We start from the raw sequence: 70,824 nt of genomic DNA, 5'->3' as shown, positions 1-70,824 counted from the left end.
GCGCTGAACGTTCCATTTGACGGTCCCCCGGCCCGGGACACGAACGTCTGGTCACATTCTGGACGATGCCGGCGGGCGAGATGGCAAAGAGAAAGATGAAAGGGAATGAAACAGGAAAAAAAAAGAACGAGAAACGAGTATTTATTAGATAATGCTTTTCATACGTATTTAACGGACAGTCTCTCTGTTTCTCACGCACACAATTTCGCACTCTCACGTTTAAAGGGATGGAGTATTATTCGAGCCGTGGAAAACCGTTGCGAGCGGAATTGATCGAATTTATCAACGCATCGCCAATGGATGGCCTTTTTGAGATTGATTCAATTCAATGATCCTCGTGGATGTTGGATTATCCTTTCGGATCGTTTTTTTTTGTACATTTATCTAGCTGTTTATGCTTTTGTTTATTCGCTACCTCCACACACATACTCGCACGCTCTCTCGCTCGCATACGCACGTCGCACAAAAAGAACGAAAGCTAGAACATTTACTACTACTGGTGACAAAACGAGTTCCACAAATAAATGCCTGAAAAACTTTGTGCCCAATGGAATGCCAGTTTGCCCACGCGAGCAAGCGAGTCAAATGTCGCCCTTAAAGCTGCCGGCCCTGCAGGACCCTCGAGTACCAGAGGTTTGAGTTTGGTTTTCCCTGCCGCGGTGCATTGTCGAACGAAAAGCGACCCGGAAAAGCGGTGCGTTATGCTGGCATGTGGAAACTCCCGGGCGACTGGGGAATCGAATGGCATTACCCGGAGCCCCGAAAGCCCCAATACCCGGTACAGGTAACACTCCGCGTCCCCTGCAATCCCCAACGAATTACACAATGTCAACTTGAAAGCGCTCTAACGGGTTAACTAACTAACGACAGCAAAACTACGATATACGACACAATTTGCCAACTGCTCTACTGGAACGGAACGCAACAAATACAGCTCTGGTGGACAATATGTGTATGTGTGGCTGAGTGTATGAGTGCATGAGAGTGAGGTGTGTATGTGTGTGTGAGTGTGTGTAAGAGGGTTGATAAAATTTGCGCGAAAATTGAGGAAAATGATACAAAATACAGTGAAAAGTTACGAGATCGTAGTACATCATAAACAGAATGAACTAAAACGCGGCACATAGAGTACTTGAGCTGGAAACGAGATATATAGGAAAAAAGGACAGTAGGAAAGGAGCAACGGAAAACCGCGTGGGGTAGAGAAACGTGAACAACAGTGATTAACTTGTAACTAGTGCTCGGTTTGTGGCGAGGGAAACAGGAACGAAATGGAAAAGAGCTTGTGCATGTTAAAATAAAATCCAACATAAGCGGCACGAGGAAATGTCGCGGGCCGTGACAACTAAGGGTCCCGATTGTAGCGGCAGCAATACTGTTTTGCTGTTTGTTGCTCTTTGTACCGGTGCAGCTAACTACCGCCACCCACGAAAACCGCAATCGAAATGCACGAGAACATCGAGAACACATGGCAACGGTGAATGGTAAACACACATGAAATGAAAAAGAACGGAAATGGAAACGGTGACGCAAAACGCCCCTCTTTCGGGAAACGAAAGAAAACAGAAGCTGGTACAACCAAAACCGAGCTCGGGCGGCAAACAGCTGGACAGTGAGAAAACGGAAATAGCAGTAGAAATAGAAGTAGTAGAACACATACTTGGCGCCTTTGTGGGTCGCGACAGAGGCTCCAAATACTGCACCATCGAGATGCGCGACCGCGAGTCCGTGTACGCACTAGCGGCGGCGACTCGCCGCGTGACATCTACTTCGTCGGAGGCCACTGGAATTACGGTGAGGGTGGGTGGAGGGAGGTGAGGAGTGAGGGAAGAGAGGGTGCGGGTCATCACGGCGGTGATGCATGGGGAGAGCAGAGGGGGATCGAGTGAAGAGAAACATTTAGTAAGGAGTTTGATTGGTGGCGCGTAAATGAACGTTTAAGGTGAGTTTTGAGATGTTATTTTGACGAGAGGTATCAAATATGGTAAGTTTGTGAGTGAAAACAAAAGTTCCCCACTCTACGTCGTGCTCCACGTCACGAAAGGGATGAAATAAATGTCAAATCTTAGTACACGTTGACAGAGAAATGTCCGCCGGCAATCACTTTCATTAGACACTAACATTTTTATTCTAACGTCTGAAGGACGTTTGACGTGGCAAATAAAGCATGCTATGGTGCTTCTGACACTAACTGGCCCTTGTTATGGTCGGAGCAAAACGGGCATAATTTCGATTCAACAACACCACACATCCTAGCTAACGAGGAACGTCGCCGCGAATGCGTCCACGTGACTGCGATCAGGTAGCGCCTGGCCAAGACACTCCAGCAACAACGGTGTTCCCAGCACACTGCGACGGTAGTCTTCGAACGAGATCGCCCCATCTCGGTCTATATCAAGCCGGGTCATGATGAGGTCAACCAGATCCTTGACCGCTTCGTCGACACCTTCTTCCTGCCGAACGCAACCCCTCAGCAGCACCATAAGGTAATCGCGCCGGATCATTCCCTCACGCTGTGCATCGTACACCCGATAGCAGTACTGGATCTTCTCCTCAAGTGTGCCACGCACGTACAGCGAAACCGTGCGGACCCAAGTCTCCATCGACACGTGTGAGCTGGTTCCACCGTCCAGGGCGGCATAGATGCGCCGTATCACGGACGTGTCGGTGATTCCAAACGCGGTATCAAACACAGTCGTGAGCTGCTGGCGTGAAATCTGTCCGCCAGAGGCATCTGGGTCGTTCTTCAGGATTTTGTAGTACACCAACAGCACCAGCTCCAGCTCTTGACCCGTGAAGTGCGTAGTTCGACCGAGCCGCCGCATCAACCCACTCGTTTTGCTGAGGAACCGAATCTCCTCGGCAGGATCAAGCGTCGAATCCAGGTTCATTCTTTCGCTTCGTGCCGGTTGCTCACGCTTACTGGAATCGAGACAACAGTGACACTCCAGCGGCCTACTGTGTGCTGTTTCATCACAGCCTACTGCTGTCTATGGTTGAGGTCTCAGGTGGGCTGATGCGCACGTATTTGAAAGCTTTTCACGTCAACCACGAGACGACAGAGTCCGCTTGTTCACGGAGGGTAAGCTTTTAACTAACACGCGAACAGCCATTGGGGGAACACCTTTTGCTTGCTGCAATTGGCATTAATTTTCCCGCCCTTGCGAACCAACCGCGGGTGGAGCGAAAAATGGAACAGGAAAACTTTGCTCCACCCGCACACCCGAGGTACTTGGGGGTGGAAAGGAGAAAGAGAAGGTCGGGACGTACTCTCCGAACTTCATCAAGGCCACCTGCTGCTATTTGGGAAATTGAATTAACCTTCCCCACGTATCGCGCTCCCGTTCTAGCCGCGGTGCCATCTCCGTTCTGGAGCTTTTCCATGCCTACCCGCCCCCCCTCCAATGCCCCTCACACCCTGTCATTCCACCCTTCCCATTGAGGCTGGTTTCTGCGCGAGCGATAACTTTTCCCACTTGACGACCGACCGATGGTCTCTCGGCAGGCGTGCTCGAAAGAGCCTGTTCCATTTCCATAATTACGGTGCGTCCCAAATTTTCATCACCAACCCCTCGGTGTCCATTCGAAAAACGCACCCTACGCGAGGGGACCAGCATTTTCGGGCTGAATTTGTGCCACGTTGAAATGAAAACGAAAACAAAAAATGAGACGAAATCCTCGACCAAAAACGTTGTTACTTTGCACGAGGGTTGCTCGGGTGGTGGCTCGTTTAAATATGGAGCCTCATCCGCGAGCACCCGATCGGGCGCAAGGAGAAAGCCGCTCGAAGGGCACGGGTAATAAACTTCTAATTGGAAATCCATAATTCACCGAACGGCCGGGTTCGTTCTTGGGCCGATGAGCTCACCAAGCGACACCACTGCAGCGCCTGCATCGAGGCGGTCCGTGGGTTAATCGCTTAAGCCTGCCACGAGCCCACGGTCGGCCGGTTCAGGGCCCGTAAATCACTTAATCCACACGTAATCCGGAATGTTCGCCAGCGATTGCTGAGTATTTATCGCAATTCACACACCACCCCACGCGGTGCGAGTGGAAAGCGAATCGGTGCGCGAGAGAAAATCAGCCTGCAGGAAGCGTTAATCTGGCCAGTATCTGCCCCAGGGCAAGCCATGGTGGACATTTTGAAACAAATGCACGATAAGGTTAGCTTGAGTGCGAGCAAAACATCGCGATTGAAACAAAGTGAGGTAGAAAATGTCATATCCAAATGAAGCATTATGACCGGGACAATCCCCCAAACCGAGATCGGACGACTCGGTTACGGAATGTTGAAAAACCCCCGGGTTTTTCCGTTGCCAGGGAAACTCACAAAAGGCGACGTAAAAACAGTAGCTTGAGGGTTTCAGGCTTGCGGCGGGTGAGCATTTAATTATCGCTTTCCACGGGCATCCCGATGGTGGTTGCGGAAAGTTGGTAGCGAAAAATAAGAGGAACAGCACCGGAAAGGACCTGGCTCGAGCGCAACGAAGCAGGCAGCATTTTAGTCTTCTGACGACGGCACTATGATCGAGAGACCACTTTCGTTCCCCGGGGTGAGCAAGTTTTGCGCACAAGGACATACTTCCGGTCTCCCAGCTCGCATCAGAGTTTGCCGCGACCTGCGCACCGGAACAGTTTATGATGGAACTTAAATTGCGCTTCCGTACGTTCGCGCGCGTGCCCTCAGGGGCCACTGTTGGGCGGATTTCGAGCTCGGTTGATGATTATTCAGTGACAATCTTTCTTCACCGGCACCGACTAGGCGTCGATTCGGTACAGTGGTGGCCCGGGCAGGGTTTCCGGTGGGTTTCGGTCGAGAAATGCCGCGCCTGGAATCGGATGTTATTTATATTCAAATTAGGTAACACACTCACGTGCCATCGATAGGCCGGGTGTGACGATCGTGCACGTCGTCGTTGGGACTAAATTGCCTGCCGTCCCGTATGGAAATCGGGCCGCCTCCATCTGGCCTGCGGACTTCGCGTGAGGGATGACACTTTTTATCTCTACCACGGCGCCGTCTGTGGAGGCGTTCGATATTTGAACGCACCGCTTGTACGGACGGATCCTTCTCAGCCCGCTGGGAAAATAAAACAAACGCCTGTTTGCTCAAGGTGTTTTGCTGGAGTGTATTCATCTTTTGCGCTCCTGCCTTCCAGGCTAGGTAAGGATTAAAATAAATAAATTCAGCATAGATCGTAACTTTTCGCGTTTTATGAACAGTGAAGCACGAGGGAATCGCGTTGAGACGGTTAATTTAAGGTTCTGCGTTCGGGAGACGTGTCTTTGGTGTATTTTCCGTAAGACGAAATATCTGAGAATCGTTCGATTCGGTTGATTTTACGTGCGACAGCAATTGGCTCAGCAGCGTTTTCAAGCACGCCTAGAGTTTGCTAGAAAGATTCAGCCTTCAATTATCTATCAGATTGCCAAGCAATTTTGATTTACCAGCTTTTGATCAGCATCTTTTGAAGTATAAGGACTCACGAGTCACGGTTGTGCTGCTTTTATAGCACACAAAATGCTCGATATAAAAGGGCTTGAAATTATAATAAAAATGTTTACTGCTAAACTTTAACCATGTTGCGACTTCAATGATAAAAAATTGCACCTCAGTTCATACATGAAAATAGTCCAGCAATATGTTTTTGCAAAAGAAATGAAGGCAAGTGGAGTGTATTTGAGACGAGTAGACTTTAAAACCGATTACTCAATCACAAATTTTGAGCTCTTGGTTTGTTGTTTGGTGGCGTGGGTTTTAAGGTGTAGTAATTTTATACAAACTTCACAACCGCTCAAACACACCAACGCTTTTCGTAGAACTCGAAGTAGGCTATTAATTGAATAGCTAGAAGCACTGACATCGCTCATGGCCATCAGCAGTATTGAATTTCGTCCTCTCGAGCTCACCAAGCCCTTTGACGGACACGGGCACCATATCACGTAGGCACTGGAAATCAATGCTCCTACGATGCCATCAAGAATCACGGCCCACTTCGACCACCATCTTACGCCACTCGTCGCATCGGGTATCATTAAATAGATCAAATCTCAGCATCCTCCCTGAAGCGGCACGAGTGGGCACAGCTAATCGGCCCCTTCGAGTTTCGGCGAGGAATCGGAGCACCTAACGGGGGTGGGTTTGAATTATTTAAATTCAATCAGCATCTTCCTCCGCATCCAGCAGCAACCCGGTATCCCGGTAAAAGACAGTGGACGTGAAAAACAGCAAGAACAGAGCACGAACGATGACCGACTTGTAAATTGGGTCAAATTAGGGAAGCTGCGAGTGTCCTCATGGGGTGGGCTCTCAAGCTCGCAGGCCACCTTGTTTGCGGGATGTTAATGCGGGTCACATCTTCGCGATCAAACGACCGTCCGCCGAGCGCCGGTGCGCGTGTGAATAATTAATGCTAATCAATCGAAACTGGCAGCGCCCCGGAGTGGTCCGCATCCTCTAGGGACAGCAGGTGGCTCTGCTCGAGGGACCGCATAACCCACGCAAATTAAACCGAGTGTCAGGCAGAACCTTTTGTGATAGAGTTAGTGGAATATGGGAGGGATTTGTATCGTATGCATCATTCAAAATTCTACCCTACCGTTTGACAAGGCTCCAAGCATCACGGTGCATTAAAAATGGAGTAATGGAACAACATTCAACTAAATCGAGAGAATTTGGGCCCGCGGTTAACGTGACGAATCTTTGCCAGGTACCGATGAAACGTTTAAAGCTTATTCTACGAAACATCCATCTGTGGTCGGAGCGGCCAAGCGCCATGAAACGACGCGAGTCCCAAAATAGCAAGCTCGATGGTACAAAAATGTTGCCATTTCATTGTTCCTTGCCCGTTGCACGAGCGTCTGTCCGTGTGTACACCTCCGAGGACACGCACCGCACACGCTCAGCATGTGCGTGATTGTTGCAGAAACGTAAAGCAAATAAACCACCGCATCCTCGGGGAAACCAAAAGGGTCGTAAAATATTTCAATAAACAAATTTCTTACCACCAAACCGCCATCCACAGTTCTCCAGCTTGTACGCATTCGGTCCGAAAGCTCATCCGGTCCGACGGTTTGTGGTATGTTTTATTTTTTGTGTAGTGTTTTTTCCACCCCCGGAACCTCAAACATGCGCTAAGCACCGTTCGGCAAACCAAACAAAATAACGATAAACAAAAAAATAAGCACGAAATCATGCACGTGCACACGCCCGGTCGTGGCCTACATGAAACGGATTTGTTGTTGAGGACAAAGCGGGAAGAAGGAGTGAGAGAGAGAGAGAGAGAGAGAAAGAGCGAAAAAAAAATGGACAAAACGGTAGACCCAGACTAGGCGAAAAGGTACGCGAATCTGCGCGACCCCTTCCCGGAGGGAACGTTTTGGGAGCGATAATAAAATAGAGCACAAACCAACGATCCCATCGATGGTTGGGGTTCCCGGGTGGCCACGAGGTGATGCGTTTCCACGTTCCACCCGGACACGATTGAGCACGCAAGAATGGAGGCCGGAAAATACAAACACGAGGTAAAAACTGTTGGAAACGCGAACCAATCTGGTTTGGCTCTATTTTCCGGCCCTGCTTGCGACCGGGCGATGAAACGCAAAGCAATTGGATTGGAGGGAGGAAAAAAGGTACTTATCCGTTCGGGACACGTATGTGGTGGTGGTGATGGTGTGGATAGAGAGGGAAAGGGTTCGATTGCGAGATCTCAACACCGGCTTCTGGACCTCACAAGCAACGATCTGACAGACGTTTGAAGCTTACCTGTAAACGAGAGGGAAAAAGAGAGAGAGAGAGAGAAAAAGAAACCGGAATGGAAACATCATTAATGAAATGGCGGTCCGAGTCGGGTGAGGGAAGTTTGAGAGATGAAATTGAAATCCTAAGCGCATTGGAACTGCCTGCCGGCGGTCAGTTGGTCGTGATAAATTACCACCAACAACCCGAAGCCCTTCGGTCGTATTTCAACGCAACGCTCACGAGCTTTCAAGCGCCAGGAGAAATTACACACACCCACACACGTGTTGGCACATCCGTGGGCTTAGTGGCAACGCAATCACGATTCGATTAAAACTGTCTAACCGGAGCAGCTTCGATTGCGTAAATGAGAAAGTGCAAATTGTTTTTATTTTTCACTTCGCTTTCGATTACTTTGCTTTCTTTGATCGGACACGACACTTTGCCGGCCGTTATTGGCATCGGCCGGATTCGAAAGCGAGTCTCGAACCCCATCGGGTCGACAATGGCAAAAACAGGGTGATCCTGAGAAAGAGGACCTCTAGAAGGAAAGCGATAAAGCGACTGCAAAAAAAAAGGATAAAAAATCCCAACCCAGCTTCATCCCGAATTCTTGCTAACGAACCCGGTCGTGTGGTACGGTTCGAGGACGGCGACAGGCACGGAATTGATTGTGATTAGAAGCGTTGACGTGGGTTACAGGATGTGCCGTGTGGTTCTGGATGGCCCTATGGTTGAGTTATTGCAGGGATCCCGATGGATCCGTTGGTCGGTGTGCACACGTGGTAAATCCGAGAACGGGGGTTGTGAAATGTTAACCGAACCCATGCCACGTCAAGATGGTACCGGATCGCTCACATGCTCACAGCACTTGTCCGGGTTCTTATCGGAAGGCTACTCTCACCATCGCACCAGTTCCGCCGGTGCGCCGGAGAAATACGACCTTGCCGGAGGAATCGATTTCTGGGAGCGATCCCTAAGAGCGGAATCGTTGCACCGTTCGGTCGAGTTCCAACATCGATCGTCGCCACGGACCAAAAAGGACGAACGGTAACCAATCACGGTTGCAGGACGCAGCTCGAGGTACAATGTGGGTACCTTGCGGAAAAGCGTGTCCTGAAAATGGGCCCCTGATGGCGAGCTGCAGCTTTCTACAGCAGCATCCACGACCGACCGAGCGGTGGGTTCGTTTCATTGACACGGGAGCGATAAGATGGGCGCATCCTTTCGCACGTTGTGCACCCTGGAGGGCCATCCGGTGGTCTAGGGTGGCTTCGGAAAAGGCACACGGTCCGCGCGCTCGAGCACACTCGACACGCTCGGGAAACCTGATGAATGAAGCTGATTGAATGTTGATTGAATGGATTGCTTCGTTTCGGTCCGGCTCGGCATGGCGGATGGCTTTAGGGGACGTACAACCAGCACGCGAGCCCCGTCACTCGGTGAGCTGTCATCGATTTTCGCCCCAACCGTGCGCTGTTGCTTCGGAGCTGCTCGTAGAAGTGCGTTGCTACGATTTTTTCCCGCTTAGACCTTCGGTTACATGGCTCTGGGTGCAATTAAATTCTGGCACTGCCATCAATTGACGTTATGGACTGGCTGGGAAAAAGTAAGGACACACTTTTTGCTGCCTTTTTTTCCGAGCGAGGTGCGAAAGAGAAATCCGGCAACTGCGCAAGAATCACAGACCAGAATTGACGTTTGTATCGCAACCAGCGCGATTCTGGTGAAGGTTATGAAACGCCACTTTTAGTTCTCGAAAAGAAGACAAGCAACGCAACAACGACAATAAAAAAAACGAAACGTTCCATCCCTGCATTCAGCGGCAGTCATCCGTCACTACGTAACCATCCAAGAGGGAAGGCATCCATTCGCTCTCGGAAAATAGCTAAAGCATGCATACATGCCTCGGTTCCTTTGGTTTATTTTTCCCATAGCCATCCATCCCAACGGCACACGAGACTTACGAAGAAAGAGGAGGAAATTAAACCATCGCTCAAAACTCTCCAACCGGCAGCAAGGCTTACACCGAGCCACCGAGCACACCGATTTGGCAGAACCATTTCTTAGAAGGCTTTCCATTCCCGCCCCCCGATTTTTCGCGGTGGGAGGAATGAAAAATCGTTTGGAAAGCGTCAACCGTCACCGGCGTCGCCGAGCACTGCGGTAATGAAGTAAGCATCCCGCCATCCATCCGGCGGCCGGAACGAAGCCACGATACGGTTCGTTCCATTCCGGCGGCCATTGCGTGGGGGCCATACGCTCTCGCTCCATTTAATTGAGCCCAATCACTCTTACCGCCCTGGGCGGGGGCTGGGCCGCAAAAAACAGCGACGACGATCATGGGATAAATATTTGCTGTTTGTCAAACATAATTTTTGATGGATTTCTCCAGTGGACGCACGCCGTGCGCGAGCGCAAATACGAGCCCAATCCCAAATGGGTGCCGTAAATCGAGCCTCGCGACGCGTAACCGTAGTGGGACTTTTATCCCAAGCGCTGCTAGGATGATGGCATGGGAATGGATCGATGAAAGTTGAAACTGAATGGGAGCAAAACGCCCATTGGACCGGATGTTAAACGAAAAAGCTTAAAGCTCGCACCACAGCAGCTTGAGGTTGGCTGGTGTTTAAGCGAATTCAACGAAACCTGCGTCCAATATTGAAGATCGTGGAGCATTCAGTAAGTGTAAGCCATACGGGTTTTTTTCCCGATGGGCTGCGAATGCATTTAAAATGTGCTTCAATACGAAACAAAAGTAATAACGTGAAGCTGTGTCTTGCATGGCACAGTCTCCACTTTCGGAACGAGCGAAACGTTCCGATCATATTTTCCAATAGACACATCAACAGCACACGCGCAGTGCCATTCCGGTTTATGTGTGTGTGTGTGTGTGCTTAGACTCGAAACTTGCAACTGTGCTCGCTTGTAATGCTACTCTGTCGATTTTCTTCTACCGGGACGGTACGGCCTCGACAGAGCTGAAGCGGAATGACAACAGCCCCCACGGCTGGTTCTAACGATCATGAATAATTTTCCGATAAATTTCACACAACTATCGTTGAAAATGACAGCTCTCGGGGGTACGGCTGGTGCTTGCACAGGATCCAGTTGCGTTTATACCCGATACCTCGCATTGCCCGCATCACTCTACACGCGATGGGTACGACACACCAGGCGTCTCCATCGGAACCCGAGAACCGCGAGAGGCTGCGACCAAAGGTACCATTTTATTACGGTATTTACTTCAGCCCGATCTCTATGTCACGGTGTTTCTTTTATGAAGACATTACTGCTAACCACTGTTACCGGTTGTCTGGGAGCTTGTTTTTTTTTTATTTAAACCCAAAACCACCATCTCGATTAAAAGCTCGGCGATAAAACGGCACACAAAAAATGGTGGGACAACAGCATCCCTACAGTCAAGGCCTGCTCGTTAAAGTGAACCGAGATCGCTCCAATCCGACTCGGGGAGACAAAGTTTAAAATTAGATTTGCCCTGCTTTGATAAAAGGGCAAGGCTGCTAGGGCTCGGCTTCCAACAGACGTGCGAACCGACCACTAACCGTCATCTTCGTCATCGCCGTTCTCATCATGATTTTCATTTCACGAACCACGCCACCACCATTCCGGTCTTCAGTGTTCACCCACGATGGAGCAATAAATGATTCACTTCGTCCTTTTTGGTGCAGGGCAACGAATAGTAGCACAACCGCCGGTGTCGTGCCGTGGGGACGTTTAATGGAACCAAAAGGGGCCAAGTTTACAAGCCTTGCCTTGACCGTGCCGGGAGAGGCTCGTAATAAGTGTCCCACTCACTCGATCCCTTTTTTTCTACTGTCCCTTTTTGTTTGAGCCCATTTTTTTTGCTCTCCACGTTGGCTATCGCAGGAATCGCACTGATTTTTCTCCCCCTATTCCGGGCTTCCGGGCGGCGCTTGCTCGAGAAACACAGGGTTGGGTAGGGAGGAGTTTTATTAAAATGTCGTGAATACTAAACTTTGTGTTCGCTTCAATATTTAAGAAGCCATTTGTTTTGCCACCGGCCACCCAACCCGGTATTATGGGGCCTTGGCTGAAAGCAGAGTGTAAAAGCTCCATTTCTAAGGATGTCACGAAGAGCTTACTCGCTGCATTAATCCTCTTAACATCATGTTCGCTCTCAGCGTTGGCATCACTCCATCAGTATCTAGCAGCGACACGCTCTGGGACAGTGAAAATAGTCATCGCTTGAACTTATGAAAGAAAAACAACAGCCAGTGCAGACTTTTACTAATCTGGCATTTCATCAGTGCCGGTTCCTGCGGGAAGGGAGGGTTGTCTTTTGGGCTTTCCTATCAGCGATTAGCGTCAACCGAACGTAATCTTACGCCATTATGGCCACCCGCCGCTACTCGCACAACATTCCATTCATCAACCCAACCACGTCACTGCGATAAGCTGCCACCGGCACGAAGCCCCGGTGCATTCATTTGTCCCACCTCCTGAGCGTCGTAGCTCTCTGCGGTGATTATCGCTCGTCGGTGGCACACCCCACGAGCGCAGGACCCCATTAAACTCACCCGAAACAGTGCCGAGACATGGGTATGGTTTTAAATATAGCGCGCGTCCCAATCGCAGCTATTTGGCGAACGCATTAAAAGCTCAGCCCACGGTATTAGCCTAGTTCCGGGAAAGATTGTGGGCGCGAACACAGCCATATACCCGGCAACCATCGGTACCATCGGTGCTCGTTCGCTATACGTATCGCTTTTCGAGAGCCGAAGCGAGATGCCACGAAAAATGGTGCCTTGTCGCACACGCTGTGCAGAAGGCACGGGTGCGATGGAGGCGCCTGGTGTTTTTCGCTTCTTGGTAGAAAAGTACTCATTAAATGTTCGCTGTCTTTGTGCCACGCGTTCCCGATGCGCTCGGTTGTCTCGGAACCGAATACAAACCACTTTGAATAGGAATGGAATTATGGGCAAATCGGGGGGCGTGGAGAATGCGGGATTGCACAAATGGCTCTCACAGAAAAGACATTCTTGCTAATTCCACTCTCAAACCGTGGAGCAAAAGCGATTTAAGCTTTTTCTCTTGATACTGTGCCAATGGTACCATGGTTGTTGGAACTCAGACGAAACCCTATTTCGTGGTACTGGTTGATGCTCAACGTGAGGACGCAAGTTCGGCACCGTGTCCTTTTGAGGCTGGTCTGTTCAGCTCAGCAATACGCTTGTTCTCGAGTATGAGAAGCGTCGTTTACGCAACTCTAGCCATTTGAATCGCCTTTCCAGTCACATAATCATCGAATGAAAAGCAAACCATTACAATACCTCAAACGTAACGTTAAAAATATCTGGCAAATATCGATTGTTTTCGAAGCATTCCATGGCTATGAGCTCTGTTGATAATGCATAAAGAGTAGACTTAACAATGGATGAAATTGCACTTTTTTTTCTTTTGTTAAACCAAATCTTTTTTATCCCTTTCAATAACTTTCATGTTTCAAGCAAACAGTTCTGCTTCATGCTGTTGCAACAGCTTGGTGATAATAGCTATTAATCTATTGAGCACTCAATTATCTCACAGCGGGTTGATAATTGATCACATCTGCGCTCATTAACCTTCTTTATTCATCCACATAATGTCATATTAGTCAAATGGTGATATGAAGGATTATTTTGTACTGAATATTGTTTATGTGACTATTGAAAATAAAAGCAAGGGTTTGTTTAGCTGGCATATATATAAATAAAAAATCATATTTAAACAGCAAACTCATTTCAAGATCCAGCAGCTTATAGACATGTACGGTGTATTCTCATAAGGTGTATTCATGAAATGAAACATACCCGAAAAACAACCACTATGTGTCCTCTAATAATGTTTCGACAATCAATCTCCATTTGCTCACTTAAGCGAACATTAACAGACAGTGTCATTGGACACCATGAGCGATGCAGTGCTCCCTGAGAAAGAACGCCCAAAACAACTCCCAAATTTAGACCCAAATGATAGCAACGCTCGAGCAAAGAAAGCAAGGAGGAAACCCTTACAAGACATTAACAAACACGACTGCAACCACAAGCTCTGCTAAGTCATCTTCCTTCCGTGCATAGTTGGTCATGCTTTCGCGCATGGATGACTTTTGATTTTTCCAGCCCTATTTTTGGGCTTTATTAGGAGACGAATCCGGTGATAGTACCGTTCGTTGTAGGAGGGAACCGAAACATTCATTGTAACACGTATGAACGAGAGAAAGCGAAAACAAAATCGTTGTTAATGGTAAAAGGGCGTCATTTTGTAGCATGATCATCCAAACAAGACAATCGTTTAAGCGTGGTCAGGACGAGTTCTGCCCGTAAGAAGGACGTTCATTAGAGAGCTATTTTCGATACATGCCCCACCGTACAATTATGACTGAGTGCTTGTAAGCGTGGCCCAATTAGAGGCTTGTTTCAATCATAGCTTTCATCTAGATTGGGCGTTTGCCGGTTTTGGTCCCTATTTTTGTGACCACCCACTCGGTGATATTACACATACTCAGCGTCAGCATAATCGTTGGCACCGAATCTCACCCACCATCCTCGATGAATGACGGCACGGTGCTCGGTGAATGCACTAAAGCAAAAGTAAAACACAAAATTCCTTATTTTAACGATTACTGTTTAACTTTCTTTTATTAATCTTCATTTTGCACCAATCGGAACGCATCGAGCATCATCATGGCCCACCACCCAACGGACCCACGGGCACTACCCCCTCCCGGTGGGTAGTTCGCACTTGACCGAGCTTTTCCCGATCGCGCAACGCTTTTCCGCGCGTCACCGGTCGCCTCCAAGGCGCTAGGGGTGCTGGGTTGAGCAAACTGGTAGATTAACTTACACACTACTTACACAGACGGGATGGGGATGGGGAGTGGTATGGATAGTGGGCAGGTGGGGGTGTATGGGGCTTAGCTTGGCTACGATCGGTTCGTGGTTAGGGTGGTTTTATTTATTTCGCTCCCCTCTACCGGCGTGCGTCCGCTCTGTATGGGTGCGTTTCTCTCATCTACTTTCGCGTCCTTTTGCGGTGTTTGTGTTACATTTTTATATGTATATGTATATTTATGTATATAATTTCATTCTTGCTTCTGCCACGTCTCGCAGTGCTGACTGCCGCCGAAGGTGAACCTTGCAGTCTAGATCGGTACTAAATCCTTGAGACAATGATACATTCAACTGTTATCCATTAAAAACATCCATGTGTAGATACGGTTTAACTATGCCTTCCCCGTTCGTCTGTAGTTCTGTTATATGGGCTTGTAATCAGTGTAAATATGCTTCAACATGATATACTCCTATTGTTTGGCTATCGGGGCTATTGTTGCGATGTGGCTCGTCATTAGCGCGCGCTTTTGCTCTGTCCTTTGCTGTCTTTCGGCTAAAAGTGTGTGCTTTCATCCGAGCCGATTCTCGCTACGCCTTGATGGCTTTCCTTACTACTTCCGTTCGTGTTCCGGCAGCGTCAACTCAACCCCTGGAGCGCGGTTTGCAGTTCTACACATTCAAAGTTGGTGCGGTATTACAGAGTCAAAATTAAAGGTCGTCTAACGGATTTTTGCCAACCGAAACGCCACAATTAATGGCCATTGAAAGCAACATGCAAGTATATTTCTACGCGTGCCAAAGTAACAATTTTCCCTTCGTTTCCTGCTATCGTTCGTGTGCACTTGGCTTGATTGGGTGTGAACTGTTTGCACTACGGATTGCGCGGATTAGGTGCAAAAAAGACGGAGTTTTCTCTGGTTGCGCTACGCTCGATTGCAACCAGAGATGTACAATGACAACTTCTACCGACAGCATGATGTAACGGCCGATGCATTCGCTCTCGTAAAACGTAGACCTCTTCGTAGGGAGCAAACAAAACACGCCACCGAAGCGATGGATGCGCAAATTGCTCGTTACCAACCGTGGCGTGCGATTAAAGACACAAGATGGCAGGAGAAATGAAACCCCCTTTCGGATCGGCCTTGAGCGCCAACATCAAAAAAAGGCCTCCAGCAGCTCCACGAGCGCTTTGACGGCTGAAGTGCTCCCAACAAAAGCGCAACCGATGCTCACAAACGCCCGCCGGAAGCGGTGAAATCGGGCAGGTTGGAAGGACGAACGCCAAGACAAACGCACGACGTAATGAGATACCCGTGAGCGGGCCGGAAGGAAATCAACAACGCGAAGAGCGGTGAAAAGAAGGAGCGCACACGCGGTCACATGAACATGAGCGTTGCCAGGCACAAACAATAGTCTCTGCTCACTGCTCACTTCCGCTAGGCTTGCTGCGATCCGACTGCTCGTGATCACTCACCCTACTACGATGCAAGCATTCCACGCGGAAACAATGCCAACGGGCTCAAAGTGCATTCCATTAAGCACGCTCCAAAGCCCCTGTGGAAAGGCAGGTTGAACTTGAAAGCAAGCTGAAACCGCCTCACACACACACACACACACACACACACACGCCCGTATCAACCCTCGAATGCAACGCCCACCCAATGGGGCTGCTGTATTCGTTACATCGGTCTGCCTAGGTGGCAGGCAGTTCTCGTGGTGAAGGCTCGTGAGCGGCTTGGAGATGACGATATGGTGCATGAAGTGGACACGGAACTGGGCCAAACTATCCACCCCGTCAGATGGTACGGCGACGTCATTAAGAAGAGCAGCATCCTTCACCCAGATTCATCGGGCTGCACACTGCACTGATTCGTTCGATAACGCTCCAGTCCAAAGGAAGTCAGCTTTTATCGTCATCGCCAAGCGGCGCTCATAGCCCGAACCCTTCGCACGGCACTTTTGCCAGCCGAATCCGGACCGAGCTTTTCTTGCACTTTCTCTCATTCGTTCTCTCTCTCTCACTCTTTCTCTCTCTATCCTTCCGAATCTCTTTTCACGGAGGATAATCCGTCCGTGCTTCCTTGCAATCGATAGTGGATTTTAATTTGATCGAAGTTTCATGGGCAATCCCTAGCACGAGCTTTCAGCAATGGACTGCTACGAGGGAGGATCACCCGTTTTGCTACGGTAAACGGAAATGGGATGAAGCTGCTTCACAATCGATGCTAAGGCGGAAATCGAGTGGCAGGGAACGGTGAGTTGTTAAATTCCCCATGAAAGGCAAACGGTTCATCTCGGGTTTCAATTAAGGATGTCGGCCATGGCCACAGCAACCCTTACGGCACATCAGTTCGCCCGATCGAAACCGATTCTCTGCTCTCGATTCGGGAGTAATTGTAAGTATTTAGCCTTCCGATCTTGCAGCAGCGACGATGGAAACATTCAAAAAGCCGCTTGGTTCGCGGTAGTGTTATCAATTATTTTACGCGACACCGGAAGCGGAAGAACCCACACCGAGTTGTTTGCTTTACATGGTGGCATTCCGTCGGATTGGATCGAACAAACTTGCCATCGTGCGGTATAGGACCGACCACAATCATTTCCCGCAACCATGCAGCCGCAGTGGAACAAAACAAAGAGCCATAGAGCGTGCTAAGCGAGTTCCGCAAGGCAGCTTCGGAACGGGCCGTCCATATTTTATATCCTTTCGTGTCGCGCATTTCTGCCTTACCACCCGACAGTTGGGCGCCGCCTGATCGAATCCGCATGGCAGCCAATTGGAAATTTCGTTTCTCAAGCGAAAGTGGAAGGAAAAGTTCCCAACTGTCACTCGTCACGGACCCCAGCAATTGGCAGCTCCACGGTAATCTAATTACACGGCACCTCGACAGCTTCAGGTGCCAGCAAAACACTGACAGACTGTAGCTAATGAAAGAACACCACTCTGTGCCGTGAGATGGTGAGCGAATTGGAAAGCACTCAGAGCGCGCTGTGAAAGCTTGACCCGGATAAAGCCCCCCATCATGGAGAAGGTCATTTTCATCCATCTTCCCACCCAACGGAGAGATTTGATTGATAATTAATGGCACCGCTCGGACGCGACAAATGAATGCGTGCGTTGTTAATCGCCTCGAATTACATCGAGGGGCGAAAACAAAGCCTAGCATGGCGCAAATGTTGGCAATGGAATAGGAAAATCCCATTACATTACATGCATGTGTGTATGTGTGTGGCTCGTATCCTTGGAAACAATTCAATAACCAAACAGCCTTCGATGGTATGTGGGAGATTTTGTTGTCTGTTCAAAAGGATTATTGTCTCATTTGTGTGTATGTTTTTTTTTCAATTTGTTTTATAAATACTTTACGTGTATAAATACGTTTTTTTTCTTCTTCGTTTCTTTTCCAATTTGTAACCTTTCGCTTTTTGCATGGGTCGGGGTTAGGTTGATTTGTAATGCTTTTTTGTGAAGAGATCGTCTCGCTTTTCACGTCTCGTTTTCAGTTCACCCACCATGGAAAGTATGTTTCTCGCGCACCATCCACATAACGGTGCCATTCTTTGCCTTTCTTCTCTGTCTGCCTGCCAGCCTGTCTTCCAGGATAATGATGCAGCAAATGGTAGCATTCGATGCGTTACGATGGTAAACAAGGCTGTTTCTGTTAACTACATTCTGTTGCGCACATTAAACAACGGTAAACTGGCCAACAACAACATGGAAGTAATGGATAACTACTACAGCTAACACTATCACTACCCACGACTAGTGATTTTCCACCCCACACTCATGCGCGCGCGCGTGTGTGTGTGTGTGTTTCGTTCGCTCTCTTTCTCTCTCTCTCTCTCTCTCTCTCTTTCTCCTTCTTTCTCTCTATATTTTTCATTTCCACTTTCTCTTTCTCACTCACGTGCTGCTTTTTTGCAATGTTTCAATTTCTTCCTGCATCTATTCTCGTTTGATCCTTGTTGTCCTTTGGCACACACGCTTACACACGCTGGCACGCGATGTAATGCGGGTACGGGATGAAAAACAACCCACCCCCCCACCTTCTTTCTCAACCCACAACCTCCCCCCTCTCCCGCTCATATTCATCCCCTGCTGGATGCTCTTATCAAAAAACGACAAACTTTAACAAACACCCTAGCCTACGCCGGACATAACGGAATGAGCACACAACGGATGGAAGCAACGGGCAACGTCGGTTTTCCTCTCCGCCAGGACACGGAGAATGGTGATCGCGCCGTCATTTTAATCAGATCGGAAGTTATCCGTTGCTTGCGCGCTGGCGCTCGCCTAACATAGGTTAGTCTACGTTACGAGCCGTGTACAGGCTCTGCCAGCTTCTCGCTCTTGGTGCCGCCTTACTAGCAACCGGGTGTCCCTATCGCTTACAATAAATCGTGCGTATATGTGTGCGGGTTTGGTTGGTTGAATTGTTTGCTTCTGCGTTTCTGTATGCTAGTGTTCTGTTTTTTTTTTGCTCTGCTTCGATTTTTGCCTTTAGCTCTGCTATTAGTCTCCCTCTGCGTGCTATCTCAAACGATATGTTGTTCGCTGGGTTGTGCTGAATTTTGCTACCGGACAAAACTCTCCACCCGAACCTGAACCGAAATTCATCGCACCGCTTCGTAGGCGTTTTTGTGTTTTCGTGCGAGGAAAACAATTACACCAATTTTCAAGCAGGGAGGGAGGAAAGAAATTTTCCGCTTTCACCGCAACCATTTCTTACACCGCAGCGTTTGGTATAGTTTTTTTTTGTTACAGTTTTGTGCTATCAGCTTTTCGTTTCACTGCCAGTTTTTTTTTGTTTAAATGCCTGTCGGAAGCAACCGGATGGCTCTACTTAAAACCCTAACGTGAGTGTCACGATCGTACATTCGATCGCCCATAATGGGGTGTTTGTGAATTTTCTCCATTTTCTTTTTTACTTTACGATAATTTTTGATCGCATGTCTCTCTTTCTTTCTCTCATTATACGCGTGCATTCAATGTGTTTCACCCTCTCACACGTTCGCGTGCCCGTCTCGCATGCATCTAAGGTATCGCTAAGTCTCTTTAGTAGTTAGAAGTTTAAGTATAAGTAGCATTAAGTGCCGCTGTCTGCCCTACGTAGCTGAGTGTAAGTGTGCCTTTGTGTGGGTGTGTGAGTGTTTCTGTGTGTGTCGGTGTTGTTTTTTTTTCACTCTCCCATCGCTCTTACATTATTACGTGTGTGGGTCGTGTCTACGCTCTGCCACAGCGAGCCACCTCTCACTTTTGCAGTTGGTTAGTTTGTCGTATCGGTTCTGGGGGGTTTTTGCTTAAAAAGTTTCTGGCTTGAGTCGTTATCTTATTACTTGTTTTTTTTTTGTTGCCTCCCTTCTCTATGCGCCTTATACTTGCAGTTCCTACGCCTAGCGTTTGTTGTTTTGTTTGTTGTGCCCCCGCTAAGACGGCTGTGTAGAATTGGGGATCGTTTCAAGATTTTATTCCATTTTTGCTCGTGTGTGAGTGTGTATGTGTGTGCTGATTGCGAGTGAATGTACGAGTGAGTGTGCACGTGCCCATGTGTGTGTGTGGTATCGAGAACGCGGTGCGATCGCGGTGCAGCAAGCGTACGAGAGTGTTCGATTTTCCGACCTTTACCCTCTAGGGGGAGGGCCGAATGAGCGAGGAGCGAGAACAGGAAAAGTGAAGACGCACTGCACGGCAGGTGTTATGCCGCCCCATTCCACCCCCACCGGTTTCCTCGAGCGAGAGTGCGAAGGAGCTGTATACTTCCGGTTACGGGACAGACTGGGACGAGGCGTTACGTCGAAGTGCCTAAAGTGGGCGTTGGTGGATGTGTCGTCGTTCGTGGGTCCCGAAAACAGAACCACTCTGTCGGCAGATGGCGGGTTCGTCGTCAACTAGTGGGTGGGAGTCTCTTCCAGCTTCCGGTTCCTGATCTCATTCCAATTCAGGTGCCAGATCGAGGTGGAAGATTACATTTTTGTCACGATCATTTATCGTTTTCATCTCTCTCTTTCTCTGCCCTTTCTCTCGATGTGTGCACTCCGTCTGATGATGTTGGGAGTAGAGTAGCGCCGCGTGCGTCTCCATTCACGCAGGACACGATGCTGACCGTTGCGCCATGGGCTCTACCGATCCGTTTGCGCCTCGCCTACGGATGCTGGCAAACGCAACCGGCTTCGGTGCTGATGGTTGTGTTGTGGGTGTTGGTACGGATGGCAATGGTAGTGGTAATGATGAGCACGCCCGCCGCAGCCGCTACACGTGCCACCGAAGCCATCGCAGGTGTCGGCAACGGCGACGGCAGCAGTAGCGGTAGCGCTCGTGGAACAAAATCCGTCCGAATTCTAACAGCCGGGGGGCCTTGGCTATCCATCGGCGTAGTGACCTGGCCCCAGTTGGAGCTTATCTCACTTCGGTTCGCCCATCGTCGAACCGACCACTATGATCAGCACGATGAACACGGCTAGCAGCACCAGTATACAGCAGATCGCCACGGCCACCATCGCACTGTTACTCATTCAACTAGCTGTTTTGGGAAATTTTGACTGCCCTAGACTGCTTTCGTTTCCGCTGGATGCTTTCTCCGGCGAGCTCGATGCCACGGAAGCTCGCAGTGACCGCTCGCCTTTTCACACTCACACACACACGCACACGCACACACACGTAGATAGGCACAACCAGCGACCGGTGGTGGCCTTAGAGCATGCTACGAGACGACCGGCACACCAGCGATCAGTTCCCACCAGCGTTATTGCGCACAACGAACCATCGAGAAGCTTCGCGAATCAGCTTTAGAAATTAGCACTTGTTCAACTTCTGGCACATCATACGTACACCCGGGTGTGCCGGGTGGAGCAGAACTGTACACGAGTCTTGGCTTCCACACCGTGGGGTAGCATTGACCCCGCAAAAAAACCGTACGAAGCCGTAAAGTTCGCACGTTTTTCGGCTGATTTTATTGCGCTGTGCGCCCGAAACCTATGCAACACGCACTACAATTCTTGTCGGTGATCGCACCGATCGTACACTCGTCGGGTTTCTAGCACAAGTGGAGCACTGGCAGCTGGATTCGCATCTGGAAGGTAAGGATCACAATCACACATTCAGCACAGACACAGACGCGCGTATGTGAGCAATATTGCTATTGGTTTTTCTTGCGAGCGTTTTTCTTTTCATGTTTCATTGTTCAAGTCTGTCTCAAACACGCGCCACACACATGTTGCAAGCTCGAGCGGAAAACTTGTGAGCGAGAGAAACACCGGAGTAGAGTGAGTACACTAAAACACAATGACCACAAATGGTTTCTTTGCCGTACGGCGGAATCTGGACGAAATTATGGCCGATTGCCGTACACTTGGACGAGGTCGGTATGCCCGATGAAGCAAAATCTATTTTTGCCCGCCCCTACACTCAATAAAGAGCGTTGGGCGAGCAAAACGGGGTAGCAACGGTGGCCAGCTGGAGTGGTCGATTGATTTCATCTTCCCTTTTCCGACCACCCGATCGATCTTTCGAGGCCAATCGCTCGATGGGAGGGAAAACAAATCAACTGCGTTTTTTCTTGTTTTGTTTTTGATTTATCGTGTACGTGTGAGCGAGTGCTGCTTTTTTTTTCGCACAATCACACTTGACGCAGCACGCCCCAGGAGCGAGAAAAAACTGACCGGATGGGTCGGCTCAATCCGTGCACGGATGGATTCGGTGTGAGATATTTCAATCATGTTACAGCTTGTTGTTTTCAAACGAACCAAACGTGCCTCCTCCTAGTACGAAATGGGCCATCGTGGCAGCGTTATTTTGCCAACTGCCTCCCACGGGCCGTGCCGAATGGAACGAATAACACCCCGGTCATGGCGCGTGATCGCCACGAATCACAAATTTCGCGCGATGCGTCCTGTTTTTGTTTAGCTCAAACAGTTACATGCGTCAGCGGACGGGCTTTGATGTGGGCCCGGTTTGAATGGTGGAATTATTCCGTTTCCTGGCTGGAGCAGGGCTGGTGTAAGGCGTTGCTACGAAAAAAAAAAACAAATTGCCTGCCGCGTGCGCCTGAAAGCGATTGTTTATCTAAGCTCCGTGCAAATGTCGATACATTCTTTCGTCTCGCAAAGGGTGGACCAAGAAAAAGCAATTGAAAGGGCATGGGAAACATTTTCCTCACTATGCCACAGTTTGGAGTGACGTGCGAACAATCGGCGGCACATTGGCGGCACTTTTAAACCATCCCATCGTGCTCGATTACCAAACGAACACCAAACGCGTCCTGTTTATGGGCGTACTAATGAGTGAACCGTTTCATTACGCGACCCACCCGGTGCCCTGGATCTTATCGGGTAATAAATAAACATTTCCCATCGCGATAATGCCCACCATTTTCGGAGTTTGCAACCGGAAGTTCTTGTAAACGGTACAACACGTGCCGAACATGGTGAACAACACGTCCGCCCTCGAAGGACTTCGAGTTTGGCTCGGTTTGGCAGCAACTTCTAAATGCGCTCCGACGAACCACGAAATTCCTTTCTCGCATCTGCTCCGGCGGGAGTAGCAGTAATTAAGGGAAATTTATGACACCATCGTTACGAAAGCACGTTTCCCTTTCGATCAGCCACCGGCTGCCGCCGGCAGATCAATCTCATCGAATTGGCAAACGCAAGCCAGCAAGCCTATGGTTTTGTCACGGTGGTTGGAAATTTTGCCCATTCATTACGATTCATTGCCTTGCTCGCAATCGAATCGCTGCTCGCTGGTGGCGCTAAAAAACGCGACGCGTCTTTAGCAGCTGGCTCATAAAATGTGGCCACACCTTCACCGGTGGTCGATCCATAAATCTCGAACACGAACCGCCATATTACTTGCTTCATTGAGTTCGAGGTTACCGCGGCACCGAAGCCTTTTGATCCGTACGCTACTAATTCATGTGTGTGTGTGTGTGTGTGTGTGTGTGTGGGGGGGAGGTGGATCGGGTTGCGTGAGTATGTAAGCAGTAGAAGAACAAAAATCTACCTTTCCTGGCTCACAACCGATCCATATGGGAATGGGTCCCAAAATGTGACCCGTCGCCTCCATTATGGCGTGGCTGGATCCCTTCGAGGAATGTGAGCAAAAGGGATACGCGTATGGGTACGAGAGCGAACTGGTAGAGGGTTCGTGAAATGAGCCAAAAAGGATAACCACACCGTTCGTCTCCGTTCGTCTACCAGCACACCAGCCACAGGATCATCGAAGCGAACCCAACCAGCGGGTTCGTGGAACTGGAAACAAACACACAGGACCTCAGGGGGGAGGGCAGGAAGACTGTAGTCAGGACGGGACAAGACCATGTGTGCGTGGGTGTGTGTGTGTATGTGTGTGTATGTGTGTTTTATAGATCCTGCAGCCGAAAGTGCGCATCGCCTGGCATCGATGGTGAGGGCATCGATTTTCCGACTATTTTCCGGCCATAGCATCCCGTTTGACCGACGGGAGTGGCGAAGGACGGAAACAAGTAACCCGGCCGCATCCACCCCCAACGGAACGGGTAGCGGACGGCAGGATGAAAGCTCTTCTTCCTTCCCCACCCATCGTCCCCATTCGCAGGTAGACATGAAAACGTACCGCTAAAAGCCGGCTCAATCTTCAATCAGCAACATCTATCAACGGCAGACGCCACATTACATCTCGTAAGGGTACTGGTAAGGGTGGCACTGGGGGGGGGGTGGCGCGGGTGGTCGCGTAACACGACACCAAGCAGCAAAGGAGAGGATGGTGCGTCGCGGCGAGAAATCAATACGTCTCGTTCTCGAAAGCGGTGTGGGAAAAGCCTGGGACAGAGCACTCGGAAAAGTGAAAACCGATATTCAATCCCTCCGTTGGTTGCCGATTCGCGGGCCAAGGGTCGCTTATTAAATGTTCGCACCCCGGCACCGACCCATGGCGGCCCATCGCATGGCCTCGCCGGCATTCAATTACCCAATCTCGTTTTAATCTTCTCCTCCATCGTGTACCGATTCTTGGCTCCCCCCAAATTGAGCCGCGTGACGTATTGGCGTTTTTTTTCTTCACCGCCGCGCCGGAACCAGGAAAATGGACTCATACCGGTGAGGTCACTGGCGAGGGCTTGCTCGATTTGCTCGACCCGTCTCGGCTGTGATTAGATGCAAATGTACGCGCAACCGGTATGAATATTTCGATCGCTTTCCATCTCGTCGGTGGCCCAAGACCTACCCAAAAAGGGCCCACTACTGGTCGGCAGCAATCTCGGAGCACCGGAACGGACTTCCCGGGAATGGGTGGTGAGAGGAAAATGTGGCACCCTTCCGGACCCGATGCCAGGCCAGATGATGCAGAATGAGCTGGTGGGTCGAGACGAATTTCCCATTTGATAAATTACCTTGCTCACAATCGCGCCACTCGCTGTCGCGGGTCGGCTGTGGTGCCGGAAAAAGGCTGTCGCGTGGGCGCGTGCGCACACAAGCACACAAACACACCCACACACACACACACGTGTGTGTCTGGGCGACGCGTTGAGAAAGCGAATCGCAAGGTCAACAACACTTCCCGGGCCGAGGCGCGACCGAATCGCGGTCGCCCTTCGTTAACCTTCGCTAATGGCTGGGAGCTGGGATCGCGGGAAAAAAGGGACACCCCTTGACCCCGTGGGTTCCGGGATTTGATTGCCCTCTGCCGGCGAGGGCTCGCACCTTTTTGACGGCGAAACACACTGCGAACCAGCCACCGGCCACGCAATTACGCTCACGTTTAACGGCCCCATTAGGCAGCGCACACCGGCGCCGGTAACGGACTGGACTTCCTCTCCCTGGCCAGGTCCGTGCCTGACGCGCTCTCAATAATTAACCCACCGCTTTGGGGGAAAATGAAGATCCCACCGGAGGCATTCGGCAATTCATACATTATCGAAACCGATCCTCCGCCGAAGCTAGGGGCGGCCATTTTGCGCGATTTAATGAGCGCTCGGCTGCACGGGTACGTGCGAAAGGACGAGAAAGAAAACCAACACCACTCGAATGCCGGACCTGGCCGGGGGTTGTTTTTTTTGCTCTCGAGAGTCCTCGGAAACTTTCCTCATCTCGAGGGAGTGGTAACCCGGGCCCGTCGCCGGATGATGGGCAGTTTTCCGAGCAATTATTTCGCCTCCCTACTCCCGTTTGGTGCTCAGATCCGGACCGGATGAAGCACGGATACGCGCAGTGGGGTCTTTACGACACCGCGCCATTCTCTCGTTTCCGGTTGAAGAATTTACGATTGAACGTGGGGGCCCCCCTTGTTTCTAGATCAACACAAACGTGTCCTGGTGCACGTGAATGATGTGTGCGTGATTTCATCATTTATAAGCTTTCCCTTCGTCGAATTGCGTGCTAAAGTTTCAAACCAGCCAGGGCTGGAATTAAGCCGTACATATCCTTGGTTCGAGTGAATCGCCAACCGGAAGTCGACCACTTCCAGTTACTTGCTGCATAAACACTAGCAGTGGAGGTATCCAAAGTTAGATGCGCAACAAATCCCAACCCAACCCCACCAGGGCTTCTGGGGTGAAACTTGCCCTCCACTCGGACATTATACGACAGAGCTTTGAAGCAGCTTGAATGCATTTGTTTTTTTTTCCGACCCCAGAAGCCACAAAAAGGACGACAAACAGTCGATGTGTCAGGATTTAATACAGACGCTTTCCAATAAAGCACCAGTGTGGTTGTCTGTCTATGGCTTATGGTCCGATCACGGAAGCTCCAAAAACACGCCCACTCGACGATTCCGGTGATGTGGACCGGAAAAGCTCGAGCCTCTCACACATGCTCAATTAATACCTATTATGTGCATTTAATTCGCCAAAGTGGTGCTGACGCTAGCGCTGAGTTTCTCTTTCCGACCGTGCCAACCAAACTGAGCCCAGAATTTCCCCCATCCAACCAAATATTCATTTTACCGACACGGTCAAGCACACCAGAATGGTGCATAAATTATTTATAATCCCGATCACACCGCGTTTTATTGCGAATTTGTTGCGAGCCGATCCCGACCACCCGTTCCGTGGTTCGTTTCGTGGGGAGAAATCATTTAATTTCGATTCGCCAAGCCTCGGTCGGTGAGTTTTACGCCGAGAGTTGCGACTTTGTGCTGCATAATTGCTGGTTTTTCCCACCCCGCGCAATTTGTGGGGCTTTTTGCTGCTTTAGCAGGCTGGTTTTGAATCGGTTTTCTCTAGGTTTATTCGTTCACCCAACGCACAAAGCCCGCACAAGCTTGTACGATGAGTTGTGGTTGTTACACACTGTCACACCACTACCGTGCAATTATTTATGTTTAGTTACAATAGTTGCATGGTGGTTTGACCATTACAGCTATGGGAAACCACCTTGCGCGACTTGTGGTAATGAAATAATGGGGCTAAAACCAACCCAGTGACTAGACCTGCCTATTTGACGCACCATTCGGGAGCGATCGTGTGAGGTAATTTTCCACCATGCTCACGCGCGCACACACACACACACACACAGCTCACGAAGCAAATGGCGCTTGACCACACGGGCAAGGGCGCATATGGAATGCTGCGCAAAATGTTTATAAATAACCGTGTACCGACCGAGTAGCTCAAGCACCATGCACTTGCACATTCGATTTGGGCCACGTGTCGCGCCAAGGACAAAAGGAGGCGCCCAGCCATCCGTACGATTCGATTGCTGCGCTGGTCGTCTATCCTTGACATTCTTTTCGTTGTTCGCTCCCTCCCGTAGGCGGTCGCTTGATTCTGTCCCATTGTTTCCGGAAAAACGACACCGTCGGTTTCCGTCGGTTGCGACTCGAACGCGGAACTGGAAAACCGAATCCAAATCCGGGACGGGATGGATTCCGTATTCAAATTTATCGATTATCCGGTTTGCCCCAGCATCGGTCACTTATCTTTACGGAAATAAATCTCGTTCTCTCTCCCTCATGGGATGGGGCTTGGGTCGGGTTTTTTTTGTTCGACTGTCAGTGCCTTTTTTTTGGGTGTATTTTTTTCCACCAATCGCCGCCAAGAAACCGTCTCTTACGTGCCTCTAGGGGATAGAACAAGTGACAGTCTCTTTAGGGCTTTTCCTCGAACGCATTCCCGTCATTCCTGGTCCAGTGCGAGGGAGTAGTCAGTAGACTAGGGTGGGAGCAACAACAACAACAACAATAACAAAAAGGATGGAACACGAATTGATGATGCGGCAAATTATTTCCTCCTTTGCCCTTCAGAGCTCGGCAGCTCGCAGATCCCGCAGGTCCTTGCGAACCCAATTGAAGGACTCTGTTTGTGTGTATGTGTATGACTGGGAGCCATACTGTCCTCTCCGTGCCCTATTCCTCTTGGTGATAGCAATAAAACGCGAGCTATGGGGCTTTGAAACTCAAGAGTATATTTCCACCCAACCTTTGCCGGCTTTTGCGAGCCCGCATTCCTTGCTCTCCCGTGAAAAGGCACTTACAGGACACATGGCAAACGACGGGTGGAAGAGAAAAGAAGGAGTGTGAGGAACAGGGACTGAAAGAAGGGAAGCCCTTTCCCTTCGGCCGCTAAGCTCAGCCATCGACCCGGGCAGGCTTATTTGGTTAGCTATTTTTCTCCGCACTTTCCGACGCTTGTCGGCTGCCGGTTTTCCCATTCAACTGTTCACCCTCGATGGTTTGCATTAGGGGCACAGGTCCTGCCAGAGGTGAGTAAGGGACAAGGTGAGAAGGGTTTCCTTTACGCTTCCTGCCCATCTGCACACCCACGAGGTGACGAAGCTGGGCGTAGCAAATTGCCCACTCTAGGCGCACGAGCCTCGGTCTAGGCCATGTCGTAGTGAAAAGGGACTTATGAAAGCGTCTCTCGGAGTACCAGCAGGCACTCGGGCGTAGAGTGGGGTGGTAGACTGGGTGGCTAATTGAAAAAAACAAAATCTTTCCACCCAAACACCGACCTGCCCTTTGGCCAAGCGCAACATTTAACTGCCGATTGGTCGTCACAGCCGTCACGATAGAGAGGTCCACCATGGAGGTCTTCCGATAAATTGTTCCGTCATTTCCGGGCCACGAATTTTACGGTTCATCCTTGAATGTCCTCCCCATGCTTTCATCTACCACCCCTGCTACGTGGATATGCAAATGGATGTTTTTACTTCCGTCACCTCGACCCAAGGAAATGGAACGCCACCCAGATAAATGTGTCCATTTTGGGAGCCGTTTTGCGAGGCCTCCGCATGACGAAGATGATGATTTACGAACCGACCCACAGCCCGAAAGGTTGAAGAAAAGTTTTCATCCTCACTCCGTTCTTTTCTCGTCTCGTCACGCAGCCAGCCCTCCAGGATGCCCACCAAAATCCTCCTAATTCGACCCGATCGGAAAACTGTTGCGACACTTTCAACTCGTTGATATGCGGAGTTTTTTTTTGATCTGCCAACCTCGCATATTTGCCACCCACAAATTTGCTCGTAAATACCGCAATCAAGTTTAGCCGAATGGTTGGGGAGTGGCCTGGACGAAGGCTTTCGTCGAGTTTGTGGCCGCTTCGTAAATCCCCATGGAGAAAGCTTGACGAGGGAGCATGTTGCGCCGCTGCTGCGAAAGTTGCTTGTTTTGTCGTTGTCAAAAATTGATTAAATCACGAAGAACAACCCACCCCAAAACGCTCTGCTGCAAAAAAAAATTGTGGACGCCCGTTACAGAGAAGATGCGAAAGATGAGCTTGGATATAAATTGGCAGCCACCTGGTTTTTTTTTTGCCACCCGAAGACGATGAAAAAGGCTACAATTAACGGGCAGCGCGTTGTTCACCACGAAACTTATGATGATGATATTTCATCTCGCCTAACAATCGGCCCGGTGAACATCGAAATAGAACCACGAAACCACGAGGACAGTGCACCGGGAGTGGTCCGAAAAAAATCTACTTCTAGTTCATCCCACTCTCCGTGCGCTGTAAAATATTGCAGAATGTTTCGCCCAAACCGCACACCTCACCGGCCAAAGGGTGGACAAATGAAAAAAAAGAATCGTGGTCGAAAAAAAATAATGACTGCCAATGAAATGTAACTCGAGGCACTTAACGTGGCGCTGCCGTTTCGTCTTCGATGGGGTTCGAGAGTTTGGACCACAGCCAAGAAAAGAAACCGTACCCTTCGAGCGATGAATCTCGGGCGCTCTGGAGTGCTCGGGAGCTGACTTTAACGACCACGGGGGAACGGAGAAAAACTCGCCACCGGACGCACAAAAAAGAAAGCAACGAAATCTCACCCTCTCGGTGGGCCGACAGCGACGAAAGTCGGGACGAAACCTGAAGCAGTAAAGAATGGCGCTCATCGAAGCGGCTCCATCGCAGAGCCGCTTCAATTGGTTTCAAGGGGCCGCTTCTTTGCGATGTGTTTCCGAGGCCGCTTCTGTGCTCAATCGTTACCGGGATTCTCTTGGGGGTGGGCAAGAGCAATCAGCATTTCCAACCTTGCTACTCTTCCCTGGCAGTGCCGAACCCACCCACGTGAGAAAAGTAAATGGCTCATTTCCCGAGCCGTCCGAACGGGGAAACACCCGAACTAATCATTCCTGCCAAACTTATTAACGTTTTCTCTTCCGGCCTGGTCACGGGTCGTGGTGGCTGGATGGGCTTTTTTTCGCGTACGGCCACAAACCTATCGCAAACCGGAACGGCCATTCGTTATCATTGACGTCGAAGCCAGCAGAACGTGTGCACTCGAAGATGGTTATGTACTGCCAAATGGGTTTCCCCAGCCGAGGAGCACGTTATCGATCCGCGGCCAGTGAACGTTCATCTCATCGAAGGATTGCCGTTACGTGCATTCCGGGTATCCTGCCGCTATCGAGACAGGAGCGAGCTGAGTGTATGAAAAATTATCGTAAAGCTTTCATTTCCTTCGCGCTCGTTTCGCGGGCGCGTATTCGCATTATCTTATCGCTCGTCGGCCGTCCAGGGCTACTCGGGTACCACATCTCGAACAAATTCGATAAACGATATCGGCACGATTCGATCGCTGGACCGGCCAGTTATGGCGTTTCAGCTCGCACTAATGCACCCGTAATGTGTTTGGCCCATTCACTGAGTGCGTTTATTAGAGCCATTTTTTTCCCCTAATGTGCGAACGTTCACCGGACGATGGTCGTGGTTGGGATGCAAATATTCCAACCTACGACCGTCCAACCGTTTTCCCGACAAAGTGGCAATCATTTATTCATGCATCCTAAAAAGCCGGGAAGCTGCAAATGAGCACGGGAGTTGGCTTCGCTCGTCGCGGGCGTCATTCGTCATGAATAGCTGATGCGTGAAGGCAGTAGTGTTTGCTCCGCAGCTTGAAGCTGCCATAAATGATGGATGTGTGCTTGACTGCCATCGCCTGCTGCCATCGTTGGGGTGTTCTATTTTCGCCCCGTTTCTGCCGTCCGGATGCGATGTGGCACTAAATAAACGCGTCGGATTTTTGCATCAGTTTTTGTGTTTCGATCGGTCGAAATGTCGTGGCAACAATTACTACACATCTCTGCAGAAGGGCGATGAGCTATGCTGGTAGTACACACTCAAAATTCAATTTCCACTCTAAGGGTGGAGGGGTGAACACTTTACATTTACCAGCATCGAAGGCGGGCTTTCGCCCGTCAGCGGCATTTGGGATCGGAAAATCAGCAACCGATTCGTCTTGCGATGAAGATTAATGGCAATTCGTTTATTTGCCACACCCAGCGGAATAAGAGAGCGTAGATGGTAGACGTTGATCTCCAACCGATACCAAGAGTACGAGCTGCAAATCGTTGAGAACTGGGAAAGGTTTCAGATTTGCGTCCAATTCCCAAGCATATAGACCCTGAGTTTGTGCGTGATTTTTCCTCTTCTTTCCGACCTTCTGGTCTCTTCTTTTGACCAGCATATGCAAAACGAACGATTTGAATGGATTTCCACACACACAAACAGCTTGGAAATCGGGGCATAGTAGCTTTGAGTCTGTAAGTCGTGCATCGAAATGCCGCCAATCCAGGGAATGCATCTTCCCGTCGATGAGAGAAGCTGGACTACGTGAAAGAGAAGGAAAATGCACGCGCGAAGAACAGTCCGCTCGGTGTTTACATAGCACACTTCGATCAACATAAACACACGTTTCTAACGCCGCTGATCGAAGTGAGCCAAATAGCTTCCACCACCGACCAGGCGCCTCCATCGGTAGAGGAACGCACCGAACATCTAAGGGCAGTGGCTCCCACGGGGCGATGAAAGGCGTTCCGATCAGTGCGATGCGAACACGACATGAAAGCAGACAAATTATGGTACCCCTTCCCTCAGCTTGGCAGGAAAGGTTGAAAAAAGACCATCGGCCAAGCGCCATTACGGGGTGCAGTAACGAGCTATATTCGGCTACTGTGATGTGGCCGATATTTTTGGGACCCCGGTACTCCGTGTCTGAGCCCTAATGGACCATCATTTCATCACCCACCCCCTCCATCACCGACACCGGGGGTAAGTTCATTATCCTCCGAGAACGGGTTTAGTGCTCGTTTGTGCCGCTTTGCGTGTGGGCGGTGAGTCGACGGGAAAAGCATCGAAGCAGTCGCGACCACGCAACCCATCGTCACATCTAATGAGGGTGGCACTTTTGCTGCAACGTGTTGAGTTCAGTGGTCGACGTGGGGAATCGTGGCACACAGGAAGTTGGAGCCTTTTGTGGGGTGAAATTTCCATCGTTACGATCACGCCAATGGCACGTGTCGCCGTGTTCGGATGGAGCTAAAATTTCACAAACGCTCCAAGCCCACCCGCATCGCTTTCCCATTCAACAGCTCAACACATATGCTCTCGGCGAAATGGTGGTCACAATCGAAGCGAATGGTGACGTCGAACCGCTCGATGGAAACTTTCCACCATTCGTGTCAGCACATTTTCGCACCAGCATCACGGAAACGCGTCGACTGTCATAGTCCCTCAAAATCGCGCTCATACTCCGAATGTCGATGTAAAAGAATTAAGCTGCAAAAGCGATGGATCAGATCGGGGCGGCCACTAGCGGTGCTTGTGGAAGGATTCACCCGGAATTCGCGTTTCAATCACGTTCGGTTTTCGATTTTCCTGTCGCCACCACCATGAAACTGTTTGATTTGCGGCCCAAGCTCGGTATGAGCTCGGTGGGATAAATCACTTCGTTTTACATGTTTTTCCAACCCCCCTTTGGTGTGTTGGAAATTGTACTGAATTTTCACTTTCCTCTCGATAGCGCCCATTGTAGGGTGTCTATTCCATCTTTTACTGCTCACTCTCTCTCTCTCTCTCTCTCTCTCTCTCTCTCTCTCTCACACACACACACACTCGCTCTTTCTCTCTCCCACACGCATTGCTCGAATATCGGGCGTCGCGTGCACGTCACAAGTAGACACACGCCAGAAGAACGGCACGTCCCGCCATCGTCCATTTTGATTAACTTCACAGTGGCCACGCGAGCACGCTTCCGTTTCCGGTCACGGTGCGTCTTCCTGCTCCCTGTGATCGAGCTTGAACCGATCCCAGATCCCACAGTCACACGCTTAATCGGGAAAACGGCACCGATCTCGACCAGCACGCAATTTGCCTCGCTCGATCACAGCTCCCTCGTAGTTTGGCGACACACAGGCAGGCACAGGCACAGGCGCTGGGTCGCGAACACACATACACTCTCGCACGCGCGGTCGGGCTGGAAGATGGAGGCGCTGCCACTGTGCACACAGCTCGGCCGACGAAAATCGACTGAACCAGCCGCCAGACGTCGAGCCCGGACCTGGACCTCGGAAACCGGAACCGAGCGGGCTTCGGATCGGTTCGGGTGTGTCGTTCGCGTTCCGTGGAGCGTGCGCCAGGGGAAAACGCCCCACACGGTTGGCATGGTTTTTCCAGCGTCTCAGCGTGGGTGCTCAGTGCGCTGGACCGAACCGGGCGTGCTTTCCAGTCAGCCGTGAGTGCCCCCAACATGTGACGACACCATTGACACGGGCGGGGATTTTCCCGGCCACTGGGAAAGCCCGACCGGTCGAGGGGATTTCTGGCGGTATTTCTCTCCTCTCTCTCTCTCTCTCTCTCTCTCTCTCTCTCTCTCTCTCTCTCTCTTTGCCTGCTCACAGCCTCTGAGCGGTGCAAGTGTGCGAATCCCGGCCGCGAACCCAATGATGTGACGCTCGTTCGCGTGAGTGTGTGCGTGCCCAGCGCACGTAGGACCGATGGCACACACAGCTGATGGATGCTGTGGCCTTACAGCCACCCTTGCTGGGGCCAGGTTACAACGCATGGTTCGATGCTTAGCGAGCATACGCGAATCCTGGGTTTCCTCACGCTGTCACCTGCAAACCGCAACACCTCGATTAGGACGCCAGCTAATTAAAGTCCCTCTCGGAGGATTCAAGGTTCGCGCAACGGCTGGTAAGGGGGTTGCTAGTGCAAATGTGCGTGTTCAGTGGACACGAAGCATGGTAAAATAGCAAATCACAAAACAACCATGAGGTTCCGGCAGCTTCTCGAGCTTGCCACTTTGCCCAGGATTGAATTGCCTTGCCGCGAAAGAACGGCCGTATAAGGAAGGAGCAAAGAAACGCGGTTTTTGCCCGGGCTCAACTCAAGCAGGCACCCACCCTCACAGACACCACCCAAAACCACCCCATCTCCCGGCCCATCTGGCTGTAATTATACGACGAACGGCAAATGGCCTCCGGCAGCGCGGACAGCCCCAAGGAGGCTTTTACCGCTCCGCTTCGAGCCCAACGGGCCAACCGTCTCTGGGTGGGAAAAGGCCGGGAAAACGTGCCAGCTTTCCGCGTTTCGGCGTTCCTTTTCCCGACCTCTAGCTCACACACTTGAACGCACCCGAGCGCTCGGTGGGCCACTTGAGCGTTTGCGGCTGAGAAACGGCGAAAGAGCGACACAGAAATCAAATAAGCACGGTGAAAAAACTTCCCCCACAGGAAGGCTCACGGCTCGGGGAGGGCTGCTCACGGAGAAAACCCACCTCCAACGGCCACCGATTACACGCCCGTGCGTCATCTGGGCCGGGTGAAACCCACTCCTTCCAGCTTCCCAACGCGGAAAAAAAGGACATCCCAACGCGGACGGAAACAACGCCAACGGATCCCCACCCAACCACCCAGTAAGGAGGAAAGTTGAATGAAGAAGGGGTGCCTCACTGAAACAATTGCCATTCGCCTTATCTTGCCTTCTTCTTTTGTGTCTGCGCCGCGACGTGTCCGTGTGTGTGGGTGTGCGAGTTTTTCGCTCACGTTCTTCCGCTCGGCGTTAAATCCCGGCTCGACCACGGTTACCGTTATCCTTCCACCGGGTCGTCCCGGTTGGGGCGCGGACCCGATTTTCCTGATCCTCTCCCACCACCCTACCGGCCGATACGCTCCATCGACGGACTTAATTTTCACCCTCTTCAACACGCCGGAAGCGCCGTGTGGTGGAAAAAAAAAGCCTTGCCATTCGAGTCCTTGGTCCCGATTCTCCGAAGCTCGACCGCGTGCCTATCGGCTCGTGTCCAAGGGCGCTCCCGGAGAGGATTTTCCCCCTTCCACCCGTCTACCTCGAGTCACCCACCAGCTGTGGCTGGGATGGGCACTCACTCACGGACACTCGCGGGCGGCAAATCCTCGCCCCTGTTCGGTGTATTGATCGAGCTTCCAGGCTCGCGGTAACCGAAACCGACAACCCGAAAGCTTCGGGTTACCACGGGCAACCATCGGGAAATCCTCTCGCCATCCTGAACACCGTCCAGCCCTCCAACATCCTTACCCTTGAATGCAACAGCATGGGCCACGAATGGTGCTTTCGACATCATCATTATCATCATGGCTTGGTGGCGTGTCTTTATCTCCCAGAATCATCCGCGTGCGTTGGTGAGCGTGGCATTGGTTGACGCGCAGCGTCCATGTGTCCGTGTCCGACCGGTCCTGTGGTCATGTGTGCGCGTGTATGTCGGTTTCGGAGAAGAGGTTTGAGATCGGGAAAGGTAAAAAAATCAAGGCGATGCCATTGCAGCCACTAGTGCGCGGTACACGAGATCCGGCCGTTCCAGGTGCGATGATGTTGGTTCTTGCAAGGCAGGACGCAAGGCGCACAGGTTGGTGGGTCAAGTGCCGAGTGTGTTTAGTGGCGGTACGTGTTCCAAGGACAACAAATGCGACCTCACCCTGGCCCCTGAGAGGCACTCGGAGAAAAGGGGCCTGGACCTCCGGAATGGACGGCGACAATTTATCCTGCGAGATCGCCGGGCGAAGGACACCGCCTCGGTTGACCCTGCAAGCCCGTTCTCACCATATGCCTCGTTGCCGGCCACAAGCGCAGCAGTAAATGAGACTCGATCGAGCGTGTAAAAGAACGGCTCAATCAACGAGTAAGGCGAAGGGGCAACGATAAAATCAATGTGGCAATCGCTTAGCGCCGAAGGGAGAGGTTTTATTAGTCGCATGAATAATCGCTCTCACAATGGACGGAATAGGGCCCGGAGGCACACCGTGACAAATCGGAAACAATCAAGCGGAACGAGTCACCCCTTCCGGGTGTTGCAATGGGCAGCAGGACAACGGCACTTGGCGGTGGCGCTTGGCGCACTGTGAAACGGAAGTGGTCTAGAATGAGACCCGTCGATGTTCTGGCTCGTAAGATTGGTATCGATCTCTTAACAGATCTGGATAAGAAGAATCATTTATGGCTAAAAATGCAAACTAAAGTGCTTCTGAAAGCGAGTCTCTATGAGGTACTATTTGATATTCGGCTGGTAATTTCCGGTTGTGATAAAAGGTAACTATTTATAATGCAGATAAGATAAGATGTATACGTAGCTGTTCCATTTAGCATTTACATAAATTTCATGAGAAATGTCATTAAAAATTTTCTCAAACAAAAATGAAACCCTTCTTGCTAGGAAGATGCATATGAATGTCCTGGGCTAGATGTATGTGTTGAGAGTTTGATGAAAAGCTCTGCAAGAGTAGTTGACCTCATCCAATCTGATATCCACTGCAATATGTCGCCAAATAAAACTACCAGTTGTTCGTTTTTTAAAGTTCTTCTAATGAAATTGCTTCAAGGAATTACAGCAACTAAATTGCTACATATATTAGATTACGGTAAATGAAATATTCAATGACAGTTATATCCGAAATAAAATCATTTGATGCACAAAAATTTGACAGGTAAATGTTTGCAAGTAAATATTTTTAGCGTTTGCTATGAAATTTATTGTATTAAGCGAACGAGCCCTTTTTTGTCTTTCAGAGCGAAGGGCAAAAAAAAACACCATACCGCAATGAACCCATTCCACACCAGTTGACAATGCTTCATCCTCTCGGATGGACATGGACCGAGCGCACTGTTGATGATTAATAGAGTGCGATAAACCACCGCCCACTGCCTCGAGCGCACCACATTCCATAGAATGAAACATCTCGTACAACGCACCGCCTGATGGCTTCGTCGACGAGAGCAACCGGGCAATGGGCTTCTTTTTTGCTGTTGCTCCGACAGCTTATCGTTTTTCCAGCACCCATTGAATCTGCCGCACTCGAGAACACCGCCCGCGGGTCCTGTTGCAGGGCGTCCCGTGCAAATGATTCGCTAAGGACCCCTTTTTACCCAGCGTGCATCTGGTGCGTGGCTTGCGGTGGTAGAAAAATGGCGCCCCAACCAGCACAACGCAGCATGGATTCAAACGACAGCTGGCCGCACGCAAGAGCAACCACCAAGCTGATGCGTTTAGACGGGTTATTACGCAGATGTGCATATGGTGGGTGAGTTGCAGGGAGTGTTATGTGTTTTTGCTTCCCATACCACGGAAGTGCCCTCGAAGCAGACCCTTTTCAAAATGCAAGCAATTTTGGATGATGGCTTAATTGAATTTCGATGCTGAATCGCGAACCGCCCACTAATTGAATACCCGCCACTACGACTTACCGCAGGTAGTTCCCGATCCCAACATGGCCTCCGGTGCCTCGGTACTTACCTACATCAGTGAGTGAGAAAAAAATGAGAGAGAGAGAGAGAGAGAGAACAAGAAAAAAAATGGTTTGTATTAGCGCGTTAGCAAAGGTGAATGTAATATTGCGAACAAACGTGAAACAGCTAAAAATAGCACGAAAACGAATAGCGCGCATCCCTTCGCGAACTCGCGGACCACCAAACCGGTATTTATCCTGCGGCCGGTTCGTGGAACGCAATCAAACAAATCGAGCAAATGGTGACCATTTGGACGGCGACGACGATGACGACCCTCGAAAGCCCACGATCACCGGCGAAGGCAGAGATAATTTATTAGATTTAGCTCCCATCAGTGGCGCCACCGGAGCGTAAATCAATTTTTTACCGCATTACGACCCAGAAGGCGACCGGCGATCGCTTCGGCAGGTCAGCGCAAGATGCTGACGCACACCCGGAACAGGTTGGTGAAGTGAACTTTCCACACTTCCGCCCACACAAGGCGGAAGGATAACGTTTGGCCGCCCGTTTTTTGAGGGTCACATTTTTGTCCCATCCATTCACTACGGCGGTTGAGATGCTGGCTTTAATAAATCGTTGTTCCCACTGCGGAATCCACCCACTGCGGTGGTTGTAACTTTCACCGACCGAAGGGTCGAGAGATGCTATTTTTAAGAAGCGTTCCTAACCCAACTGTGGTGGTGCAGGATCGGCTCGAGTGGGTGGTAAATTTATTACGGTCACCTGAAATGGCACCAAAATGGCTCGTATTGGAGCTTTGGGTTTAAGTTTTAGCGTTATCGATGGTATCAATGGGCGAAGGCACCCATCGAAAGGGCCACCAAGGCCACCCAAGTACTCGACCTCGCGTGGGCCCAAGAGGCGGCAAGAAGTGAACGTTTTAATTAACCCACTCGCCCTCGAAGAGTGCCACCGATGGTAACGGTGGTACCTCAGATAGACCATGCGCAACGCGCAACCAGCACCAATAATGAGCTGCTGAGCCGCGGGCCTCTTCTGCGTTGAACCCTTCCTAGCCAACCATGGCGATCAATTCTCGTTAATTATGTCCTTCCAAGCTCGCCCGCGATGGGTGCTCCCGGGTGCAATGATTAAAAGTGATTGGATCATCAAAATTGGGATTTAAAATATTAAGCAAAGTGTGAGATTTAACGTTCCCAACGATGCCACGGAAGCTGCGTCAGGCAGGACCGCAGCAGTAGCACCCACGTAATGGAGTTCTTTCCACGATTTACCGGCAACGGCCGTAGATCATGCCCCACCGGTGCGATAATCACATTTACATTTACTAAAGATTTCAATTTTCACGCCAAACAACGATCACGTTGCTACGGGACCTTCCGTTTGGAGGGTGAGCAAATCCGCAGTGAAGATGGGAATGAATTTCGTTTGCGTGAGCAGTGCGCAAGGATGGTAAAGGTGATAAGGAAGACGATAAAGCGCCCCTTCGCTTGCTCACACCAAACCCCCCTCCGTGTCTGATTCGACCGAGTCACGAATCAAAGGTGCTGACAGTTTTACGACCGTGGCGTTAGCCGGCAAAAATCCCACCTCGTACCACGTGGCGCGTTATTAAAATTTACAACCCTGGCCAACCTCGAACGCCCGTGCAATACAGCCATCTTTCGGTTTTTCCACCCACCGGTAGAAATGAGGCAACCTCCCCGGTGGTTCGCGGTGCCCGTGTCGAGAAGGAAGGCCGGCCGTAAAATAGGTACTTTAAAATCTGCTCAAATATGAATGTCAAATTTTTAGCACTGCCAAAGAAAGGCCCACCACCACCGGGTCGTAGGAAAACAACGGAACGAACTGGAGAACGGCCGTAGGGCGCATTTCTTGCGTTTCCGGACACCGGCTCAAATGAGGGCATGAAACGGGAAGGTCTTTGATTTCTTGTGAGGCTGTGTGTGTGTGTGTTACAAAACACTCAGATCCGGTGCAACTGGCAGGGGGTGGCTAATATTTAACTCCCGTCAACCGTGCCCGCTGATTACATAATGTAAATAGGAACACACTGTTTGTGTGTCCTGCTCCTTGATGGGGCCGGTGAAGTCACGAACGCGCGTTTGGCAAATGATTTATTTGTATGTGTGTGTGTGTGTTTTTGCACTCTTACTTTCCGACCCTTTTGGCCACAATGCTCGAACGGCCCATCCTTTGGTTGGATGGAACAAATAAGACGTTATGCTACCGCACTTTTCTCTGTGAGTGAATATTATTGCAGAGCTTCATTAACTGTTTGGATAAATGTTTAGTGAATATGAACCGTGAAAGGACCAGTGCCACGATTTACCTAACAACTAAAAACGACCAACCATAAACAAATTTGACTGAATAAAAGCCGCTCACAAAAGCATCGCTCATTTTCACTATCAGAATGTCCGTGCATTTCTATTGAATAAGGAACAACATGCGTAAAGGTGTGTTGCAGGCAACGAGGATTGAACTTCACTTGCAGCTGCCGTTTTTGTGCCCAGCATCAGTCATTCTCAGTTTCGTGCATTTTTCCTTCGGCCTTAGAAGCACACTTACCGCAGGCTTCGAGCTTTCGCAAGGGCAGCTCGATTCGGAATGATTAAAATTTCATAACTCCCCCTAAGCGCTGTGAGCCACCTTCAAAAAGCCTGTGGGCACTTCTTCAGCAAGGTATAGCTGGCCAGTACTGGCATTCTGGAATTTTTACTGTCTGTTGTTTTTTTCCTCCCTTGATCCTTCCCATTCATTCGTTCGGTCACCCGAATGCCTTTTGCTCTTTTCGTGCCCCTGTTCGCTCGCTGTTTGCATTAACGAAACCGTGTTCCAGCGCATTAACGAAAGCGAGTTGTGCTTCTGTTTTTTTTTCTCTCACCAGCTTCTTCTTTGTGTCTTTCAGCAGCCTTTTGTTTGCTGTGCTCTTTCATCTACACCGTTTGTCGAGCTTCCATTCAAATATTCGGGCGCCTCCATCTCCGGCAGCGAGAGCGGAAGATGTGAATAAAGCACACAAACAGACACACATACACAAATACCAACACAAAAAGGGACTCACGAAACAACCCAACCGAAACGAGCAGCCAGCGCCACCGAACGATTCACAGATTCGCTAAGCGATGGGCTGGAACTTTCCACACAGCTTTCCACGGATTTGCCACCCGCGAAAAAAAAAACTCGCGACCCAGGCGTAAAAGGATTGCGTAATTGTGCTCGGTACAAAATGCTAAGAGATGTGTATTTACGCGAACCACCTCCCGCCTTATTTTCACTCTTGATGGGAGCGACTGGGCAGTGCTCGTGCAGATTAAGCGCAACGCTCGCACCCGTCAGATGCACATCTCGACCTCGGCAAAGCAATAACTTACCGGACTCAAGGTGCGCTGGCAAAACAGTCGAAAGGGAAGTATGCTACCGGGTGAAAGCTCGTGAAACCGCAAGCAGCGAAAGGCGAGAAAACCCGTGGACAGGCACGTGTTTCCGAGCTGTAAAATCTGCTCGCACGCTTCTCAAGAAAGAAAAAAGGAGCGTTCATTTTTAATGAGTGAAAGTAATGCAAGTGCTGTTCGTCCGGTTATGGGTAGGTTGGAGGAATAATTCAATTGCACACCCCCACTGGAGTCAAGACAAAAATAACACGTATCAAGCAAGAGCTGGAAATCGAATATTGCCCTTCGATTTAATTGTCTCGTTTTGATCCATATGCATTGAAGCGTCTCATAAGTGACATATTTATTGACCGTGACGTGTAAAAAGCTCGTGCAAATTGCTATACTTTGATGGTTTGTCGCTCAGGAACGCGCTACTGAAAGTATTTTGCTAATAAAAAATACCTATCCGTAGCTCCATGCCTTCCAAAGAGCAAGTAATAATAATAAAAAATGTCTCTCTTTTGCGCTGCATCGAAGCGAGCTCGAGATCGTCTTTACAAATGCGAAGCCAACTTCCAACACTCTCCAGATACAGCGGTGCAACACTGACACCGTTTTCTAGCGGCATGTCCGTTAGTTGCTTTTGCGCTGGTTATCATCAGCTGGCTTCCGGCTCCGTAACCGACACGGCATCGAGAACAGTTTACAGCCCACGTGTGTTGCAACTCCTGTACGCTCCCTGCAACGCTTGTGCCGCCTTCGATCCGTTCCAACGATTCCGGCCACTTCAGGCATTTATCAGTCATGTGTCCGATGTGACAGCGGCACGAGTCTGACCGTAACAGAGCTCGCCCGGTTAACATTTGTGGTACAGCTTCCGCCCGCTGCATCGTCGGTGGAAGAGAAATTGGGGGCTCGGGTGCCAAGCTGCCCTAAACGGTTGGCGTGAAGTTGACAAGTCATGTATTTAATTTATCTCCACCACAGACTGGCCATTACTTTCGCAGCCCGAAACTGACAATGCATGCGATCATTGGTCTCGCTTCCGCATCGGCAGCGTTCTCGCTCACATTGCATTCGCAGCGCAGAACTTTTCGCATCCTCCGACGGAGGTTTGGCGATGTATGCCCGTTTCCTGGAAATGGTTCGCGTTTGGTTCGTTGGATCGTGCTAGTTTGCTCGAATTTCCAACAATTCGGTGTGACGGACGTTTGTGCCTTGTGAGATAGAACAGGGTGGTATTTGTGGAACATATACGGGACATTTTCTAATTACACGATTGCAATATCAATTTGTCGACGAAATACAGTAACACATAACGAGACTAGCAGTGAATCGAATGTTCTGTACACGTAACTAAATTAAACTGAATCGAGCAACGTGAAAGAGAATCCTTTATACCAGATTATACGAAAAATGGTTGAAATTCAACACTGCCATAACATGGTCTCTGTGGCCACATCAATAATGAATGTGTTAATCATGGTGATCAATTTACACCGAAAAGTAACCCCACTAATGTCTTTATAGGAAAGCCATGTATGCGTAATATTCATCCAATGTTAATTAGAATGACAGCTCTTATTTACACGCTCAGCAATAAGCCTCAAAAACGAAGAGAGAATTTATGTTCGAACAAAAAGCGACATGTTTTTAACACCTGCGAAGAGCAAATTGTTTTGGAAAAAAAATAACAAACAACGTCCTTCAACATTTCTTCAAATGTTGCGTCTTTCGGTAAAAAAAAATCATCCCAAATAGTCAAAAAGTGTGCGAAATGAGAAAATGTAACACAATGGCTGGCAAACACTTACCTCCATGAAGAAACGTGAACATGTTAACAATGAGCAAAGCTGGCAGAACCATTCGCAGCGCCGAGCGAGCGCCGTAACACTTCCGCCTGTAGCCGGTTCCGGTCGGCCGGGCCGTTTCGCGGGGCACTTCCGGCCGCGACCGTCCTTCGTTGTCGTGGTGTCGCTTCTGAGCCGCGGTGCCCGCTTCGAGTGCACCATCGTCAGGTGAAGCGCCACTGCCTCTGCCACCGCCACCGCCACCACCACCACCATCACCATCGTCCGCAACGTCCGTTTCGGCAAGGACACGCTGCAACCGTCGCCGCCTCCACCGCCGACCCGTTTTCCGCGTGCAGCGAAGCCCTTCACCAGCCGACTCGGATGGTTCAGCTTCGCAAAGATTCCACGGAGCACGGGATCGGCCAGCCACTTCGCCAGGACGTGACGGTGGCTGAAAGGGCACGACACCGGTCGGACCGGGTGCAAGGGTGCGCTGGGTCGCGGGTGGGGCACCAGGCTGCGAAGCCGGGACACCCCACGACGAGGGCGACGCCAGGGACAGAAGGCTGGCCAGCAAAATTCGTACAAACAGCGGCCGCTCCGAGCGCGCCGCACTACTACCGGATTCGCTAGTCTTATGATTATGGTATTCGTTATCAAAATTATTACTCTTATCAAACGTACGTAGGTCTTCAGTGTTCTTTGATTGGAAGCATTCATGGTTAAATTGTTTACACGTAGTGAAGGGGCCACCCTCGGGCGTGCGCTCGCGACTATCCCGGGGCCGAACGGGGCCCGTGTTAACTGCGTGTCCGGGCGCTGGCCCCCAACCTCCCGCCACCCACGCTCCAGCGCCAGGAGCAGCAGTGGCAGCGGCGACGGTGGCGTTGGCGACGGTGGTGGTGGCGGCGATGGCGGCAGCAAAGTGGCTCGAAAAAGACGGCTTCGATAGACGGGTGACGAGGAAAGGCAACCGACGGAGCCCGGGGCCGGCCCGGTGGCGATCGGCAGGCGGACGGACGCTCCGTTTCCAGCGGTGCCGCAGCGGCGGGGCCGGATTGCGGAGCGTGCGGGCCCGAGGGCGCCATGTCCGGCGGGGCACCCGCGCTTTTCGTCGCTCGTTGAACTCCCCACTGGCGATGCGGTCCAGCTTGGAGCGGCTGCGGTTGTGCGTGCTGCGGCAGCGGTGGTCGCGGTGCGCGGGCTGTGTGCTAGCGTGTTGGAACGGGCATGTCCTCTCGATGAATGATACTGCTGAGGCCATGCTGTGCCCTGTGGGGGATGAAAAAATGAAAAAAAAATATCAAATGAAACGGCGATCAGTCGAGCAGGTTCAAGTGGATTGAAATTGGAAGCTTTTCTTCGAGATAATTCTCCATCGTGGCGACGCAATTAGAGTCACACCAACTCGGGAATGTATGATGACTTCTTCGATGAAGGGCGTTAGCCGGTTACATAACCAAGCAAATCGACCGGCGATGACGTCGGTTACGACGCAAGCGGTACGAACAGGTACGAAAAGCTCGCAGCATCCCTCCATTCGGCTGTGGAAAGCTTTTCGAGCTGAGAAAAGTCTCAATCAGGCGGCTGCCCGAATTTTTGCTACTGCTCGAATCCTGCTCGCTTAGAATGCTGGTGCTACGCTTTCGTTCTGGCGAGCTTCATCACTGTTATACTGCTGTTATACACCTGTTATACTGCTGTCAATCTTTAGGTTCTTTGAGATGATTGCATTTGCTCTCTGGAATTAGCTAGGCGTACGCAAACCGAAAGCTCTTTCTCTCTTCTTTCGCTCTCTCTCTCTCTATTGCTATTTTCCCTTTCGTACGTAAACAGCATCCCAAAAGCTCTATCCCTGCTCGATGTAACCATCTACTGAGACGCACAACGGATCCCCATTCTCCCTTACTGGATGTCCTTTCTCTTTATCTCTCCCACTCCATCACATACACATACACACGTTCACTCCTTCTCTCTCTCTCTCTCTCTCGCTAGCTCGGATACGCTCGCGCTCCATCTGGCACCATCGCCCCTAACCGGATGCTCTCCGACAAGTGGTGTAATCTCTCGGTAAACCGACTCGCCCAGTTGTGACAAAATAGAAGTACACTTACATAATCATAATAATGGAGTAAAGTGTGTAAACAAACTTTATGAGGGATTTCCCTTGATTTTCGCAGCCCAGAACAGAGTCCGCTTTGCTCGCAACTTACGGAGGCCCATCCCATCATTACGTTATTGATTTCTACCGCCACGGCCATCGGCTACCGTCCCGTCCATGTGCCACCGCCACCGATAAACGCCGGTTAAGTGGGCTAAGTGGCTGAGAAGCTGCCAAAGAAGGCGCTGCCAGTGCGGCCGCCTTGGGCCGCACCCGTACCCGAAAGGATGAGCGCACCGTATCTTATCCTGTATCGTTTTACCTATTTCCGGTTCGGTTGAATGATGATTTGATGAGGTAAAGCGACGAGCGGTTGATCCGGTGGGATGCTGTCCCCACTCTCCAGCCGGGACCGCTTGTCGTCATGGTTGTTTATCGTCGGGCCACTTACATTATCACAAGCGGGCTTCTACTGGCGGGAGAAAAGGGTTAGGACGTCGTTTTGCCGCACCCAAAGTGCAGTCGCTTGAGCTGCCGAATTTTTCAAGGGCCATTCAGAGTGACTCGGTCCTTTTTCGGGGGAGATTATGCGGATGATGAAAGAGAGAGCGTAAGAGCGAGATAAAACATCCCGTGTGCCTTGACGACTTACGGCACTTAGTTCCACTATTCGAAGGACCGAAAGGTGAGGTCGCATCAAAAGCCAACGGCAAGTGGTTGATTGGAAAAAAATGAAACTGATCCACTCTGTTGCGTGCGCGTTCATGCACACCTTCGTCATGGTGTGAGTTGGTTTTTTATTGCAGTTTAATATAAAATTAAAAAGCATAAAAGGTGCTTTCCAGCAATTGCTTCTAAACTGTACCACAAATGTGTAATGAGTGCGATCAAACGATTCCAAGAAACTCCACGTACTACACCCGCAGCACGGATGCCATTTGGTGCAGAACGTGTCCTTCGGTGCTGGCAAGATTATAACTTCTTGCAAATGACAGCAAATCACTCAACCTCAACCCAAGATTCGCTTTTCAGCCACTGCCTCATCCCTACCGATACCCGAGCTCCATTCAAAGCGAACGCCTGTCTGTGCTATTGCCTACGTTTTTATCTCGATACATTAAAATGACATTAAAGGTATCGACCCCGGGCCGTCTAATGGTTTGTGCTGATTTTATTTTTATTTTGCCTGAACGCTTTTAGCAGCTCTTTCCGCTCGAGTTTCGGAGGTTTATTTTTATTTTTCCCTTTCTCTCTCTCTCTCTCTTTCTCTTTCTTTCTCTATCTCTCTATTTCTCTATCGCACCCTCTCCAACGTTCCCTTCCCAGTTCGACTGGTATTATGCCATTCTGTCGATTCGGCAAAATACGCCAATACGAGCCACCGTTTCTCGCTGGAAAGCTGCCGGATTGTTTTCTCCTTGGCCATATTTTCTTTTCGCTATCCTTTGCATCGATAACGGCACAATATTTGCTGCATGCCCTTTCACGATCCCATCCTACCCCGGGAAGGACAGAAAGGCGGAAAACATATCCCCTTCGGCCATTCCGTACCCTTCGAGAACCGCTCGCAAGTCCGTGACGCCCCAGCGGTACAGATTCCCGTAGGAATGTCTTTTATCATACCTTCCAGTGCTTCCATGCCAACGCTCACTTACCATATCGTCCGTTTCAAATCGTTCATACAGCAACGCCTAGAAAATGATCGTGTCCAGAAACCTGCAACGAAGGAAAATGGAAAACGAAGCCATTATAGATAAACGTGTAGCACGAGGCAATATAAATGATATATTCATCGAGATCGGCATGGGAGGAAAAAGACGAAACTTTCGATAGGAAAGTGTATTTAATCACTGACTGTTTTGTTGACAAACACAAACACAAACACACACAACCATACGTACACAAATTGACGAAACGATAGAGAGCGTGAGTTTATTTGGTTCTAAATGGCAGGACAAATCAATTCCCAACTGACGCACGGGTTAGCGTTGCTATTAGCGGAAAAGATCAATGTACGCGTAACTTGCTTCGCGCAATACAACCACGAGCCCGCTTCCGTCAATCAATGTTCGCACGAGTGACAGGCTTTATTGGAAGAAAATTGTTCGTTTCGCTAATAAATTGCACGCGTGCAGAGCCCAAAGTTGCGGTGTGCATGAGTTAAACGTGGTTTCGAACCGGGAGGGGTGCCTTTTTGGAACGTTCGCTCGATTAATGGAGACGCCTGGTGCGCCATGGAGACGCCTGGTGCTTTTGGCGATTAACGCTCGTGAAGCACAAACTGTGACGCATAAGTAGGACAAGTGGCACGGGTTCTACAGCATCGCATAAATTTTCATTGCGTTTCCTTTTCTCGCCACCAAGCTCCCCCACCATTCCTTGTGGTTTATGTGATTCACGTATTACGCTTACATTATGTGCAAACGCCACACAAGCGAGGTGGGGCAAAATTTGTTTTGGGTCGAAAAAACGCTCACATACAGACACACGCACGAGCACATTATCGCGCTAGTTGTACACCAAATCCCAGCTCGATCAAGCGACATCAGCATCATCCTCGCCAGCGTCATGATTATCAGCTTTCTCTTTTTTGCCGCTTATTTTCGCCCAACGCGCTTCGGTGGCCACTCGCAGCGCAACCTGCCATCGCGACCGGTGGAACGGTGAATGATGACAGAGAAAATGAAATGAATTAAAATAATCGACTGTAATTTGCATATTTTATTCATTCCACAAGCGATACCATCATCAAATCCGGACACCGAATCAAAACCATATCAAAGCCGCAGCCCTCGTTCAATATGCTATTTATCGAGTCGCTTGCCATTCGATGTCCTTTGACAGCGCTCCGTTTGGCGAAGAAAGAAAAGAGAAAGACACCTCGAGATAGAGCGAGAACGGCAGCAAGAGAAAGTGAAACGGACGGCGCGAGAGGAATGAAAGTATTATTTGCTCGCCTTCAATCACGGCCCTTTTTGTCCGTCTTATTTTCGTGCGGAGCACGTGCCATTCGCCGTTCGATGCGCCTATTTCGGTTCACCAGAATCAGCGGTGGGATATATTTTCTCCCCTCGAAGCTCGAAAAAAAAAGAAGCTTCCGTCGTGGCGTTCAGCACTCAGAGCAACGCAAAACCTTCCCCAACGCTGCACGTTCTATCGGAAAAGCGCTATCGCACGCTAAGGCTTGTCTATGGGCAACCGTAACGGCGCAAAAAGGACGATTTTCTACCATCGAAAACACCCGCTCCGGAGCTGGCGCACTTCCGCCTAGTCGGTTTTAATTAATTCCGAAACCGAAAAACCGATTGCCGATGCGATCGAACGCTTTGCCTCTCGAACCTGGTTTCGAATAATGTGCGCGCTGGTTTCGCAACTTCCACGCCCAAGGATAAGTTTGCACACCACTCCGAGGAGGCTGGAGCCCCATCCGAAGGTGGCGTGAATCCCGAATCGCCATTAAAATTCCACTCTATTACTATGGTAATTTTTCTCATTCTTCGCCGCGCCCCAACGTCCATTCGCCCTTCGCACGGATCTCCGTCTAGTTCGCGAGGACGTCTCGCAGACGGCTAAACCATCGATTTCCATCAGCCCGATGGCAACTGGCAAGCCGGCAAACACGGTAACGGCACCGCTCGGATTGCTGATAAATTATTGCAAATCTCCAAATCGTGCAGAAATCGCATGTCGTGAGCCTTTGACGAGACTCGGTCTTGATCGAGCAATTGAGCACGCGCGACTAAGCAACGTGTTATGTCAACAGTTGCGAATTTTATCCCCGCGTGGCTAGTCTAATTGGGAGCGAGAGAGAGAGAGAGAGAGAGAGAGAGAGAAAGAGAGAGGGAGGAAGCGAGTGAGAATGCGAAGAACAACCCCCAAACCTCCAACGGCCCATTATCTCGAGGATGCACAAAATCCCAATTATGTTCGCAAAACCCGCGTTTTTCCTACGCAAACAAGCTGCCTTTGGAACGGGAACTGCACGATGCGGTTGAACTTGACCACGCCCTTTACTATCGAAGTAAATTCCAGTGCGTCCCCCGCACCAAATGCCCTCACGAGCTCGCTCGAGCGGTTCCTCACAGTGGCCTCCTGAGGCGTGATTTAATAAACATCGAATACCGCCACATTACATTGTACCGGATTGGATAGATTAGTTGAATTCTTTTCGTATCACCTCGAGCATCGTACCCTCAGGGTTTTCGCCTCACCCCAACACGCGTTGACAGGCGCTTGTGCTATTCACCTCAATTGAGCATTTCAAAAGACGCTCGCAAGCACCAGCCGACCCGCTGCCGCCGGCCGCACTTGTCAAATTGCATCAAATTGCTCATCTACGAATGGATATCGTGTAAGTTGATCATTGAATGACCACCCAACCGTCACCATGGCACCCGAATGGCGTTGCTGGTTGGATCGCTCGCCCGAACAGTGCCTTGGCGGACGGAAAGGAAAACAAATCCATCAACGAAATGATGATGGACAACCGGCGGATTAGTGGACTATCACACTGGGACACCGGGAGCGTGATCCTCAGGCCCCCGGGAGTGGGCCATCGCCTTTGCTAGTGATTGAATTTGATGGTGAAACTGATTAAGAACATATGAGCGAAGGTTTTCTTTTACCCATTGCCACTCGACCGAAATGGAGAGATTTTCAACACGTAAGCAACTTCCTGCTGCCATTCTTTTAAGGGATAATGTTCACGAAAAAAAACACACCATAACAGACAGCACAAGGAATGCGACATCAACCTCGAACATGTGTCAGATTGAGTAACGTTATGTTCCACCCCAAAAACGGACAAAGCGTGGAAGCAAATTTGATAATCCTTTCCCTATCTCCTCGGCGGTGTCAACGAATTCGAGCATCATCGTTCGTGACCAGCACCAAGCATAGGCAGTCTGAGAAAGACCTCGCAGACGAAGACGCTCTCAAAAGCGGCCCATCCTTAATGCGGTAAGTAGTTCCATCAGCGAATAAATTTGCGCAAACTTTGCACACGGGCTCCAGGGTCAGGGAATAAATTAGGGTGGCATCGCGGGTAGAACGGAGAAACAAAAATGAAGCCCACAATACGTCCATTGCATTACGAGCAATTAGTGCTTTCTCGCGATTTCTTCTCCTCCTTGGTCAGCTTCCATTCCAAGCGCCGGTGAAATATATTCATTTATGACAGATCCGTCCCCAATATCCGGTCCAAAGGGCTTATAAATAATGCATGCATCCCGTGCGTTTTTCCATCACCTCCAGTGTCACGTGTCGCGTGTCACTTACCCCATCGTTTGCGTCCTTCACGCTGAGTCCTTGCAACTCTCGTCCTCCCGTAGACGGATGACTTCCGGTAAGGTCCTCTCCCCGGCACCCGAAGGTCCTTCCACTTTCCACTCACCGTCGGCGGCTCCGCTTCACGGTTTGCTTATTCACGCGCGCACACTCCCACACCCCAAAGGCTCGGCCTTTCACGTCCACCAAACGCGCCACCGGCGATCGTACTTGGATCCCGGACTCGATCACTGCCCGCGCGATTATTCACTTCCGGGCCGGGTTTCGGTTTCTACTTGCGCCACGTTCCCTGGCCAGATCCGGATACAGTTCACCCGGACGAGCGTCACACGGTTTGCCACCCACCGTTCACCGAGCCGCCGAACGCACGTTGCCACCCTGTGGCTGCGTGCCAGGCCACTCCGATCATGCCAGACGGTCCTGGACGATCCTTCGGTTGCGCGTTGTCACCGCCGACGTCACGAATCTATTGGCGATCCCGCTTGAGGTGCCATCCCAGCACGCGTCGTCTCTCGTTGGCACGATCAGCCCTTCCGATCAAATCCTTCTAACACCACGCAGCCAGACGATCAACGAAGGCGACCTGCAGGATCTGAAGGATTGCACCACACGCTTTCAAATGCGAACGCTTCACTCTCGCACACACTAGAACGACGTTAGGGCTGGGCACGCCGAACCTCACACGCACACACACACAAACACACTTGTCACTTCCTTTTATTTTCGTTTTCTTCCTTTCTTCTTCGTCCTTCGGTGACGTTCTCGGAACGCCACCCAACGGTCCTGTTCGCGCCCCGGGGAAGGGCAGCTAATCGCAGCTTTTTTTTTTCTTTTCTCTTTCGGGTTGCGGTTTTCGCCACCCCTCTTTCCAGCACTGCTCGTTCACGTGCCGCACTGCCACTCTGGCCGATCCTGCAGGGCTACGCTGTGGTTGCCGCTGGTGCCGCTATTGTTTGCCTCCGCTTCAGTTCATTCTGCTGCAAATTAGCTAATCATTGTAGGCCTTTCTCGCTTCACGCCATCACACCCTCTCTCGTTCGTTCATGCTCTCTCTCTCTCTCTCTTTCGCTCTCTCTCCCCAATTCACGCTTGCCCTTTTCAACGCACACGACCACACAGATACGAGATCACTCGCCCCACTAGTTTGGGCAAGTCATGCCCCATACCTTCCCAGTTCTTGCCAACACTCCCAATTCAATTACGGCTTCTTGACCAGCGCTGTTCGCTCGCCTTTCTCGTACTCGGTTTCTGTCGTTCATTGCCATTCCATTGCCAGCGATTTTCGGTGGCGCACGGAACGCCAAATCGCACAAGCATCGACAGGCAGTGGAAATGGAAGAAAATCCTCATCCACCACAGACACGTCCCGATTTTCGGAAGGAAACAGCGGTAGATGAAAACGCCAAGGAAAGAACCAACCGAGCGAAAGCGAAAGAGAAAGAGAGAGAAAGAGAAAGCGTGAGCGTACGAGCGTATGATAAGGTGGAGTGCTGGCGTTTGCGTGTATGTGTGCCTGCTCCGGGGTGGGTGGGTACTGATAACGCTGGGAAAACATATCGTCACTGATAACACGCACCGCGCACACGTGCGTGTGTCTTACATGCGCGTACGCACACACACACACACACACCACCATCATCACGTCAGGATGGATGCTGGCGCACTCCTGGGCTTCGGGAGAGTGAAGTCCTCTCGGCATGTCCGTGCTCTCGGGCACAAACGAGAGAGAGAGAGAGACGGAACGCAGAACGAAGACAGACAGACTGGGTGGCAGAGACGTGCCGGAGCCGAGAGCAGGGCGTTAAGAAAGGGCATCAAGTAAATTACTGGCTAGCATGTGTTTGCTCGCATAAAATCATCACTCTCGTCCGTTACGACACGGTGCGGGGGGGCCCAAAAAAGGCTTATTACTGCCATACACCAACATGGAGCCGCTTTTTATGATAAACGTGCAAAGGAAAAAAACAAACTACTTGGGCAGAGAGAGAGAGAGAGAGAGAGAAGGAAGGGGTGGTGAACATTTTAAATGGAAACACGCAACTGCTAAGGGATGACGATGAATTTGGCACAAGCACAAGTCTGGAATGCCCTTCAAAAAACAAACCACTAAAAGCTAGGCAGGATACATTGCGCGCGAGAACGAGAGGGAAAGATATGGCAGCAAATAGAAAATGGGAGAAAAAACGCAGAGAGAGAGAGAAAGAGAGAGCACGCGCGTAAACACGGTAATGCAATCGAAGATACAAAACAACATCAGCGGCGCCTCGCGTTTGAAGCTGTATGACTGTGTTGAAGCAGGGCGTCACCATGCAGACGTATGGGTTTCGTTCGGTAACGTTTCGCCACAGTACATTTTGGCCCTCAAAAGGACTCCCAGCTAGCATTAAGGGGGTTTACTGGGTGGGCAGAAGAAGAAGAGAAAGCAAAGAAAAGCGACAGGACACGCCACACAAATCCAGCACTCGATCCGATCGTGCACGTGATTCATCAGGCTAACTGCTTAACCGCAATGGTCTTCTTTTGTTTTTTTTTTGAGCTTTTGTTATTTGCTTGGCTCCATCAGTTCCATCACACACACACACACGGACACAAAAAGGAGGAGCCCATCCTGCTGGCAATCTTGAGTGCGCGGCTTCGTTAGCACAAGCGTAATTAATATTATTTGCACCGATCAAAACGCCTCCGCCCGATCGACACGATTATCCTGCCAGTCAATAACGCTCTCTCTCTCTCTCTCTGCCAAGCGGCCAGCCACGGCGTCCTGCAAACAAAAACACGCAAAACAGCCTCGAAACGGGAAAGGACAAATGCGGGCCAGGACACGAACGCCGTCAGCTCCACCAAAGGTTCCACTAAACGAAAGGACGTCTCCCAACAAAACACACACACGCGCACACACAACTGGATTGTGTCCGAACGCACCTACGAGGAGGGCTGATCAGCTCAACGCCACCGACGGCCGAATACTACGAGCCGATGGGCAAAACACACGGCTCCCGGTGCTATTGTCCATGCCATCAATTGTGCTAATGGTTCTACTTCTGCTGCCACTGCTGCCTACTGCGATTGCTGCTGCTACTGCTGCTGCCAAGGCCTGCCTGCAGGAGAGCTTTCTCTCGCAATTGACTGCGAAACGTTCAAGAGTGCGGCACCACCCCACATTACGCTCTCTCTCTCTCTCTCTATCACACTCTCACTCTCTCACTCTCTCTTTCGCTCCGTTTGACAGCTCCTTACGCATTCCCTCTCTATCTATCAACTTTGCCTCGGTCACACGCTTTTATCACTTGCTGTCTCTCTCGCTCTATTTTCCGCCACAGCATCCAAGGCTGGTGTGTGTGTGTGTATGTTTGGTGCGTGTATGCGGCATCCGATGTTTGGCCCACATCACGACCGCACTGACAGCACGACAGCTTCGTCACGCCGTGTCGCACAGGCGGGACATGTCCTTCTCGGTATTTTTTTCTTTTTTTCCCCTTCCTGCCTCTCTCTCTCTCTCTCCCTCTCTCTTTCTCGCTCTCTCTCTCTTGCTTTTTTCTTTTTCCCACAAAAGCTGCGGCGTGTGAAATGTGTTGCCTCAACGCGAGCGCTAAGCAGCACACTGAGGCCACCCTTGCCCCACTTCTACCACCCCCCCGCCCCCCCCGCATCAAACCCCTTCCCTCCTCAGTCCTCCACGGTCCGGTACTTTTGTATCTCAATCACCACTTCAATTCACCGCCACTCTTTCACCGCCCGCAACAACGCGGCTTTTCGGGGTGCGCCCGCGTGTTTACACTACCGGGTGGGATGGCCCCGTTACGCGATTGGCGTTACGTTTGTGCCCGTGGATTGGGCCCATTTTCCAAAACCATCCATCCGGCCATCGTCCGCACACGCACGGTCCACGGTTTCACGGTGTTGCCCCGGCACTTGCCCAACGGGTGGACTCGTGCGTTTCGTCCTTGGCGCTACGGAACGCCATTTTTCTCCGGACCGTGTGAGACGATTTTGCAGCGGAAGGTTGTTGGCTTTGTGTGTCAAGTGGCTGGGCACTATAAACATTTTAGGAAGTCAATTTATTTACGCCCCCCGTTCTTTTCGCACGGCCTCTCACAAATGCTTCTTTAAACATTAAGCAAATCGCTTCGAAAACGGACGCCCGCTGACTGGAATAGGGCGCGCGTTAAGCTTAGCGATAGCTTTGTAATGGTGGAATTTGAGCGCTATCCTTACGACATTTTGGTTTTCAAACGACGGATTGCGTGATAAAGGATCCCGTCCAAAACACACCCTTGGACGGTGTCGACATCTACGCTCAATAAACGAACGACGGCTTTTTCAAACAATGGCGAAACTTAACACGCGAGCGACATACATTGTGCCTATGGACGGAAACAAAAGACACCGCTTTCCTTCAGGATCTCCTCTCTGAAAAGCTCGGCTCATGTGGACCCGACAATTCGTCACTCTGGAAGCAGCGCCTCGCTTCCTTTCGAGCTAGCACGCCCAAAAATGATGTTCTGCGCTCGCGAGATCTCGCGTCTTTAATAGATTGTTCCGCGGATCAGAACAACCGGTCGTCCTTCACTGTCGCATTCACACCCATATACATGCGTTTTATCAGCCAAGTAAAAGCGCATTCGAAGATTCCCACCGAAAAGCGCCATTCAAAGACCCAACGCCCTTCACCGCACCAAGACACCCAGGTCTGAGGCCATCATTTATCAAGCTCAGCTCACCACACGTAGGCTCTAACCACCCTCGGTTCTTCCGAAACACCCCACCACACATCCATTACCCCGTGCATTCCCGCGCTCCGCACGGATTCACTTCAATCTCGTTTGACGGAATAATTAACCGGGCGCCTCCACCGAAATGGAGGCGCCCAGTTATCCACGCCGAGCCATCCCGCTTCACCGTGGGAAAGGGCCGCATCTTCGCCGCTGTCACCCGACCGGAATGACTTATTGTCTTTCTTTATTGCCCTTCTTTCCAACCCACCCCGAGGGCGGTGGAACTGTCCAGAACTACTCCCGTTCCACCCAACGCCATCGCCGTTGATAATCACATCCAGCGCGCACGGTTGACGCTAATGGATGTCGCTGTAAATTCCATTCTTCGCCTTTTCGTACCCCACACCCAAGACGCCCAATATTCGTGCCCTTCGAATCGCACCACCAACGGCGTTTCTTCTTTCCACGCGCTTATCACATTCATGGCGGCCCAGGAAGGGATAGGATAGGATCCAAGAGTGACACGAGACCGGATGGGGAGGGAAATAAATGCTTCAATGGAGCAGTTACGTAACGCGGATTCACAACGAGTAAGTTCTCATTTTTCACTCCCTCCCCCTCCTCGGGGTCAGCCCGCACACACCTAACCTAGGTAGCATGAATGATCGCGTGTGGTGAGAGGAAAGTAACGCTCAATCGAAACCACACACACACGCAAGCACACATACACACACACACACGCCCCCAAAAATAGGAACGCGTGACAATGGCCGGATGTCGATCTTTCGCAATTCGACAGCCCTTGCGTAATTCGAGGCTTCAAAATGGTCTTTCCATCGGTAGAGCGGAGTGTCGTGCTTTAGCAGGCGCATAGCTAAAAGAAAAACTATCACAATTTCGTGGGAAAACGCACGCACACCCAAGATCGTGAGACACACAGCTATAAAGACCAGCCCGGCTGTCGGCGTATCGGCTTTGTTTGCAAATCAAATCACTCTTTGCGGGATCAAAACCTCTCGGCAAAAGCAAGAGAGAGAGAGAGGGTGCGCGCGAGATAAACCACGAAAGGGAAAAACAAACAATCGACCAAAGAAGGCGCGCGCGTAAGAGTGTTCCAAAAGGAGAAAAAAGAAACCCACGGCCGGTGTTTGGTTCGGGCGTCACCCTTCGAGGATGAAGCTACTTATGCCGACTGTTTGATGCCTTCGAGAGTGCTTCTGGCGCGCGCGCCATCGATGGGCCCCGATGACAATTTCATCCATTTTTGTTGTGCACCACTTGGTTCGAGCGTAGTGCCACTGTGCCCTTCACTCGATGGGACGGTCCACTTCAGGCCAGTTGAAGGGCCAGGCCGACCCTTCTGTGCAACGCCAGGTAGTCGCTGTTCCACCAGCAGCGGAAGCCGAGAAGGTGATAAAACACCATTATCGTTCCTCCCGCGTGACACCGGTGGGGTTGCACCTTACCAGGGCACGTCCCCAGGCGGCCGTAAACGCGCGTTCCGTGTACGTGCGTTAAGTAAATGAGAAAGTAGCGCCAGTTCGGAACGGTCCCGGGTCCGGGTGGTGCCATAAAACCGCTTCTGATCGGATGTTTAGCGATGATTGATGATTCCGGTGGTGCCGAATGGCGAGAAACCCCCACGGGGAGGGTGAAGCTGGCATCAAGGTGCTGAGCAAGGAAGTGACGCCAAGTGACGGCCAGCTCCAAGGGACAGGCAGAACAATAAAAGCAGATTTAAGACAGCCGACGCACTGTCTGGTGTGCGTGTGTGTGTGTGTGTGCGGTTTTAATGCTCGGCATGACAATTTCTCGGTTATTTATTGCGCGCAATCGGGACAGCTGATTGATTTTCCTGCCAGCCCACAGCACCAGTTCCCGTTGCGATGAGTTTATCGTGCTGTAGGAAGCTTCGCAAAGCTGCGACGGTCAGCATTCAGCACGGCAGACGACCAAACGTCATTGACGTTGTTTTAGGAGTTTGCTGCGAATGTTACAACATAAAACTTTTTCCTAAACTGCGTCCAGGCATGTTGTGGCGTGTTTAGACGATCTTTTTCGTCCTGTTGGTCGGAGTTTTTACATAACCGAAGCGGTAAACGTAATGGCGCAAGAAACAACGCGGCTTGTAATTGCCACCTAATTGCGGTTATTTTCGTGGATGGTTGATTCACTTAGTAAAAACACTCCGACAACGACGGGAATGGGTAAATGATTTAATGTCAAAATTCAATTAAGCCACGCAATCCATCGTTCCATCGCTCTGGTGACGACGAACCAATCGACGCTTTTAAAGTGTCAATTTAAAGAGTCCCGAAACCCGCCAAAATGAGGCCTGCTAAAAATATAGCACACCATCCTGTGGTCCCAGCATTTAGGGCATGTTCGATTTCGGGACACCTTCCATCGCCATTCCAGCGCTCAAACCGGGAACATGAGGCCACTCTGGCAACCGTCCAGGAGGGTGCAGCTTCCTGCCAACTGGTCCACGGACACAGGAAGGTTGTCAGCAACTAAAAGCCCTTCTGAAGTCCTTTTTGGTGGACGAAAGAAGCTCCCACAAGATGCTGCCTCGCATCAAGGCTCGAAATAAACCACAGCAAACCATCCTATACGTCCCACTCTCTATCTCTCTCTCTCTCTCTCTCTCCTTCTCTCTCACTCTCTATCACTCTGTTTCTCTCGCAAACGCTTGATTCAGGACGCTGGTTTGATGGACTGCAGGTACGAGCGACAGAGTGCTTGTCCCATGCAAGCGGCAATTTGTCAGCATCTGACATTTCGATTTCCTTATCATACCGCCGAGCCTTGCGCGAGTCCTTCGCCTCGGTGGTACTTCACCTCGCGAGCTTTCACGAGTTGGGGGGAAGATTTTTCTCCCCCATCTCCGAACAACGTTTTTCGAACTAATGGAACGGAACCGAAACGTCCGGCCTCGAGCATAGGGGTTCGTTTCCTTTTTCTTCCTCTATCTTTGTGGCAGCGACCAGACGCGAGTCTAGTGGTGACCGAGTGACAGAGGTCCTTCCTCAGCTCGTGAGTAAAAGTGTCAATCATCGTAAACCCAACATCGGTTCTATCCTCAACTCCGGTTAGGTCTCGTTCCCCGGCAGGTTCCACGTACGCCCAACCGGAACATCTGCTCACATCGCATTCCATTGACATGTTACGTTCGAGAATTTGTCACCCGTTTGGTGGGCGCCATTGTACGGCCGCACAAAGGAAGACGACCGGAAAATCACATAAGGAACTACCCGGACGTCGTAGAGGAACAATGGAGCGAGAGAGAGAGAGAGAGAAAGAGAGTGAGTGAATGGGCCTTTGCACTATTATCTGTCCGCTCGATGCCGGACACCGGACGTGGACAATCCACCGAACGTGATTGATGAAGTTGTGCTGCTCAAAGAACTCCGAAGTTCCCGCGATGGCGGGAGAAGTTCCGGGAATCGAGATCCTTGGGAGGATCCAAGGGAGTAGCTAAACTTTTCAAAAGCGATTTTCTTCCCCTTCGCCTCTTTTAGCACGCGCGATGCCTCACCCACAAAACCATATCGTGGGACATCAGACAAGAGAGACAATAGTTCTCACCGACCGGAGTGGGTCGAGATACGCGCGTGATACACCAACCGGTACACGGACAGGACGATTTCACAGCAGTAGAGACGCGTTACCTGATCCCTGAGCGAGCACGGGTACGGAATGGGCGGAAATTATGCAATCTTCTTACGATGTGCGAAGATTCGCAGCAGGCACCACTCCTTTTAGGGGTGGCTTGGCTTTTTTTTTACCTCCACTGCTTTTCCCCACTGATTTTCCGACGTTCTGCTCTTCTTTTTCTCCGCATCCTCCTATCTTGTTTTTTTTTTGCAACCTACTTTCCTTTGCAACCGGCCGTCCGCTTGTCCTGCGTCCTCCAAAACCCACCCACAGGGTGTGCGTTTTAAAATTTCTCACACCCATCCCATCGCATCCCGATCATTCCTCATCACTCGTGGGACTCGCCCTCCCCGTGTGGGGTTTTGCAAAAGCGTGCGCGAAAACAGGACACGGCAGCCGCGACATTAGTACCACGAAGGCGCTTTCTTTAAAAGCCATGAATGTAATCCGAAGAAAAACAGTCCGAAACGAGTCCGCAACCGTGGCCACGCTGGCGCGGACATAAACCACCGCGCCCCACAACATAAAACACACACACACATGTACGTCGGTCGGTAGCTTTCGATTGTGAACCTCCTCCCGCTTTGCTCCTGGCAGACTGCCACACCGTTTCGTGCCCTCTCTCTCTCTCGCTCTGTGTATTGCTCTCTTTTTTTCGCATTTCCACTTAACAAGCTCCAAGCTCTCCCAGGGCGAGCGAGAGCAAACGGCTATCTGCACACAGCATCAGTGTACGTACGGTCTTTGACATATTTTCGGCACCATCATCATCTCGGCTTGGGGCCGCTTGGCCCATCCGCACACACATAGAGACCCACGGCGAGAAGGCCGAGATCCTTCCCGTCGAGCAGTGCACCGTGTTGTAAGGCTCGTGTTCTCGTTTTCGAGCTCGCTTTTCCGCGGCTCGTTTTCCATTTTTCTCACGCGCAGACGCTTATTCTCTTTCCATCACTCTCTCTCTCGCTCTTGCTCACTCACACACACACACACACACGCATGTTTCGCCCTTGCACTCCATCCTGCCAGCACCCCAACGGTGGGGGCCTCTGCCTTTTGAACTTCGGACCGCTACCGTTTGACAGTTGAAAGGGAGTTGTCAGCAGTTCGCCCGCTTCGCCAAGTGGAGAGTTTTTGTCCCTTTCCTTGCACTCGTATTTTCCGTTTGTTTGTTGCCTTTTTTTTGTTGTTGCTTTCTCTCTGCGCTCTTTTAAGTCAAGTCACAGATAATTTTTGTCTGCCACTTTGGTATCAGTCACACCACACACACACACACACACACACACACGCGCGCCGTCGTCATCGTCGTCGGCCACCGGATCGAGATAAGGCGAGCGAGCTGGTTTGAAATTACATAAACCATGCGCTGATGCTGGCTGTCTTAGGTTCTTGTGGTGTCCTGGCGAAGGGCTCGAATACTCGAACCATTCTAGGGCGCATTGTGAAAGCGTGCAACGGCAATTTGGGAGGGTCTTTGGAGCCACAGTAGCAGGGTTGCGAAATTAACTAAAAGCGGAGCGGTGATTGCATCACAAGCGCACTCCATTTTGGTGGCTTGTTCACCGCCAGCTCTCGAGCAGCATAACCCTTGGGTCGTTTATGGTCAAAGACTCGTTTCATTCATTTCCACGCCGGTTGTCCTGGACGTGATTTTTGGGGCACAACAAGTCTCAACTCCGTTTGAAGTCGTGCTCCATACGGCCGCGACTCACACTGATCCTCGTCAACGCAAATTCAAATTTAGCCCAACGTTAGCGAGCTTCCGATCGCCTCTCGAGCCCGCCCACCCGCCTTACACCGTTCCACCCAAACGGTGCGTGCTGCGGAAGATTGAAACAATAGGCAGCATCTCAGGATTCGCTCTTTGCTGCCATCCGAGGGCTTCATCGCGCTTAGAGGAATCTTTTGCAACAACAACCGAGCAAAAAAAAACACATACATACATCCCACTTGAGAGAGTGAGAGAAGCAGTGCCAAAGGAAACGCCTGAGCTGGAACGCAAACGAGAGAATGCTCCTCGACGCAACGTGCGTACCCGTCGGTGTTGGCAGGAAGAGAAACGGAAAACTCCCCAAAGGGAGAACCACCCTGAGCGAGCGTGGAAAAGGCTACACCCAGCCGTGGGCCCTCTGTCGCAGTAGATCGCACACGTCAGCCCTCACGGTGTGGGTCTTATAAAGCGTTCGAGCGATCGGTTGGAGTTTCCACGGAAGCGATCGTTTGGGTTTTCCACACCGTTTGGGTTGGGTTTTCCATGGGAAAAACGACAAAAAAAAGGATGCACTTCAGTCTCTTGCATTCTAAAACGGCACGCACATTTTCCACTCTCGCATGCTCTCTTGTGATGTTCCGCCCAGTTTCCACCCCCCCCCCCCCCTCATCCTTTCACCATCCACCTTTCCGCCATAAGAACTCTTCCACAGCAGCCCTCTCACCCTGCGGTGGTACGGTTTTAGCGATTTTTTAGCGATTTGGTTTCTGCCCCACTCTTTCAATCGCTTTGCGAGGATATCCTTTCCATCGTCGGACCTCATCTCTCTCTCTCTCTCTCTTGCTTTCATTCTCTCCTCTCTCTCTCTCTCTCTCTCTCTCTCTCTCTCTTTTTCTCTCTCTCTCTCCAATCGCACACGCCCGTAAAACAGCGCCAACCGTGGCGATCATCTGGGGCGTGTGCCAGTCGTCATCACAGTCGCCACCTCGTCCTTTAAACCTTGGGTGCGAGGTAGATGGGGGGGGGGGGGGGGGTGCATTATTGGGCGGTTGCCCATTGTGCAGCGTACATTCGCCTGGGTGGCCCATTTCCCACCTGTGCCTGTGCAACCACTGCAACGCCAACGTTCCGAGTGCATCCAGCCAGTGCAGTGGAGCCAGAGCTGATTTCAACACAGTAGCCTGCGACAATGAACCACCACCCCAAAGTGAAGTGGATTTGCCAAGCGACGGTGAGAGAGCGAGAGAGAAAGAGAGAGAGGGAGAGAAAGCGTGAGAAAGAGAGGGAAACAGCAAAAGCTCACACGGGGCTTGTGTGAGAGCGAGCGAGCGAGAGCAAGGATTCCGTTCCGTGCGGAACGTTTTTTGGTTCCATTGACACAAAACCCTCGTCTGCTTCTTCTTTGTCGCTTTTCATCCGTCCGTGCGGTACTCGCTGGTTCTCCGCACTAAACGGGGTGGAAAATCGTAGGGCTCGTTCCGCCCTATTCGGTGTACCAGAGCTGATGCAGCGCCTCCACTGGGCCACCAGTTTGGCCCTTCGAGCGGGTCCGGGTGATTTATTCCGCGCGTGGAGGATTATCTCCAGACACACACACACACACACGCTCCTGCTGCTGCTGCTATCAATTATCACGCCCGTTCGCACTCGCGGGCGCATTGCCCCGCCCCGAGCACTCCAACACGTACCGTCGTCGCACTGCCTAGGGTCTCCCTGTTCCGTTTTGCGAGCCCTTAAAATGGTGCTCCTCCATCGCTGCACCTTCCAACGCAAGAAGGGCGCACACATACGCTCACACACACATACACACGCACATGCACACGACCACGGGTGGGTTTATGTTATAATTATTACACTGCTTTCCATTTTAATTTTCCCTCTTTCCATTTATCGCGTCTGTGGAAAGTGGCCCCGATACGAGATTACGGGCCCGAAGAAACCCTAGCCCTAACCCCACCGCCAGCACTGTTCACCCGCAGGATCCTTTCCCCACGGTATCACCCTAGGGCACGGTCAAACTACCAACCGAGATACTACGAGCAGGCGAAGTCCTCGCGTAGTCCTACTTCGCTCGACCACACTAACTCGGCACTCAGACGACTCTGGCACGGTTGCCACCGTTCGGTTGTGCTCTCTGGTCTGGCCATCTCGGGTGGGTTTCTTCTGGCGCCACTACACGCGCACCACCGTGCTTGTGTGTATGTGTCCGTACGTGGGATCGGCAAAGGATCGCCAAGCCACCACAACCCAAGCTGCTGGCACAAGAGATGCTGTGGAGCGTTCGCTTGTGTTTCTCGCACACAAACAGACACATTCTCGCAAACCCACGAGAGGGCGTCTCTTCGTCTCTCTTCGTGAGGCAGGCGTCGAAAAGGGTCAGGATTTTGCACTCCTGCCCTGTGCCCTGTGCCCGTACCCATCGCCCCACGTTGGAGGGTATTTTTTCCGCTTTGTTGCTCCAACGCCCCGTATCGGGACACGCTGGGAGCGGCTCCTTATCACACCAACACCACCAAAACCAGGACGGTGGGGCAGCAGATTTCGCGACAATACACCGACCACCAGCGCGCTCGCCGATGCGTGCCTCTCCCATACGCGCGCATGTGCAACCTTTGGCTCCTTCACCGCCTCCGAGATGCCGAGATTCGGCTCGACTCCTGCCAGCTCCAGTTTCGCCCACCACGATTCACGTTTTCCCTTGCTCCTTCGCTACTGCACGGTTCCATCGTACTCCCTCTCTCTCTCTCTCGCTCTATTCCTCTGTTTCAGTTCCCATCCTTGCCCTGCCATCCTTGCCAACCAGCATCCCGGTTCGTGTGGAGAGTTCACTGCAACTCACCACCGCGTGAAAGCTCGCCAGGTGGTGTGTATTTCGTCGAAGCACGAAAAGCACACCGGCAGCTTTGGGGCATTGCAAAATTGCCGCCGTTGAGGTAATCGAATCCCACAAAAAGCCTGCTGGGATCGACGACCGCACCACAGAGCTCGTAAAACAACGCCGTGTTTAAAGGGATTTGCTAATGCACCGCATTTAATAGTTTCAGAACCCAGAGGTGGGGATAGAACAGTGTTTCAGCCCATTAACCTTCAGGTGCGCAATACGGCACATTCATGCTAACGTGACGACACACCATTATGCCGCCTTTTAGCTCAACACGTGGGAACAATTCGCGACATATGTCGCAGGTCTCAAAACTGGGGCAATGAATTGACGGTGTGGTGTAAACGACGGTAGTTTGTGGTGTGCAAACTATATTTCAAATTTTGGGTACAGCTTAGGTCACGTCAAAATAATATTGCTTCGAGAAAATATACCCCCAGGAAGGATTCCTAGGTGTATTAATAATATATTTGTTACATGAAATAGAATTCGAAACATAATACCCATTTAAGTAGGCTATACAGGAGTGCAGTCAAGCAATCCTGCCAGTGTTAATGACATATTTGATACATTAAATAGTACACAAAAAATCAATAACCGGTTTAGTAGGTGCAAAATAGGCATTTCTCTCATATCTGGCATTATTCCGTGCTTCCTCAATAAAATAAAAGTAAGTAAATGTAAAAAAGAAGTAAAACTACAGTAAAATTGATAGTTTGCAAAGATGCAACAAGTCTCAAGTATTTTACTCAGCCATACTCCGATATGCGACCGTTAGCCATATTGATTGATAAATAAATGGTCAACATATCGAAAACACCATTCAAAAATATCGTGTGTACTCGGGGAATGTGTTTGTGTCTGGAATTGGTTAGCAACTGCAGTGGTCGATATCGCTAAACGTGAATCACTGTCTGCAGCGCTTCGTCACGTCCGCTGGCTCAGTAAAGCGCGCCAATTAGCACAATTGAAAGGATGCAGAAAATCTGTGTTTATTTTCGAATTTACAGTTCGCTGCACGTCGTTGCTTTGCGAGAGTGCTATAATGACTGTAAATAGACCCATTGTCGTTGGTTTTATTATTATGTTCACACCTTAGCACCTTCACCGACAGGTGGGCGGGCTGATTAAGAAAAATTTCATCGATTTCGATGCTCTGATGCTCAAAAAAGTGTTACTTCGGCACCTGGTGCGACTACTCTCCATCTTTATTGTCAACAAATAAAAAGAATCTCTCGTTACAAAATTACACCTTATAGGTTCGCTGGTAAACACAAATGGTTGCTAAAATAGAACACAATGCCCCTATCGTTGGGTTGTTTGGTTAGATCCTTGAGATAACTGAGTCCTGTACTAGAATGTTTCACCACAGCATCATGTTTCATCACTGGGTAGAGAGTTTCAATCGGCAGCTGTTGAAACTGCGTTTGGCAAACTGTTTAAGGAAGAATTTATAATTTTCGAGCCTTCATAATTCGAAGATGTTCTAATTTTATCCCAGTTTTTTTTCCTCTTTTACCACTTTAGCTACTGTTTTTAATGCCTTTTACGAATAACAATGAAGTACGGGTTTTGAAATGGGCGGGAAGAACAGGTTTAGGTATAAAGATTTGTTGTCTAGTGTCAATACTACTGTCTATCGTGAAATTTTACGATAACGTTTCTAGTAACGATCCCACTTGATTGTATAGTATCGTGCGCTTCTAAAATATCGCGTGCATTAAAGTTGCATGATAAATGTGTCTAAAAACCTACTCTATAAAAAGCTGCTTCTACCGTTAACATGACCGAAGAAAGACTATTGTAAAATGTCGTACGGTTTTTCTATTCGAACAGGTACCATTATTCCCGTATAGTGTTCTAATTATGTTATATCGTGCAATAGCATGGGTCTTCTGTTTGAGCACCAAGTTTCCACCCATCATTGTTTATCGTTTTAATCGTTTTGTAGCTTAAATCTCTCGGCGTTGCCCATTGAAACGAGCTATTCGTTTAAAGATTCTTTGTTCCTTCATTTTGCAACTTCGAAAGGACCTTGTTAACTATGTTACAAACAAATCATAATCCGATATTTGCCTTCATTACACTTTTATGCTATGCATGACGTTAATCACTTTTCCTTCCTTTTTTCCATTTTGATGTTGCAATTGTTCTACTGCTGGCATGTCTGATGGTAGACACTAAGCCGTCTGTTGCGCATTACTAATCCTTTTCTTGCCACCCAGATAATGGTATTCAATGAAACGGGCACCCTGTGTGCTTTGTGCGGCAAAGTTTGTGATGTGGCATGCAAAGAGTAGCATGTTTCTAGGCTGAACTTTCCACGCAAAACGCATGAAAACTAGCGAGTATAGACAGAGAGCTGGAACAAGATATATTGAGTAAATATTTTTACATGATGGCCTAAACAAAATTCCTTCAACGCATACCAGTGGTCATTGTTCCGGATATGATCTTTGGATCTTTCTTCAGATCACCAAGAGCAGCGATAGGGATACCCCAGTTAGCTACCGGTCCCCAGAAGTGTGTGCTCATAAGATAATCACGGAACTCTTTACTTTTGAGATTGTTGAGTAATTTTCTTCCCATAGCTGCCATCTTTACTGCGTAGGTTGTACTATCTGTAAACTAAACAGGAGTTTTTTTATTTCAAAACTACTGTACTGATCGGAACACGATAACATTAAATAGCAAGCATCTGATTGCGTAATCATCAAATCTTTATGCTTCGTGTGATGCTTACCTATGTGACCTACCGCAATGTGCTAAAATTTTAAATCAAGGTGACGAGACAAAAATTCAAGGTCGTCTGTTTTGATTTCCTAGCTCATGCGGTCAATATCCGCACGATATACTGCTAGCGCTTAGCAATAGCACCGTTATTTACACACGACAGATATCGAACAATTAATGCAAATATAAACACCTTCTTCTTTTCCTTCTGGTACGATGTTTTGACAAGATACGTAAAAGGAAAAGAGAATCCGGCTTATACGCTCCGGAAATTCGTGATGAATCTAGCACACAGCTCCTTCTAATCGTTGCAGAAAAATCATAGATTTTTTGCTACTTTATCACTGAAACAAAATGTTCAGACTACATATAGGTTTGCAGTAAATTTTCCTTTTTAATATCAAGGGACCAGAATAAAGTAAACAAGTTTGATTTGACAGTCATATGGTAGGTGCCGCTTGATCCCGAAAACAGCATGACAGGTTTAGGTATATAAGGTGAATACTTCCTATCACTATAACGTAAATACGAAAGGTAAACTACCATTTTTTCTATTGTGTTTTGACATTCTAACCGTTCTATTTGGAATATATTACCTCCTTTATAGTATTCGTTCTGATAGTGTCTATTTCGTTGTATAAAACGCTTTTAACCAGGTTCAACCACGACAATGAGTTTGCTCAGTTGCTCAATTTTTCTTCTGAAATATTTCATAAACTTTCGTTTCGTTATGAAATATTTCAGTCAGTTGAAGGACATGATAGCCGTTATTTTAAGCACAAAGACCTGTGCAATCAACAGGATGTGTCCTTCGCACGTGGCCATGGGCATATCATGGTCAACCATGTGCATATTCCTAATAGAGTAGCATAGATGATTTTTCATTTAAACTTTAACTTATAAAAAAATTAATGCATAATTTAAACAGCAATGTGAGCTGTAACTTCTATACTGTAAGACTCTGATATAGATCACAGATTTATCACTAAGTTCCATGCTCAGAAATGACAAATATTTCATAGGATGGGTCGGTCACCCCTACTGACGCAACAGCACCGGTGCGCTACCCCCCTGTGCAACAGCACTTAATGCATCCCACCATGCCGATCTTCGCGATTTCACTCGGACTGCCCAACGGGTCCCATCCCCACGGATAGTCCGCTGGGCAGGAGTGGAACGATTTGTTTTGTTCAATCGCATAAGACTAAATACAAATAGGAAATGAATAAATTTTGTCCTTGCGTGCACCACGGCATCCGAATCCTTGGTAGCGCTCTTCCCGTGATCCCCGCCTATATTGCCTCTCTTTTTGCCTTCCGCGGTTGCTAACTCTGCTGCGTGCTTTCCATCCGCCACCGAACATTCGCTCCTTTTTGTTCCTTGCCGTCCACGTGTGTGTATGAGTGTTTTTTCGTCTCTCATCTCTGTACTGCCCTCTTTCGACGCGTTTCCTTTTTACGGCGATTTTTTGTGTTATTTTTGATTTATGGCTCCTTTGCGGCTGCCACGGCCGTTGGTTGAGTTGCATGAGAAAATGGATTTTTTTCCCTCACTCGGACAATGCATAACCCGATATCCTTTCAGCGCGTTGGCTGCGAGCAACAGGAACCGGGTGAAAGATGAGTCCTGCTGCACGAGAGCACGCTACTGGGCCTCCAGACTGACCACGGCTTCTCCCGACGGTCGAGCCGTCCTGACCGGCCGGTCACACGGATAAAAGACCCCAAAAACAACAAAAGGAAGCTGCAGACGGCCGCGTCGGCACTGCGACTAATAGCTGACGTACTCAAGTACTTCCGCACAAAAACCTACCCGAAAGGGATGCGAACCAACCGGGGCGAATATGGCCCAAGGTGACCCAGGATCGCGATGGGTCAAAACTGTATTTTTTCTTCCATTTTAGTTCCCATTTTTCTGCGCTCTATTCACGCTCACCCCAGCGACTAGTTCCGGCAGCTAGTTTCCTCTCGGGTCGTACCTTTTTTGGACCCCACCGCTTATTTCATACACTTGTGCGCGACGGTGCCACGTTGACCGCAAAAAGACACCCGTCCGTACATAAACGCATTAATGAAAGGCTTAACTGGGCGCCGAATTGACACGGCACGGCTCAACCTTTTTCGGGGTAATTTGGGTTAACTGGTTTTAAATGGGAAACCTTTCTTCGGACGCCGATCGTGGCATCGTTTCACCTGGGTTAAAGGTCGAACAGTGTCTTCCGCGACGTTTGGAAATAAGGCAAAAGGACCCCAAATCGGTTACGCTACGTTCGCAGACACCGATCGATTGGAAAAAACGGGAAGCGCAGCGTTCGAGACATCGACATACAGGCAGTTGATGTTGAAGGACAGACTCACACATCGTCCCGCAATAGCCATCAAAATCGCATTAGTCCCGGCGCCAGCTGCTCGTATGCGTAATGGCGTCGCTAATTGCCCATCATAACTCAAAGTAGCGCACCTTTGCTTAACGAAGTCCTTGCTAAACGGACACAATGCCATAACGTATGTCGAACGATCGTCGACGCTCAGGAATCGGTTGCGGTTGCCCCAATCGGCGAACAAACGCTGGCCCTTGGCAGGACATGCAGGCTTTCGGGCGCCGTTTTTCGCCACCGCGTTCTCACTTCGTCCTGCCGGACACCGGTTCCGTTGCACCCGGGGGCGCCCAAAGGAGCATCCACGCCGGTGGTTTCGCGGTTACCGAAAAACGCAAGAGCAAACAGGCGAGAAACGGCTAAAACAAACATACCCATCGAAGACCCATCTCCAACGGCAGCTATCTGGCGATATCCTCGAGAGGGGCCACAACTGAACGCTCTACTGGTTCCGCAAGTTGCTGTGGCCTTGTGTGCTTGGTTTTTTTTTTATTCATTCCGCTTGTATGCTTCAGCTAAACGATTTCTCCCGAGCTTTCGGACATGCGTTATCTGGTTTATTGTGTCCGCGCACCGAAAAAAAAGGCATTTAATGGAAGGTGCGGATGTGAGCCGCACTCGCCCCAGGGGCTGCGGTGCGTTGTGGGAAAGTGCGCTTTTCCGGCACTTTCCGTGCGGCGCGTACCAAACGGAAACAGGTCACCGGAGACGCTCCAGGATGCGACTCGAGACTCGAGCTCGAGATCCGGGTTGTCTGCGAGCTGATCGCGAGAGCTCGAGTCTGCCCCGCCCAGATTCTTCACCGATGCAGATTTTCACGCTTCGCCGCGCGGTTACACTACGCGGACCTGGGGAAGCGGGTCCGAGCGAACGCGACGGAACAGAGGTGGCTAGCCTCCTCTAGGAGGAGACAAAAAAAAACAGAATTCCGCCAAACACGCCGAAATCCGGCAGGGGCCCGGGATTCCACGAAGTGAATATATTAAAACCCGATGCGCCCTGCAATCGTCCTCACCGTGTCCTGCTCTGTTGGCCACCTTCGGAACCCCTTGCACGTTGCAGCACAAGAAGCAATGCAGCCAGCAGGACCATCGCTATCTTGTCTTCTCTATCCCGGGGGGATGGTCATCCTTTCGTGTGCGCAGGATACGTACACAGCACAGCGGGAAAGCGGCGCGGCCACGGTACACTCACACACGCGCACATGGCTCGTCCAGCGCACATCATTTTCACCCCTTTTTCGCGGGCATCTTCCCGAAGGATTCCCCCTTCCTGGTGCGAGCCCGGTTAAAGAAAAGTGCTGCCGATCTTGGCACATCGCGCGAGCAGGCATCATCGACAGCATTATCTTGTCTCCCCGGTGGCCGGCGCTGCGCTGCGGCACTGTATATTAATGTTTTTGTTATTAAAATATTATAATGTGGACCTTCTTTGCGCCTATTCATCCCTTTAAATAGGCTGTCCAGTCAATCCGGGCAGCGCGTACGAGCTCTACGGGGTTAGAATGAAGCAAGGCGAGCAATAGCAAAAAAATACGCTAGCCTGGAAACTGGTCACGGGCGGCGCCGGATAAATATACCGAGTGTGTCCAGTACACGCACGTACACAGACACAGCTCTAAACAAGAACGATGTCTATTTAGCTGTTTTTTCTTCTTTGAAGATATTTTTTATAGTCGCGATGCGCGAAACGCTATGCGACGGATGGAACCTATTACACAACTCCCCTCTCTCTGGTGGCACGCGGCCCTACGAGGGCAGAAATGGTTGTGGCAGGCAGGATGAGATGATTCCGGCATACCGCTGGTCGCGAACGAGCAGCTGATAGTATGGCAGAAGTATGAATTCTTTGGGTGAGGCCAACAAGCTCACACGCGAAGGAAGATAGCAAGCCGCTAAATTTATCCCGGAGCTATTTTCACGGTAAGCCAGAAGGTTCTGTTTATACAGGAGGTTACTGTTGTGGTCTATTTTCTTTTTTATCCTTTGGGCTAGTCTCTAGACGGATGCAGGAAGCCTTGGCTTGCCCGTGGCTGCAGCAATGAGACACACACCCTGGAGCAACGCTTTGTTCTTTCCCCTAAAGCCATGCCAGTAGACAGGTACAACGTCACATAAAAATACATCGAGGACGTAAAGATCGATTACAGCACAGGACGAAACATTTCTCACCCTCAGACGAAACGAAGTAGTTAGTGGAAAATAATTAGTAAAAACATACGAAATAGTTAGTAGTTAGTTAAAAAATTATGTTTATTTTAGCATATTTGATTCAATTGGTAAAAAACAGGTATCTTATATTCGAGATTCGGATCAGAGAAAGACTTGCACAAAACATACATACTAGGACGGCACAACATTCTACTGTTCCAAGCCCGTAAACGTCTGAAATGCTGAGTATAATATAACTCATCGGACGGCAGCGATTAGTGTCACTTGTGTTCCAGTGTCACGTTGGATGGAATAAATCTTATCGTTCTACGTACATTTACATCCCCTATCTACTAGTTAAGGGCACCGTTGCAATCTCGTTGCGTGGATGGAATGGTCTGCATGGCGGCGTGGCGCATCTTTTGTATGTCGTATAAAATAAATCAAAATAAAACTCACCTTCGTGGCTCAATGTAATACTACCGTATGAGATAATTTGTGCGAGCCTTTCCGCTCACTAGCACTGATTCCGACGCAGCAGCAT

At 50.2% G+C, this 70,824-nt stretch overlaps 6 protein-coding genes across 7 annotated transcripts in view; all 6 read right to left on the bottom strand.

Moving 5' to 3' along the window:
• Nucleotides 1–21, bottom strand: part of LOC128730369 (cubilin) — a 12,503-nt gene extending 12,482 nt beyond the window's left edge. The window contains exon 1 of the mRNA XM_053823415.1: nucleotides 1–21. This exon is cut by the window's left edge and continues 120 nt beyond it. The gene's annotated coding sequence lies outside the window, so the exon portion shown is untranslated.
• A 2,231-nt stretch (nucleotides 22–2,252) lies between these two features.
• LOC128720780 (calaxin-like) lies at nucleotides 2,253–2,891 on the bottom strand. Its single transcript, XM_053814478.1, has one exon. It carries the CDS (start codon nucleotides 2,889–2,891, stop codon nucleotides 2,253–2,255), a length of 639 nt encoding a protein of 212 aa, XP_053670453.1.
• An 18,103-nt stretch (nucleotides 2,892–20,994) lies between these two features.
• On the bottom strand, nucleotides 20,995–21,105 carry LOC128730370 (uncharacterized). The gene has a single exon (XM_053823416.1). The coding sequence runs from the start codon at nucleotides 21,103–21,105 to the stop codon at nucleotides 20,995–20,997; it is 111 nt and encodes a 36-aa protein (XP_053679391.1).
• Nucleotides 21,106–28,159: 7,054 nt separating this feature from the next.
• On the bottom strand, nucleotides 28,160–53,665 carry LOC128720770 (uncharacterized). The gene is made up of 5 exons (XM_053814467.1): nucleotides 52,982–53,665; nucleotides 50,051–51,036; nucleotides 46,429–46,489; nucleotides 42,694–43,944; nucleotides 28,160–28,254 (listed from the first exon to the last, which is right to left on the bottom strand). Exons 4-5 carry the CDS (start codon nucleotides 43,934–43,936, stop codon nucleotides 28,160–28,162), a joined length of 1,338 nt encoding a protein of 445 aa, XP_053670442.1. The 5' UTR covers nucleotides 43,937–43,944; nucleotides 46,429–46,489; nucleotides 50,051–51,036; nucleotides 52,982–53,665.
• Nucleotides 53,666–64,207: 10,542 nt separating this feature from the next.
• On the bottom strand, nucleotides 64,208–65,904 carry LOC128730917 (mitochondrial pyruvate carrier 1). 2 transcript variants are annotated; one of them, XM_053824007.1, is made up of 3 exons: nucleotides 65,764–65,904; nucleotides 65,450–65,648; nucleotides 64,208–65,382 (listed from the first exon to the last, which is right to left on the bottom strand). In XM_053824007.1, exons 2-3 carry the CDS (start codon nucleotides 65,616–65,618, stop codon nucleotides 65,201–65,203), a joined length of 351 nt encoding a protein of 116 aa, XP_053679982.1. In that variant the 5' UTR covers nucleotides 65,619–65,648; nucleotides 65,764–65,904; the 3' UTR covers nucleotides 64,208–65,200. The 2 variants fall into 2 exon arrangements, with proteins under 2 accessions (XP_053679982.1, XP_053679983.1); XM_053824008.1 differs by having other exon boundaries at nucleotides 65,450–65,641; nucleotides 65,777–65,843.
• Nucleotides 65,905–70,360: 4,456 nt separating this feature from the next.
• Nucleotides 70,361–70,824, bottom strand: part of LOC128731292 (uncharacterized) — a 3,854-nt gene continuing 3,390 nt past the window's right edge. The window contains exon 5 of the mRNA XM_053824401.1: nucleotides 70,361–70,824. This exon is cut by the window's right edge and continues 243 nt beyond it. Within this exon, the coding sequence (XP_053680376.1) occupies nucleotides 70,798–70,824 (27 nt within the window). The 3' untranslated portion in view covers nucleotides 70,361–70,797.

The sequence above is a fragment of the Anopheles nili genome, chromosome 2 (assembly GCF_943737925.1).
Source record: "Anopheles nili chromosome 2, idAnoNiliSN_F5_01, whole genome shotgun sequence".
NCBI lineage: Eukaryota > Metazoa > Arthropoda > Insecta > Diptera > Culicidae > Anopheles > Anopheles nili.
The sequence above is the reverse complement of the archived record's forward strand: the minus strand, read 5'-3'. Positions and strand labels throughout refer to the sequence as shown.

What these genes read in the sequence shown, in the direction of transcription:
- LOC128720780 (XM_053814478.1), bottom strand. Translation starts at nt 2,891, where the DNA reads ATGAACCTGGATTCGACGCTTGATCCTGCCGAGGAGATTCGGTTCCTC.
- LOC128730370 (XM_053823416.1), bottom strand. Translation starts at nt 21,105, where the DNA reads ATGAGTAACAGTGCGATGGTGGCCGTGGCGATCTGCTGTATACTGGTG.
- LOC128720770 (XM_053814467.1), bottom strand. Translation starts at nt 43,936, where the DNA reads ATGGCCTCAGCAGTATCATTCATCGAGAGGACATGCCCGTTCCAACAC. An exon ending in GTTCACGTTTCTTCATGGAG is followed by an intron (nt 28,255 to 42,693) that starts GTAAGTGTTTGC and finishes CACCTCTGGCAG; the next exon opens with GACCTGTGCCCCTAATGCAA.
- LOC128730917 (XM_053824007.1), bottom strand. Translation starts at nt 65,618, where the DNA reads ATGGCAGCTATGGGAAGAAAATTACTCAACAATCTCAAAAGTAAAGAG. An exon ending in ATCCGGAACAATGACCACTG is followed by an intron (nt 65,383 to 65,449) that starts GTATGCGTTGAA and finishes ATCTTGTTCCAG; the next exon opens with CTCTCTGTCTATACTCGCTA.